General features: G+C 44.9%; 1 protein-coding gene across 3 annotated transcripts; it reads right to left on the bottom strand.

Moving 5' to 3' along the window:
* Nucleotides 1-37,263: 37,263 nt before the first annotated feature.
* PDPN (podoplanin) lies at nucleotides 37,264-64,832 on the bottom strand. 3 transcript variants are annotated; one of them, XM_079938721.1, is made up of 6 exons: nucleotides 64,294-64,832; nucleotides 46,149-46,282; nucleotides 43,904-44,033; nucleotides 40,232-40,267; nucleotides 39,570-39,685; nucleotides 37,264-38,977 (listed from the first exon to the last, which is right to left on the bottom strand). In XM_079938721.1, the coding sequence occupies exons 1-5, from the start codon at nucleotides 64,580-64,582 to the stop codon at nucleotides 39,570-39,572; spliced, it is 705 nt and encodes a 234-aa protein (XP_079794847.1). In that variant the 5' UTR covers nucleotides 64,583-64,832; the 3' UTR covers nucleotides 37,264-38,977. The 3 variants fall into 3 exon arrangements, with proteins under 3 accessions (XP_079794847.1, XP_079794846.1, XP_079794848.1); XM_079938720.1 differs by having other exon boundaries at nucleotides 39,574-39,685; nucleotides 64,294-64,829; XM_079938722.1 differs by having other exon boundaries at nucleotides 39,580-39,685; nucleotides 64,294-64,826.
* Nucleotides 64,833-72,089: the final 7,257 nt, after the last annotated feature.

Raw genomic sequence — 72,089 nt, 5'->3', positions numbered from 1 at the left:
TTGTTGGTTTATGGGCTAATTTATTGGTTGTTCTTCAATGCTGCCATCTTGAAATTGGCCATAAATCACATTTTCTGCTCCTCTGAGAAGGGTGTTATAAAGAAAAGACTACGGGACTTAGGAAAGGGCTGGAGAACATGTGTACTAAAATCTGAGCATCTTCGTATGCATGAGTGATTTTTGACAGTGCAAAACCAGATTACATATCAATAGTTACAAGAAGAGAGCAGAAGTACTTAATGAGAATTTTAAACCTCTTCTTGCTGTCATTCTTATTTGCACTTGAAAAGAGCTGTCAGTCAGGATATTTTCTCTTTCCTTTGGTTACTGGAGAGATGACTTTCTTGAAAAGATCTATATCTCTTTTTTAGGCTACAACATGCTTCACAACTTAAAAGCACTCATCTTCTTGAAATCATGTGGGCTTCATTTTCCAAGCCTTGAATTAGAGGATTATTGCCCTGGATAAAAATGTATCCACAGGGAAAGGATTATTTGCAATTCAGAAATGTTAGCCTCGTTCATCTGGTGGCAGCCAAGTAAGTTGGGACCGATATGGTAATCTAATTTATAGTTTTAAAACCATAATTGTTTTGGTTAAAGTAATGTGAAGATGAGTCCTTTTCCTGACAGCTCAGCGGGTCTCCCAAGCTGTGATTGTCAAAATGGTAGAGACTGACAAAAAAAAAAAAAAATCAATTCTATTGCACAGTGAAACCTATTGCTGAGGTTTCTCATTAAAAAGGAAAGAGGAAAGAACAAGTGAAATCCAGGACTCCTGAACACATCCATAAGGTGTGAAAAGCAGCAAAGAATCTAAATCAAACTGAATTTAAAGATTTCTCTTCTAAGAGAAGCCCACACCCAACCTCCCTACCAACCCAGGGTTCAGACATTTAATTGTTGATTAGTGAAACTGCCAAGCTCTTCCTTTGTCTTTGCTTTAACCATGGCCATCAGATGCTTTTTTTCCTATGGGTATTCTCGGTATTTCAATTCTGAATTTAGTTTGCCTTGGCTTTGCCAGCTCCTTTTGGCAGGCGGCAGTTACAGGTGGCTGGGCGCCTGGAGCTCCGTGCTGTCCCTCCTGGACTTCCTGCCTGGTTGACAGTAAGACTCCCTGGTTAGTTCTCATGCTGAATAGCCCTGAACTCTCTGCCTAAGTCACATGTGCTTTGCTCGCTGAGCTCCCTAACATGGCACAGCACTGACAACCTCTGCTCTCAGCCGTCTTGGGAAAGGAAAGTGACAGGACCTGGGGATCCCTGCCTCCCCATCACTCTGGGGCCAGGGGTGCTCGCATTTCCCACCCAGCCTCCTGTTGGTGTGCACGTTGCAAAGTGATGCCCGACACCTTCAGTCCTGCTCTCCATAGTGGGCATGGAGCAAGGTTCCCTTCAGGCATCATCCACATCGCCTGCCCTCACCCACCCCCTAGTCTTAAGCTAAGGGAACAGTTTGTAACTCTCTCATTTCATGGCTCTTTGAAATAATATGGTCATGTGGTATAGCGGTCTTTGTGAAGTTTCACCCAGTTTTGTGACTTTGGGCTATTTAACCATAGTTCCCGCTTGGCAAGATCTTTGTGAGGACCGAGAATAAAGGATACAGGTCTCCAGGGACCTGATGGTACTCAGAACGGAGGGCCAGTTTCATGAGCACAGGTTTTTGTTTTGTTCCCTTTTTTTTCTATGTACAAGATACTTGCCATAGCTTTATTTATAATAACAAACTAGGAGAGAAACAAACGTATGGCCATAATGAATTGGTGAAGTTACAGCCCAAACATAGTGACTAAGTCATCTTTAACACCATGCTTTGAAGAACATTTAACAATGGAGGAAAATGTTTATGTTAGGTTAAAAAAAATTGTTGAAAGACCAATTATTCCATGTATTTAACAAATTGTGCATATCTTTGTATTTGCTTAATAATAGAAAAATAACTGAAAGTAGTTGTCTTGATTGGCAAGATTTGGAGTAATTTACGCTTTCTTCTTTCTACTTTTCTCTTTAAAAGTATTTTTAAATTAATTTTTATTGGAGTATAGCTGCTTTACAATGTCGTGTTAGCTTCTACTGCACAGCGAAATGAATCAGCCATACATATACATAGAGCCCCTCCATTTAGGACACCACAGTGCAGTAAGTAGAGTTCCCTGTGCTATACAGTATGTTCCTGTCGGTTGTCTATTTTATACATAAGTGTCAATCGTGTATATGTGTCAATCCCAATCTTCCAATTCCTCTCACCCCACCCCTTTCCCCTTTGGTATCCATACTGTTTTATTATCTTAAGAGGCAGAAATGACATTGACTTGACTGTTTTTTTAAAACATTTCTACCCCTAAGGCACTTACTGACTGTCGGAGCCCTTTTAACTTGATCCCTCCTAACCTGGAAAGTTCCTTCCTTTCTTTACACGCAGCCCTGTATATGTAGGACGACGTGCCCCCTCGTGGCCAGCCAGAGAGTTGCAGCTAGTTTCAGTTTCTCTCACTCAGACAATTTTTTTTAGATGCAAAATCACTTGCTAACCTAGCTGCTGGGAGGTGTGTTAGGAGAGGGTTGAGGTCACTGGAGATGAGATTCAGAGGTTACCTTCAAGGAATGAAGGTAACCAACCATCCCGGTTTGCCCGGGACTGAAGGATTTCTTGGGACCCAGACCAAGCGCTAAAATCCAGCAAGTCCTGGACAAACCAGAACACATTGTTACCCATAGGTTTATCCCATTCACTGTTGCTGCATGGAGAGCAGGCCTCTACCAGGGTTAAAATGCAGGGCTGGCAGCTTACATGGGAACAAGGATTGATAAAAGTCTGGAGAATGGTGGGATTTCCTGAAAGGGCAGGTATAAGCAGGGCATCAGATCAGAGGCAAGTCGGGGGAAGTTGTTAACATAAGGACACTAGGTCCTTCAACTGTGTCTAACCAGCAAAGTGCTGGACACTGTGATATGGTTTTGTCTCAGTTCCTCTCAGACTGGTCTTCATCTAGGGAATCCCTGTGCAGATTTATGAACAATGGGATAATTTTTCTGTTTTAGCAAGACTATTTAAAGGAGGTTTCTGTCTCCACCATTGCATATCACAGAGCCAAGATGGGAAACTCAAGTTGCCCTTTTCATCCTCCAGTGCTTTGCCAACTTAAATGTTACAAACGAATCGCAGATTAATATCCCCTAACTAATCGCTGGAAGGTAAGAGAATAATTATGGTTTAGTCATGCAGAGTAGAACAGAAGTAAAGAAAGGCACCACGTGCAACGGAAATTGGAAGGAAAACTAAGAAGGTAGAAACTGCAATCACCTGGCTGGCAATCAGCCAGGACCACACAGTGAACTCCCACCCCTCAGGTGCAGGTGTCTTCACGAGAGAACCAGGGAGAACTTCCAGCCTTTTAAATCACTTTTCAAATTACCCGAGAGCCACCCCTGTTGGTCCTGGGAGGTTGCCTTTGCCAAGACTTGCCCAGTTTAGTCCTGCCCAGTGAATCAAAGCAGATCAGATTGTGGTAATGCTGCACAGAGAAAGCTCTCAGCTTGTTATTATTATTAACAGTGGTTTTCAACTGGGGGTGATTTGGCCCCTGCGGGTACATTTGACAATGTCTGGAGACATTTTGGTTGTCACAACTTGGCGAGTGCTACTGGCATCTAGTGTGTGAGGCCAGGGTTGCTGCTAAACATTCCATGATGACAAGACAGCCCCTCCAACAGGGAAGTATCCAGCCCCAAAGGTCGATGGTGCCAAGGCTCAGGGACACTGGAGATGGCACACAGTGGCACGTTCTTCTGGTCTCATTTTTCTCCAACACGGAAGATGAACAACTTTCATATTGCTGCATTGGAATGGTATCCACACTTTTCCAGAAATGTTCCACAAAAGCAGAATATAGAGTATAGGGAGCGTGATATTACGAGACTGATCATTTGGAGCAATGGAAAGAAATGAACTAGCTCTGTTATTGTAAATCAGTGCCCTTCTTGGTCAAGGGTTCAAATCCAGGATCATAGGTCTGTGGTCAAATCCAGAAGACTGCTGACTCCATCTAAAAGGAAGGTGGAAATACAGAAATAAAGTACTATGAAAACATGTGTAGCCACAAATCTGCGTTAATTTACACCTGGTGGCTTACAGTTCACCTGCTCAGATAGAATTGATTTAGCTTTTAAACATGACCAACAAGGAAATATAGAAGATGAGATTGAAGCATCTAATAATGCCAGAAAGTAAGACAGTGCTCAAATAAATTAAAAACATACAGTGATAGGGATATGCCAAAGGGATACATGAGCCAACTGCAAGATTTCCCAATGGCCAAAGCTGGAAGGAATAACTTGAACAACAAAATAAATAAGGAAGTATTGGATTATAAACCAAATTATAAAATAACTATCTATGAGTCCATGTTAATATAAATACATGGGGAAGAATAAATATTAATAAATCTATTTTGGGTTAGAGGATAAGAATTTTTTTTTAATTTATTTATTTTTGGCTGCGTTGGGTATTCATTGCTGTGCGCGGGCTTTCTCTAGTTGCGGCGAGCGGGGGCTACTCTTCGTTGCGGTGCGCGGGCTTCTCATTGCGGTGGCTTCTCTTGTTGCGGAGCACGGGCTCTAGGTGCATAGGCTTCAGTAGTTGTGGCTTGCAGGCTTACTTGCTCCGCGGCATGTGGGATCTTCCTGGACCAGGGCTCGAAACCATGTCCCCTGCATTGGCAGGCAGATTCTTAACCACTGCGCCACCAGGGAAGTCCAAGGATAAGAAATATTTTAAAATTAATTTTTTTAAAACTGCCCGTTAGAGGGAATTCCCTGGTGGTCCAGTGGTTAGGGCTCTGTGCTTTCACTGCCAAGGGCCTGGGTTCAATCCCTGGTCAGGGAACTGAGATCCTGCAAGCCCTGCCACTCGGCAAAAAAAAAAAAAAAAAAAAAAAAAAAAAAAGCCTGTTCGAGATGCGTTAACACAAACTCTGGAGTCTGATCACATCCTCTCCTACCTCCACCACTCCTAGCTTTGTTGTCTGTGGCAAATTGCTCATCTTTCTGGAGCCGCCCCCCCCCCAACGCCGCTTTTTTTTTTGCATATGTAAAAGGCAGATAGCAATAGTATTCACCTCACTGTTGTGCAAGGATTAAAGGAGATCATCCCTGTCCATCTCTTCGTCTGCTGCTAGCACAACTTAGGAATTAAACAACTTCACTTTCCCGTCACGCTGCATTATTTGTCAGTTGCCATGTCTTTCTCACCACTAGACTGTGACGTCAGTAAGGGCAGGGTCTGGGCACTTTATCTCTGAAGCACCAGCATTCACCTCATAGTGGTTTTAAACAAGGATGTGCTGAGGATGAACCAATGAGTGAAGGGAGGTGTGAAAGTGATGGGAACTGTGGTCCTACGGACTGCAGACTCGATGAACTGGGAGTCCAGAGCACTGGGGTTGAGGCCAGTAGGGAGGCAGCTGCCAGTGTAGGACTCTAATTGGAGGGAGTGCAGGCTTTGGCTGTGACTGCATTTAGTGATTCTTCTATTTCTGACTCGAGGGAGGCATGCTGGTTGCCAGGCTCTACCTGCCTGACTCTTGGAGATGCAGAGTCTGTGAGCTTCTTCTTTCCACCTGTGAGTAGCAGGCAAGCTGCAGAAGAGCTTACTGTCACAATGGAACTCAACACGAAGGGGGTCTTTAACATCTGAATGTCCCATAAGCAGCAGTTGTTAAAGGAATTTGTTTAGAAGGTATTGCAATATACTTTGAGCCAATTACCTTTCAGAAGCCAAAAGCACACCCATAGGAATTCTATGGTGTGTTTGGATTTTATAAATATATTCATATATACCCACGTATATAATTTCTCAGTATAAACAAATTACACAGTGGGTTTGTACATCTTCTTTTGAAATATGTCTTAGATCCTAGGACCACTATAGAACAAAATGCTTTACCAGTAAACTTTTATTCTTCAATAACAATCTTTTGAATTGTGTTTTAACTCCAACAAAGGTAATTCTTATTCCTGGGATTTTAGTCTGAAAGGAGCCTTCCTTGGATAACAGAGGCATGTTTTCTAGTTCTTTCCTTTATAGCCACAGAAAGTGGGCATTGCATCCAATTTAATCCTGCTTCATGACCTTTATGAATTAATACTGCATGTACTTGGACTTGATAGATTTTCTGGGTGTGTTAACAGTCACAAAAAAAAAGTAGGCTTCATGACAGTGGCAAAGCAGGCTAGCTACCAATGTCAACTTTGCCATTGAAGTCCTTAATTCTCTGTCTATTTAGACCCAGCAAGACAGTGTCAGAGCTGGCTTAGAATGTGATTGGTGAGTCTGTTTGAAATTCCAGATTTTCCATCACAGGGTGTTGGATGTGATAAATGGGCTGGGTTCCAATGGTTAATAACTGCTCTCAAGGACAGCTAGAATATACTTCAGGCTGAGTTGGGATGAGATACCAAGACCCTGTATGTACTCTCAAGCTCCAAGCAGCTGTCCATATTCAAGGGTATTTTTTCCAAATACGAAGGTTTTTCATTGCCTTTCTTAGCCACGCCCACCCTCAGCTTTCCTCCCAGGATTCTGACAACTGTGCTGTGTAGGTTGCTCATCATTTTTTATTAGCTAAACACACCCTTCAGCATTTAAAATAAAGATGTCTGTGTTATTTAGTCAAGAGGATAAAAAGTATGTACTATGGAAGACACCTAAAAAGTGGTTGAGGATTTGAGCTGTAAGATTTCCTTGTGACAAATGTCTCCCTATTTTTCCTGGCAATTAATATCTCCTTTAATTCTTGCCACTAGCTGGTGCTAGGATACCATTTACTAAGCATGCATTTACACCGAATCCGCCCCGATCCTTCACCCTAAGTGGGTTGTTCCTCTTTGTTTGACATCATGCCCTTATGTCATTTCCACTGTCTGCATGTCAGGGTGGAGGAGGCAGGTCTTCCAAGGCTGCCACCCCACAGCTGCGCTTACAAACAGAAGAGATTTCCTTTTGGATGAGACAAACTTTGTCTCTTTTGACACTACAATTTTCTGATCTCATTATCACTTCCAAGACATAAACTTATTTTTATTACTCTCGAATCTTACAAATAATGATTTTTTGGTTTTGAAGACAAAGGCAACCTAACAAAAATATTAATCCCCAAATTCATGTGGTTAAAGCCCTCCTTGAAGGAAGCAACAGAGCTAGATATCCGAATCCTTTTTATTTTACAGTTTTACACCGGAACATTTATATATGATGCAATTAGCGTTTATATCAATATATTTTCTTATGAATTCACCATTATACTCTCAATCCCATACCGCAGGGCTCTTCTCTTCCTCTGTTCCGTATTTATATTTTCCCGATTCACCGCATTTTTCTTTTTCTTGTCTTACTGGGTTTTCCTGGACTCACTTACAATGTTGCGTAGTAATGATGACAGCAGATATCCTTGTCTTGTCCCTGATAGCAAAGGAAGACCTTTCACCATTTCACTATTAATGCATTTGCCGTAGGTTTTTAATTTGCTACGTTTTGTTGTTAATGCATATTCAATTTTATCAAATGCTTTTTTGCATTTATTGAACCAATCATATGATATTTCTCTTTACTTTCTGAATGTTGTGAATGCATTAATTAATCTTTTAAAGGATAGACCAATCTGACATTCATACAGACCCATTTTGGTTTTTTACCCATTTTATATAGAATGCTAGATTTTGTTTGATAATATTTTTTAATAGGATTTTTGTCTCCAGGTTCACGAGCAGATTGGCTTATTTTCTTTCTTTCTTGTCTGGCTTCTTTGGTGTAGTGTTGAAGTTATGCCACCCTCACAAAATAAGGTCAGGGAATCCTCTCTTTTCTGTGAAAGAGTGTGTGTGAGATTAGAATAATGTCTTGTATGAATGTTTGGTGAGAGTCACCAGGAAAGCCATCTGAGTCTGGATTTTTTGTTTTGTTTTGTTTTTTCGTGGTACGCGGGACTTTCACTGCTGTGGCCTCTCCCGTTGCGGAGCACAGGCTCCGGACGCACAGGCTCAGCGGCCATGGCTCACGGGCCCAGCCGCTCCGCGGCATATGGGATCTTCCCGGACCAGGGCACGAACCCGTGTCCCCTGCATCGGCAGGCGGACTCTCAACCACTGCGCCACCAGGGAAGCCCGAGTCTGGAATTTTTAACGGAGAATTTTTTTTACTCCCAATTCAATGGTTGTAGAAACTGTCAGGTGCTATATTTCTTCTTCTTTTAAAAAAATTTATCAAAGTATAGTTGGCTAACAATATTATATTAGTTTCAGGTGTACAACATAGTGATTCAATATTTTCATACATTACACACCATACAAAATCATTATAAAATATTGACTATATCTGTGCTGTACATTACATCCTGGTGACTGATTTATTTTATAACTGGTAGTTTGGTCCTCTTAAATCAATTTTGCTAGGTTATTTTTTTTATTAAGAATTTGTCCATTTTGTTTAAATATTCAAATTTATTGTCACACAATTATTTATCATATCTCATTTTCTATTTAATGTCTATGACACTGACAGTGTATCCTTTTTTTTCTTGTTTTTTTTTTTTTTTGGCTGTGACACGTGGCTTGTGGGATCCCCAACCAGGAATTGAACCTGGCCCACAGCAGTGAAAAGCGTGGAGTTCTAACCACTGGACTGCCGGGCAATTCCCAGTGTATCCTTTTTTTTTTCATTCCCGGTATTGGTTACTTGTGAATTCTTTCTCTGCCTTTTCCTTTTTTTTCAAATCACAGAGGTTTGTCAATGTTATAATTTTTCAAAGAACTAATTTTTGGTTTTATTGATTCTCTCTCTATATTTGTTTCCAATTGTTTCTGTTCTTTATTATTTCCTTCCTTGTGATTTTTTGTGGGGTTATCTTTCTACCCCACCACTAATGTCTACTGATAAATTAATTGCCATTTTTAAATAGCAATCACTTTACTGGTAATAAATACATTGCTTAACTTTAATTCCATAACTGGTTTGGTTGAGTAGAGTATAGCATGACTTAGGCCAAGGTTGACATTTTGATTCTTCCTTACGCTGACAAATTTCCTTCAAGTCCATGGCTGTGGTTCAGCCACCTTACATAGGTCACTGAAAGCGTTTGGCAAATGTGTGGTCTTTCACCATTACTGGAAAAACAACACAGACGTTCATGCCCTACCATCTGTTGATAACTTCTGTTATCTTCAACAGGTGAAGAATAGCAGATTTTATGATAAAAAAGCACAGAAGAAAAGGTTCATCTGTTGGTAAAAATATGCTGACAGTTCCATTTCTGTTTGAGTTTGATGCATATATCACTTTTCAAAATACTTAAGAAATTTTCACAAATTGAGTTTCATGTTATTATACTATCATCATTATAAATTCTTTAAAAATCATTGAACTAAGTTCAGAAATATCAATTATTGCATAATTACTCTGAATTACTGTATCTAAAGTGTCAGCTCTGGTATTTGTAAAAGTAACTTAGAGCAATTCCCCCTGTTGGGGATAAAGGACAGAAAGTGTTCTCAGGGGCAATGTTTTGTGACACATGGGAGCCACTGTGTTTGTCAACAGCAAATATTAGATCCTCCTGTCCCCAGCTGTATCTGGTATAATACTGCAACTGAAAGTGAGGGGAAGCAGATGGTCTTGCCTGCTTGGCAGACGAGAATAGTTTACTCTTCCTGGCTTCCTGTATAAATTTATGCATTGCACCGGGGTTAAGATAGAAATGTGAGTAGCGCGGCTCGAAAGCTCTGAAATGACGGGGCTGAAAGAAGGTAACAACTCTCTCCCATAATGTTGACTAGTAACTTTTAGAATATTCTGGAATTTTAGCCTATCAGTTTTCAGACAAGGTGCTGAAAATTTGAAAAGGATGTTACCTTACTTTAACAGTGAATATCCAATGAACCAGAGCATCTATCATTTCAACTGAGGCAAAAACATCATCAACCATAGATGTTGGGAAAAATTCTGTCACTCACATAGTATGTCAAGATAATTTCCAGATGGATCAAAGATCTAAATTTTATAAATTATGTAAGTGCCAGAAAAGAAGTAAGTAAATTCCCTTGTAGTGTGGGAGTGGAGAAAAACACTATTAATTACAACTTGAAATCCAGAAGCAATAGAAAAAAAAAGATTGTGAATTCAACTACCCAAAACAACCAAGACCTTCTAAAAGATGAAAATAGTATAAGTAAATCCAAAAGACAAATAATAAACAGGGAAAAGTAGTTGCAGCTTATATCACAGATAAAGAATTTATAGAGAGCACTTCCAAAAGTTGAGAAGAAGGAGAGTGATTTTATTTTCTTTCTTTATTTATTTTTATTTTGGCCATACTGTGTGCCTTTCGGGATCTCATTTCCCTGATCAGGGACTGAACCCGGGCCATGGTAGTGAAAGCACAAAATCCTAACCACTAGACCACCAGGGAAATTCCAGTGATTTTTATATTAATGGATGAAAGTTACCAACAGTTCATAGCAAATGAAAAGCAAATGGTCTTTAAAGATATGCAAAGATGCTCAGCCTTACTTATAATAGGAGAAAGGAGAAAACTATACTGAGGTACTATTTCTCACCTATCAAACAGACAAAAATTGAAAACTTTGACACCAAACACCATAGGCAAGGGTGTGGGGGAAATTGTAATTCTCATGCATTCTTGATAGGAATATAAAATAATATGAACCCTATGGGGAAGAATTTGACAATATCTAGCAAAATTCCATATGCATTTATCCCTTGATGCAGAAATCCTATTTCTAGAAATCTATCTCAGTGATACATTTGTAAACACATAAACAAACAAAATGACATATTCATAAATTATTCATTGTAACAGTCTTTATAAACTATTGGAAACAACCTAAATATACATCAACAAGGAAACGGTTAACTAAATTATGAAAAACTCAGACAGTGGAGCACAATGTGGCATGAAAAGGATGAGGCATTACCTCAACATACATACTTACATGGGGTGCTATGCATAGGATAGATTGGTAAAAGAAAAGAAAATATCACCTGCAAAACAGTGTATATAGTGTATCACCTTTTGAGTGAAGGTGGAGAGGAAATACACACACACACACACACACACACACACACACACACTCTCATATTTTTAAAAGGAAACACAAGAAGGATAAATCAGTGGGGGAAACATTGGGAAGAAGAGGGAATGAGAGGCAGAAGCAGGAAAGGAAATGAGACTTCTCTGAATATATCTTGCTAGACAACTTTGACTTTGGAATCATGAAATATTTTACAAATTCAAAAAAGAGAATTAAATCAAAAGGAGAGGATGGGGGTGTTGCATTTCCTGAAAATTGAAAACAAATCAAAACTAGTACTAAATTATACATCAACTTGATATCATACCACCAAAGATAAAAGAGCTATTTCAAGTCCCTTTTGGATGCAACATTTGGACTGTACATCGTTAGTGGAAAATATTCTAAGGTCAAAAATAACTGCAAAGAAAATGTAAACTTCATTCAGTAGCCTTCTTGTTAGTAACAATATTGACACTGCAATTTTGAAATTATTATATGTGTATTATATTTTAATGAGTCATTACAGCAATAAAAATTGTTCTTAGGAATCAAGATTTTTAGTATAACAGAAAAGACACACAAATATAAAATTAAAGAAGTTAAGAGAAACACCAATGATGTTAAATTTGAAGTGGAAAATCACTATGAATATTTTAGGCTTTTTCTTTTTGAAAAATATACACTTTCTAAGTCAATTAACAGAAGCAATAACAACTCAGTAGCAACGAACACACCATTTCCTGCTAAAACAAACAGGGCTTCGTAGAGAAATGGCTGAGTCCAAACTGGAGGTGGAAAATGTATGAGTTGATCCTGGGGCTTCTTGTGCCAGAAAGAAAGAAAGCCATCAAAGACAAGCCTTAGGGGCATGTCAAAAACCCAACTTGTGAGGTTGCCGTGGCCTCAAGTGGAACAATCTGTGCATCAGAAAGAATAACAACTGGGACTGATCAACACATGACAAATGTATAAGAATCAATGAGTTCATAATGGTAATGAATGAGAAAGAGGAATAGAACTAGCAGCTCAGAAAAATTCATTGGACACCATTGAAACCACTGCTGGTAGCTGGGGCACCAACTCTGTTATGAACCAAATGTTTGTATCCCCCCAAATTCATATGTTAAAACCCTAATCCCTAATGTGAAGGTTTTTAGAGGTGGGGCCTTTGAGAGGAAGTCAGGTTTAGATAAGTTCATGAGGGTGGAGCCCCCATGATGGGATTAGTGTCCTTATAAGAACAGGAAGAGACCAGAGCTCTCTCTCTCTCACTCCATCACATGAGGACACAGCAAGGGGATGGCCATCTACAAGCCAGGAAGAGGGCCCTCACCAGACACTGAATCTGATGGCGCATTGATCTTGGATTTTGCAGCTTCCAGAACTGTGAAAAACAAGTGTCTGTTATTTAAGCCACCCTAGTCTGTGGTATTTATTATAGCAGCCTGAACTAAGACAAACTCCTTACTGTGAGAATTGATAATTAAAGGGAAAGAAGTAAGCATTTATCCTTTTGGTTCTATATGAACTGTATTTCTGGGTTCCTAAATAGTCTTAGTTGATGAGGAAAAGTTCTTCTTCACAGGAGAATTCCAGCTAACACATTTAGAAGGAATAATAGAATTTAAATCGTAGGGGAAAAAAATCGCCATGTTCAACTCCTCACTGTATAATTGGTCCAGAGATTAAACTGATGCAAAATCTAATGGAGAATGATTGACTGGGAAGTTTACAATGGAGGGATCAGACTGCCATCACCTGAGTCCACTGACCAATCTCAGCATCCCTAAATGTAGGACAGCCAGATTAGATGAGACGCCCTAGAAAGTACACCTATAAATAGAATACAATAGAAAGCACCACCGTGAGGTATTCTTGTCAAAGAATCTAATCAAGCCTTTAGACCTAACTTTTAGTTTACAGGAGAAACAAGGGACAAATCAATAAGTTAAAGGACTTCAGAAGAAAGAAATGACACAAATGCCGAATGTGGGACATCCTGTAGAAAAACGGATCCAGTTTCTAAAACAAGTCAAGTGCATGAGGAGAACAGAGGGAAGGAATGTTCCAGATTAAAAAAGGACTTCAGGGCTTCCCTGGTGGCACAGTGGTAGAGAATCCGCCTGCCAATGCAGGGGACACGTGTTCGAGCCCTGGTCCAGGAAGATCCCACATGCCGCGGAGCAACTAAGCCCGTGCGCCACAACTACTGAGCTTGTGCTCTAGAGCTCGTGAGCCACAACTACTGAGCCTGCATGCTGCAACTACTGAAGCCCGCGCACCTAGAGCCCGTGCTCCACAACGAGAGAAGCCACTGCAATGAGAAGCCCGCGCACTGCAACAAAGAGTAGCCCCTGCTTACCGCAACTAGAGAAAGCCTGCCCACAGCGATGAAGACCCAACACAGTCAAAAATAAATAAATAAATTAAAAAAAAAAAAAAAGGACTTCAGAGCCATAATAATAAAAGGCAATGAGTGGAGAAATTAGAGTATAAATGGACTAATAATTCTTTTTAAGGAATATTTAAGTTAGATGACATGATGGCATTGTGGAAAATGGCCTTATATTTTAGAAACATCTACAGAAGTCTATCAAGGTGAAATGAAATGCTGTTAAGGATATGTTTTAAATTATCGAAGGGGAGAAAAAAGAGAGGAAGGAAGAAAGGAAGGGAAGGAGAGAGGGATAAAGAATGGTTCGAAAAAGAATGTGTGACAAAATCAAAATGTTGAAATTGCTAAATCGGGAGGAATGGGTCTATGGAGGTTAACTACACTGTGCTTTTGTGATGAAAACCTTTATAATAAAATGTAAAAAATAAAACAGCAATCATTGAGGCTCTCTGCCAAAAAGATTTTGGAAGATCAGTATCTCACCTCTGGATGGACCTTCTGGGCAGGAAGGTTCCGGCTCACTGGTACCAACAGTGACCTTTGCAGGCAGGCCCAGGGGAGGTCCATGCAGAGACAGAGGTGAGAGGTGCTCCAACAGGCCATGTGAGCTGCTGCGTCTTCATTACTCAGTAAAGAAACGTTTTATTTGGAAACCTCCCTTGCCTTTAACCTAACAGACTGATTCAAACAGTTCATTTAGCAGAAGTGTCTTACAGCTCCCAGACTTGCTTTGGCCACTTAAAATATACTGTGTAAAACCAAGTGACTGGTTTGTTCATTCCCAGAAGGGAGTATTTCTTCAGTGTAGGCACATAAAAGGACCTGTTTTTATGACCTGGGCTCAAAAAAAGTTAACATAAGGAAGTAGGGAAACTCTGGGCTGTGCCGGTCGTGAGCTGTGTGAGCTTATCAAGTTCCTTCACGGTAGGTAAGACCTTGTCCAGGTGATTCCCAATCCCCTTGCTTCTTTGAACACACTGTCTTATGAGTAGTGAATGTCCTCACATGGGACGTGCTTGAACAGAACATGAGCTACAGGACAGGACACGGAGCTAGAAGAGAATTCTAGAGTCCCCTCTGACTCTGAGATCCTGTGATTCCCTGACTCACTTGTCAGTTTACCACATATATTGTCCATCAGAATGTCAAATATATGTTCTAAACCAAAAGACGGCATGGAAGTCTGTGGACAGATGAATTTTAAAATGTTCCAAACTCCTGTTCTGTAGCTGGACGGTCATTTTACCTTCTTCACCAACCAGGTTCGTTTGCCTGATGCACAGCAAGCCAAGTGCTGAGACACTGAGGTTTGCAGCAGAGAAGGGTTTTATTCACGAGGCCGCCAAGCGAGGAGAGGGGAGAACAAATCTCAGATCTGCCTCCCTCAGGGCTCGGGGCTCGCAAAACTAATGGGATAAAGATTCAATGGGGAAAGGTGACTGGAAATAAGAAAAGGGTGAGGTAATCGTCGTTCTGCACAGGTGCAGCTGAGCTACAGGCTTCTTCATGGGATGGATGTTCAGAAAATGGGGTGTTAGCATGTTCTGAGGGTGGAGTTTTGGGCGAGTCCCGTTGGAAGGTCAGTGGTCCTAACCAGTCTTAACCGGCTCAAGCTCGAACTGGACACACCTGACTCCAAGTTCCTGAAAAACAACTTGGGCAAACATCTTATTGTTTTGGCTACGTGATGCTTGGAGGACATGCAAGAATTTGTTAAAAGAATTAAAACGAGCTGGATAAGTGAAGGCAGGTTACAGTTCATTATTTATTAAGTAAGTTCCAGTTTAAGAGATCTAACTGGTGACTACTCTCGGTTTCAACTCCTATATGGAAGACTTCTAGCAAACGCAGTAGCTTGTTTCTGGATCAATGGGTGGATATTCAGTTTTCTAGAGTGGTGATTCTGAGCATACTAGGGTGTGGTCCAAGAATTCCTGAGGGATCCTGGAAGCCCTTTTTGATGGGGGGGGGGGGTATCCACTTTCCCACTTATCTGTGTGAGTTTCTTCATGTATTTCAACCCCAAACGAACGGAGTGGATTTGGAAGCAGATATGAGAATCCAGCTATCGTCTGTTACATCAGACATCAGGAGATTGGCAAAGATAAAAAACAATGCCACTCTTCTCACAAAATTGTTTTCGTCTTGGAATATATAGATATTTTTCATTAAAAATGTGCTATTTGTGTTACTATGTCATGGTCTTATTACTGTATTTTAAAATGAATAGAAAACATGAAAAAAAACTTTCTCGGTTTTAGTGTCTGACACAGTGAACATCGGCAGATATATCACATAAACAAAAGCTATTTGGTTCTAAATAATATTTGAATATAAAGAGGCCTGAGATCAGAAAGTTTAAAAGCCACAGTTCTAGGGAAATGACCCCATTTTACTTCTTAATAAGCAGGAAACTAATCCTCGAGAACAGCTCTTTAAGGAAGATATGGATGAAGAAATGGAGTCTCGGAAATGAAGCTCCTTGTCCCAGGGCCCCGAGCCCCAGAAGACCTCCTCTATCTTCTCTGCAGTCAGGATTAGTTCCCACGCCCGTTCTAAATCACTCACTGGCCAGGAGCACAAGCTCCGTGATTGGCCTAGAATAGCTGTTTATGGATAATGGGTGTTGAGGTGTCAACCTCAGATGACCCATTCTCTTTATAGATGACAGGACTGTACAGTGACAATGGCCAGAGAAAAGTGCAGTATCTCATTATGGATCAGACGGTCCTCACTGTCTACAGCAGTGTCCATCCCCTGACATCTGCTCTTGGCGTTTGGAGATGCTCACCAATGAGTGGGGAGCTGGGAGCCAGGGAGACTTGGCACTCTATGGTGCAGCCTCGGCACCCCTCTGCCCCCTTTGACAGCCAAGCTTGGTGTCTGCTGGCTATGTCAGAGTTCTTTTAATACAACCCTAATTGATTTCCCAATGACATTGCCTCAGCATGCAAATCTATAGCTGGAGACTATTCCCACAGCAGCATGGGATGTTGTAATTTTCCAGAGCCACAGTTCACTTGAAGAAATGATCGTTTCCATTTCCTGAACGCACATTCAGAGGCAAGAAAACTGTGCTTGCTTTGAAGAAAAAATTAGCATCCATCGTAGGTTATATTAAATGTCATCTGACAAATTTAGGAAAGTTAATACATGCAAATATTTGTTTGTCTCAGGCTCAATGCAAGGTTGGAGACACTTAGCCTTCATCCTTAAGGAGGCTCTTTGGGATAACGATAGATGGACAGAATTTCATACAAAGCTCAAAAGCAGAGCAATGCTGCCAGGCCACAGATGGCCTCTCCCGACTCCTTAGTGTTATTTCTGGAGGAGCTGTGGGGTTGGTAACTCAGAGCACGCACTGATCTGTGAGCAAAGGCAAATGAGCATCCTTTGGGTACCAGCTTCTACCATTGTCAACCGACAGTCGTCTCATTTGGGGACTTGGCTGATGTCACAAGTGGATACGTTGGGAAGAAAGCACAAAAGACAAATTGGAGGATCAATATAATATCAATTGATCTTAATGGGATCCAAGGGCAGAACCAGGATTCTCAGGCTTCCTATTGATCTTAGGATAAAAACCCAAATCCTTAACGTGCTGTGAGGCGGAGCATGGCCTGGGCCCACCCACTGCCCAGCCTGCTCTGCTTTTCTCTCCTCTTGCTCTCTGCACCCAGCCACGCTGGCCTTTGGTTCCTCAAACCTCTCCTTTCTGCCTCCGTGCCCCCCTCCATGCTGTTCCCTCCATTGGAATGCTCCTATCCCCAGTCATTGCCCCCCTAACCCTACTAGTCCTTCAGCTCCAACTCAAACATTACTTCCTCAGAAGGCTTCTGTGACCCCTCTCAAGCTGGTTTTCATGTCCCTGATGTATATTTTTATCTCCTTCTCCTTCAATGTACTTACCCACCTGCACCGCCTAGTTGCTAGTGGGTTTACCTGATCACTGCCGGTCCCTCCGATCCCAAAGACAGAAATATCCGTCCGGACGGGAGCCAAGTCTGTGCTGTGTCCTGATCCGTGTCCGATACTTATCAGAGTCTTGGCACATAGCAGGTTCTCAGAAAGTATTGTTTGAATGAATGGGGGTCTGCTCACAGAACTCCTGCCTTATCTCAGAAATCATTGATTATTCTCTTTTCAGATTGCTTAGAGTGGGAACTGGATCCTCCCTGATCTTTCCCAAGTATTCCACGTGACAGCCAGCAACTGCATTCTCCTCCACCTGCCCTGATGCACCTTTCACCCTGCTTTCTAGCACGTCCCTGACACAGCTTGGGTCTGGCACCCTTTCAAAACACTACTCATCTTTGTGTACCAGTACGCTGCACTTCCAGGATCCCCTTACCCTCTATGCTGCATTGACACACTAGCCTCCAGGATTCCAAAAATACTCCCTGTATCAGTTATCTGTTGCGGCATGACACACGACTTCAAAGGTTAGCATCTTAAAAGAACATACATTATTTCATAATTTCTATGGACTGGCAATTGGGGAGCTGCTTAGTGGGGAGTTTCTGCCTCTGGGTCTCTCAAGAGGTTTCAGGCAAGATGTTGGCGTGGGCTGTGGTCAGCTGCAGCGCTGACTAGAGCTGGACCATCCGCTTCTAAGATGGCTCACTCACATGGCTGACTGGTCAGCGCTGGTTGTTAGGAGGACTTGGTTATCCATCACGTGGACTTCTCCAGAGGGTCCTTTGAGCACCCTCACATTGCAGCTGGCTTCTCCCAGGCAGATGAGCCAAGAGTGGAAACAGGAAGGAAGCCACACGGCCTTTTGTGAACTGGCCTCCTAGTCGCACTCCTCCATTTCCGCAATATTCTGTTGGTTGCAAAGGTCAGACCTATTTAATGTTGGAGAGGTCTACACGGAGTGTAGATATCACAAAGTGAGGATGCTTGGGGGCCATTCCTATAGACTTACTCACTTTAACTGGATCCAGCCTCTGTTTTTGCACATCAAACTCACTGTCCTGTCCCACACCTTCCCATAGCTTCTCATAGCACAGAATAAAATCTATAGTCTTATCCAAACTTCTCACCTCCAGGCCCTGTGTGATCCAGCCCCTCCCCACCTCTGCATCCTCATTTCCTAACTCCTTTCTCTTTCACTCACTCCACCAGGTACACTGGCCTTCTTCCCTTTCCCCAAAACACCAGACTTCTTCTAGGACCGTGCATGGCTCTCTCCCACACTTCGTTTCATTTCTCTGCTCAGATGTCCACCACTTCCACCTCCCCAGAGGTCTTCCACGACCACAGTGTTTTGGACTAGCACCCTTTCCATCCCTCCACCATCCACCCCTTCCTCTGCCTTGTGTTTCTGAATCACAGTTGTCACCACCTGAGATTATATTGCAGGTTTGTATTTGCCATTTGTCTCCCCGGCAACAATGTAAGAACACTGAGGGAGGGACCTTCTCTGAAGTACTTACTCCTCTAGCCCCAATGCCTGGTACAGCTGCTATTTGTTGAGTGAATGAATGATCGAATGAATACATCTGTAAAGAAAACAAAAGAGGGCTGGACTTGATTCATTGGTGGACTAGTGCTGGTCTGAGAACTTTTAGTGGTTCATGAGCAGAAAGTTCAGAAATTGTGAGTAAACACTGAGAAACTTTTACGGCAGTTTGATGCTGCTGCGACATCCAAGCTCATGATCGGGGACTGATCCTGTTGACGTGGGTAGAAAGCCTCTTCTATGGAACAGTCTGGGTGCTGTTGAACCTGCATGGTGAACCACGTGTGGCACGAGATGCAAACTAGATGCCTACAGTTGGACCACTTTAAAATGGACGGTATTTTATTTATTTTTTATTGAAGTCTAGTTGATTTATAATTGTGTTATTTCTGCTGTGTTGTGTTATTTCTGCTGTACAGCAAAGTGATTCAGTTATACACATGTATACCTTCTCTTTTATATTCTTTTCCATTATGATTTATCACAGGATACGAATATAGTTCCCTGTGCTATACATAAGACCTTGTTATTTATCCATCCTGTATATATAATAGTTTACATCTGCTAAACCCAGACTCCTAGTTCATCTCTCACCCTTGCCCCGTCCCCCTTGGCAACCACAAGTCTGTTCTCTATGTCAGTGAGTCTGTATCTGTATGGTAGATATGTTCATTTGTGTCATATTTTAGATCCCACATATAAGTGATGTCATATGGTATTTGTCTTTCTGTGTCTTAGTTCACTTAGTACGATCATCTCTAGGTGCATCCATGTTGCTGCACATGGCATTATTTCATTCTTTTTATAGCTGAGTAATGTTCCGTTGTATATATGTACCACATCTTCTTTATCTATTCCTCTGTCGATGGACATTTAGACTGCTTCCATGTCGTGGCTATTGTAAATAGTGCTGCAATGAACATAGGGGTGCATGTATATTTTCAAATTATAGTTTTATCTGGATATTTGCCCGGGAGTGGGATTGCTGGATCATAAGGCAACTCGATTTTTAGTTTTTTGAGGAACCTCCATACTATTTTCCACAGTAGCTGCACTAGCTTACATTCCCACCAACAGTGTAGGGGGGCTCCATTTTCTTAAAATGAAGGGTATTTTAAAGTTAGTTTGGGGACTTCCCTGGTGGCGCAGTGGTTAAGAATCCACCTGCCAATGCAGGGGACACAGGCTCGATCCCTGGTCCGGGAAGATCCCACATGCCACGGAGCAACTAAGTCTGCGCGCCACAACTACTGAGCCTGTGCTCTAGAGCCCGCGAGCCACAACTACTGAGCTCACGTGTCACAACTACTGAAGCCCGTGTGCCTAGAGCCCGTGCTCCACAACAAGAGAAGCCACCACAATGAGAAGCCTGTGCGCCGCAAGGAAGAGTAGCCCCCGCTCACCACAACTAGGGAAAGCCCGTGAGCAGCAATGAAGACCCAATGCAACCAAAAAATAAATAAGTGAATAAAAAAAAAAAAGTTAGTCATCTATGATCCAATTAAATTAAATTAAATCTGAATTAAAAAATTCAGATTCCATTTCTTCCATTGAAAAATTATTGAAATGCAATTGTAGCTTTTCAGGATAAATGGCGACTGACGATGGATTGAATATAAATTCTGAAAATAGAGCATCACTTGCTTCATTTTAAATAAAATGAGTACCCTGAGCTTGTATCTTCACATAAAATTGCGTCCTCTGCAGGGAACTGCAATGCATACTTTCAAGGTTCGGGTCAAGACTTTATTTTTCTCCTGACTTTCAAGGTTCGGGTCAAGACTTTATTTTTCTCCTCAAATAAGGAGATGCTATAACTCTGGTGTAAACGTATTAGCCAGAGATCGCAAAAAACAAAATCCAAGCTTCAGTGCTGAGCCAGAATACATTAGGCGCCATCAGAAGAGATTCTGAGATGCCCCCTGGTCTATGTTATTTGGATGCAAAATTGTGTTTTCTCCAGTTGCTCTTTAAAAATGAGATAGGGCCATATGTGTGTAATGTTTTAAACATAATTTTGAGTCTTTTTTTTGGAACCATCTAAGATTCTATTCTTTCCTGTAATCATTGGCTTTTACCGAATTTCTTCCATATATGAGTCAAAACTGGACAGTGTTTATCCTTTTAGAACTCATCATCAGTCTGAAACCAGCTGTTTGTGTGGGGACTCCTGCCTGAAGTCCACAAAGCAGTGAACAGATTCTTTATTCATTCTCGGGGCTGCTACCTTGCCTTATGGATGTTCAATGCTCTGCTTCTTGCTTCTCGCTTCCCAAGTGTTCAGAGCCTCAAGGAATCCTCCAAGTACCGTGGAGGATTGGGTGGTAGTTTGGTTCATACCCTGGGGTTTTAGTTTCCATGGCAAGTCAGCAACCTGACCTTCTTCCGCAAACAAGACTCATTCAAGCTTTACAGAAGGAAGTTGATTGGCCTGGAGGGTTCTGTTGAAGGGAATTGGGATTGAGGAAGAGATGAGATGCCCTATGTACTTTTGGAAGGTGGGAGCTACAGTGGGAGGTAGACAAACTCATGTCTCTGCAGGAATTCTGTAAAACTGATTCAGGCACTGGGGTTCAAATCATCTCAACTGCACATCAAATCTCTCAGCCATACCAGCACATCCCAAATCATATACTCTTGCTTGTCTAGAGGAAACACTCACTTTACTCCCTGTGATGTCGGTCAATGAGTCTGGGACACAAGTAGATCTGAACCAACTCATTCTGCAGAAGTCCCTCCTGAGGATGTGGCATCTTCACAAATACACACTGGCTGATGCACTTCAGCAAGAATTGAGTCCTAAAGCAGAGGATTGTCCCCATTTCCCCTCCTTGTAGGAATAACTGCTAGAGATTCAGCCCATGGGGCCAATGATGATGGTACCAAAGAGACAGAGAAGGAGAATTCATGCCAGCTACAGTCCTAACTTTCCTTTACAGAGTGGCTTGGGGCTTCTGTGGGCTCACAGAAATGCGCTGTGGGGACTCAGAGCCCGGGGGAAGCCATGTCCTCACTGGGGCACAGCTGGGAATGAGGCACACAGTTGCTGATCTTTAAGAATTATAGGGGCTAAATGGTAGCTCCTCCCACCACCAATACATCTGTCCAAATCCCCTGTGCATATCACCTAATATGCCAAACAATGTGATCAAGTTAAGAACCTTGAGAGGAGGAGTTTACCCTGGATTATCCAGGGAGGCCTTAAATGCCATCACATGTATCCTAATAAGAGAGGGAGGTAGAGGGAGTTTGGGGACGGACACACAGAGGACAGACGCACATAGACGAGGAGGCCATGTGAACATGGAGGCAGAGACCGGAGGGATGTGGTCACAAGCCAAGGAATGCCGACACCCCCAGAAGCTGGAAAAGGTAAGAAACAGACTCTTCCCTAGAACTTCCAGGGGGAAGCAGCCCTGCCGAGAGTTGATCTTGGACTTGGAGCCTCCAGATTGAGATGATCTGTTCCATCAGCTCTAGGAAACGAGTACAGGAGTTTACAGCCCGGCAGAGGAAATGGACATCAGGTAACTAATCACACAGATCTTTATTGACAATGGTCAAGGTGAAGGAGTGTGTGTTGATGCCTATGAAAGGGAGACCTGACCTGGTCCGGGGGGTGGTGGGTGCCGGCAAGTCTTCCCAGGGAAGCGACGCTGAGACATAGTAGAGCCACAGGCTAAGAGCACAAATCTCAGCCTTGCTGCTGAATGCCGGGTGACTTTACACCGCTCTATGCCTCAGTTTCCCTTCTACGAACCAGAGATAATAATAGCTGCATTGTCGTGAGGATGCGTAAAACTCACAGAACACTGCCTGGCACGTGGCAAGGGCTGTATCTGTGTCTGCCACCATTATTTGCCTCTTCAGTTGAATAGGAGTTGCTGGCTTGACAAAGTGGGTGGGTTGAGGTGTGGGGTAGAGTTTCAGGACAAGGAGAGGTAAGATGCGCGAGGCCCAGGTCTTTGTCACACTTGCATGTGCATCTGGGCTTGCCTAGGATTGGAAGAGGTGTGAACATGTACTTGAGAGAGGAGGGGGTGACTGAAAAGAGAAATTTAAACTCCTGTGGCCTTCTAAGTACTCCAGAAGGCTTGTTACACAATTGGTTTTCCCAACGCAGATGATTTTTGATAAAAAATGAATTGTGCTCATGTAAACTCACCCTCTGATTATTAGGATCCCTCCCACTTGCTTCCCTTGCTCTTGTGGCTCCAGGTCAGCTGATGAGAATTTTTTTTTAATTTTTTTAATATTTTTTTTGCGGTACGCATGCCTCTCACTGCTGTGGCCTCTCCCGTTGCGGAGCACAGGCTCCGGACGCGCAGGCTCAGCGGCCATGGCTCACGGGCCCAGGCCCTCTGCGGCATGTGGGATCTTCCCGGACCAGGGCACGAACCCGCATCCCCTGCACCAGCAGGCGGACTCTCAACCACTGCTCCCCCAGGGAAGCACCAGAGAATTTTAATACAGGAAAGGACATCCAGTGCATTTAGTCCCAGCCCCAGCTCCTCCTCTGCTTCCTGGCCTGAAACGGAGACCCATGAAGTGGCTGGCGGCGCTTCCCTCTGGTTACTGTGAAGTGATCCTGGAAGTCTCAAAGGACATTGGGGCCTCCTTTCCAGAAGATCTTTGGTTTCCAGAGCCTCTCTCAAGGTGTCTGATGGATGCATTCAACAGGACGAGATGTTCTGGTTTCGAGAACCCCGGGGATTGGGGTTCTAAATATGTTACCTCTTTACCGAATGCAGCGTGAAGAAAACTCACCAGCTCCCCTCGCCCCGTGCTCCTTCCTGCTCTGTGCCCAGGACACTCAGTTACCAGGACTGAGATCCCCCAGGCCAGAAGTAATGGGTATGGACCCTCCAGGCGCTGGATACTTACACCCGAAAATATATGAAAATACAAAGGGCCCAGCCTGTTAAAATGACCTTAGATTTGATTTGCACAGTGGTTTTAAGTGTTGCTCTCCTCAGCTCAGAGAAATTAACAAGCAAGGAGGTTGAATGGAGGTCTTTGTATGTTCACCCAACTGTTTGTTACCGAGAGGGGTCTGTGGGTTTGGTCTGATGCCTAGATCTACAGATGCAGACAAGGAGGCACATAGCTAGTGCGATGTTGGCTTATTTACTGAGGGGGCTCAGGCCATGGCTGGAGGGCGGCAAAGGCTCTGACTCAGACCCTTGTTGCTGCCAACCCCTCTTCTGGGTGGCCCCCCCGGGCTGCATGTTCCCCATCTCGTTGCTCACTGTGGCTGACCTTTACAGCAACCAGGTTGGTGACCCGGGGTGGGCTGGGATTAGCTGGGAGCAGATTTCAGGGCTTGGGTCACTGAGGACAGCCTGACCTGGGGGAGTAGATCTTTCCCCCTGTAAACAGTCACGCTGTATGTGTGGGGTCCTGGGGGAGAGGGACAGAAGGACTGGGTTAGGGGCTTGCTTGCACGTCGTGCTAAGATGATCGCATTTGGAGAGCCCTCTGGGGATTGGGTTGGGGGCTGTTCAAAGATGGGTCTTATTGCCCACTTGCTTTATGTTAACGCAGCTGTGGCAGGTATCCCAGCCCAGGGAGTCGAAGTGCGTTTTCCTAGTGTATCAACTTCTGGTGGCTGCCATACACGGTACCACAAACAGGGGTGACTTAAAACAATAGAAATTTACTCTTTCACAGCTCTGGAGGCCAGAAGCCCCAAACCGAGGTGTTGCAGGACCACACTGCCTCCAGAGGCTCGGGGAGAATCCGTTCTTTCCCCTTCCAGCTTATGGTGCCTGTTGGCGTTCCGAGGCCTGTGGCTGCTTCACTCCAGTCTCTGCCTCCATGGTTACATTGCTTCCTCTTCTTTGTCTTACAAGGACACTTACTGGATTTAGAGTCCAGCTGGGTAATCAGGAGGATCTCATCTCAAGATCCCCAAATTAACTACATCTGCAAAGACCCTTCTACCAAATAAGGTCACATTCACAGGTTCTAGGGACTTGGACACAGACATATCTTTTGGGGAGCCACCATTGAACCCATCCACCTAGACAGGTTCTCATCCTAACGCCCTTAGTCCCTTAAAGAAGGTTAGAGAGCACGATATGGGAAAACAATTCTACTCGCTCTCTATCCTACCGGATGAAGTTTTCCAGAAGAGGGTTAAACTTCCCATTGAGCTGCAGGAGAAGGCTCCGTTCCGCCATGTTTATGTTGTGGGCTGGCCGGCAGGTCCTGGGTGCATTGACAGGCGGTTCCCACCATCCCTCAACCCATAACCCCCCCTCACTTCCGTGATTTGGTTTTGCTCTTCTTCTCAGGAAGACCCTCCCCGGGACCCTCTGCCTAGGCAATGCCGCCCGTTCTTCAGGCTCAGCTCAAATATCCCTTCATTCACATGTGAGCACCCGTGGTACTTCTTCATCTACAGCAGTGATCTCCAGAGTTGGGGTGGGGGGCATACGATGATCATTTGGGATACAAGAGGAAGATTTGAGAACTCTTTTTTTAATTCAGTCTGTGTCTTCAAAAACAAAGAAATGAAGCCTTTCTAACATCCAAGCTGGCTGAGGTCCATGTGTATGCAATTTATAAACATGTATTGGGTCGCACAAAGGTATCGGACTCTTTTTTTTTTTTTTTTTTTTTTTCTTTTGCGGTACGCGGGCCTCTCACTGTTGCGGCCTCTCCCGTTGCGGAGCACAGGCTCCGGACGCGCAGGCTCAGCGGCCATGGCTCACGGGCCCAGCCGCTCCGCGGCATGTGGGATCTTCCCAGACCGCGGCACGAACCCGTGTCCCCTGCATCGGCAGGCAGACTCTCAACCACTGCGCCACCAGGGAAGCCCTCGGACGCTTTCTATCCTACAAAAATGGCAGTTTCATGTGATTCAACCTAATACTACACTGGGAGTGGGTGCTCACGGTTTTTACTGCTAGGGATCAAAAAGTTTTGGTCAGATGATCAAACCAGCACTGTTTTACCCTGTTATTGTCTCCCCAACTCAGATCCTAAGCCCTGGAGGTGGGAAATGAAGCCTTTAATGGCTCTAGTCTCCCTCGAGCACCTAAACTTGACCCCGAGTCAGTACAGCCAGGACAATGCAGAAGCTTGGTAAGTTTGCATTTTGCTCCCGGCATGCCTCTCGGAATCTTGGGAAGTATGAGAATCACACTCTGGGGCACTGGGCTGTGAGGTGTGGAATTTGAACCCAAACCTAGGAAAGTGACCTCTCCTCCCCAGAACCTCCCTCTCCCCCTCCCCACTCTCCCACTACTATCCCCCATCTCCTTCTGTCAGGCCCTCCCCTGGAGGACGGGATCATGTCAAAGGCCCCCAAAGCTCTCTCTGCCTGCCTTACACCCGAGCTCTGGGTGGCCCTGTGTGTGGGGTGTGGGCGATGAGCAGGGCCATCGGTCTGTGTGCTACTGGCATGGCCTTATGACTGCTGAATTCGCAATAGCAATGACTTGACCGTCCTCAACAGGAGAGGTAGCCACATGAGGTGGGCCGCAACGAAGAGTAAGACTTCATGATGCCATATCCCAGGTCTGTGACATAGACAAGAAGGTGCACGGAGGGAGCAGGGCGTGCTTCCGTAGCCTGATTTCAGGCACCCTGCAGGGTCTCCCTTCAAAAAATCTCTTACTACCTGTCCCAGTCCCTGATTTCTGCCATCGGTGATATTCCTTTGATTCCTGGATTTTTTAAAACAATTTATTTCTCTAGATGAGACATAAAAATTCATCTGAGTGAGCTACAGATATAATAATACCTTATACTGGGGCCCAGTGGCATATAGTGAAAGAGCCATGGATTTGGAACTGCAGTTCCTTCACCCACTATGGGGTGGCCTTGGGTAATTCAGCCATTCCAACTTTTGGCTTGCTCATCTAAAAAAGGGCAACAGTAATACCCACATTTCAGAGTTGTTGTAAGGATTAGATGTACGCATGTAAGAGGATCTAGCATGTTCTTGGATGTGATGGTTGCCAAATAAACAGCAACTCCTACGGCTGTTGTATACGGCTGTTGTATACGGCTGTTGTATACGGCTGTTGTATATTGCTGTTGTATACTGCTGTTGTATACGGCTGTTGTATACGGCTGTTGTATATTGCTGTTGTATACGGCTGTTGTATACGGCTGTTGTATACTGCTGTTGTATACTGCTGTTGTATACGGCTGTTGTATACGGCTGTTGTATACGGCTGTTGTATATTGCTGTTGTATACTGCTGTTGTATACTGCTGTTGTATACTGCTGTTGTATACGGCTGTTGTATACGGCTGTTGTATACGGCTGTTGTATATTGCTGTTGTATACGGCTGTTGTATATTGCTGTTGTATACGGCTGTTGTATACGGCTGTTGTATATTGCTGTTGTATACGGCTGTTGTATATTGCTGTTGTATATTGCTGTTGTATACGGCTGTTGTATATTGCTGTTGTATATGGCTGTTGTATATTTTAAAATTATAAAACACTTTCACACGCACCTTCTATTTGCCTCAGATGCAGTGTTATGAGCTGGGCTGGACTGTGTTATCATTTTAAATGTTTAACTTGCAGTAAACTGCAAGTCAGGTTTTCCCATCCTTGACCTTGAACATGGTTCTTTCTACTCTGTTTTTTTTCCTTTTAGGTGGATCCAATGGGGGCGAGACTAGGAGCCTGGGGGAGAGGAGTGGACAAAGGGGAGAGAGGTGAGCAGACACCAGAGAAGTTCTTAAATTTGTCACGACCATCTCTGATATCGTGTTGCCGTGTGTCCGCTGTCTGACAGCAACCTGTAAATGCCATCGCTATTCGTAAGTTGGAGATCTATGAAAGCAGTGTGCTCCTCAGGCCCCAGAGAGTTTCTCCTTTAGCCACAGACCCAAAGGACTATTTTTATTGGCACACTTGATGAGTTATTAGAATAATTTCATCTCACTGTTGACATCTATGGCAGTGCCTGACTCACAGGAGGCACTGAATGAACGTTTGTTGAATGTTCACTCAGTGGACATTGGGATTTTATTTTCACTGAAACGTTTCTGACCACTCAAGGGAAGTGTTGAGATAGGAAGGCATTTCAGGGTTAGTCACCATGAAGGGCAGCGAGGTTAGTGCAGCTGGGTCTACCTTTGTATTTCACTCATCCTGTAAGGGTTGGCTTTGCCTATTGTTCTAGGTCGCATTTCTTTCACCATGGATTCCTCCAACGTGAGTACAAAATTGGAATGACAGTATGGGAAGGTCTAGTAACATCTGTCCCAAAGGAAGCACGGTGGCTGCCAAACCATTGTTTGGAAGGATCAAGGGAATGGCTCAAGGTCAGAGTGGAAGAGGTGTGTGTCGCTTTCCATCTGGGATGGGCTGGATGGGCAGTGGGGGGCTGCTCTCACAGATGGGTTACTCAGCGGGTGTATTAGTTTCCTAGAGAAGCTGTAAAAAATTACCACAAACTGGGTGGCTTGAAATGACCGAAATTTATTTTCTCACATTTCCAGAGGTCACAAGTCTGAAATCAAGGCATCTGCAGGTGAATCTCACTCTGGAGGCTCTTGGGGAGCCTTCTGGCTTCCTCCAGCTTCTGGTGGTCCCGAGCATTCCTTGGCTTGTGGCCGCATCACTCTGATCTCTGCCGCCATCTTCCTATGGCCTCTCCCCTGTGCTTCACCTCTTCTGTCTATGTCTCCTCTTCTTATAAGAACACTTGTGGGCTTCCCTGGTGGTTCAGTGGTTAAGAATCCGCCTGCCAATGCAGGGGCCATGGGTTCGAGCCCTGGTCCGGGAAGATCCCACATGCTTCGGAGCAACCAAGCCTGTGTGCCACAACTACAGAGCCTGTGCTCTAGAACTCACGAGCCACAATTACTGGGCCCACTAGCCACAACTACTGAAGCCCGCACGCCTAGAGCCCATGCTTCACAACAAGAGAAGCCATCGCAATGAGAAGCCCGCGCACTGCAACGAAGAGTAGCCCCCGCTTGCTGCAATTAGAGAAAGCTCGTGCGCAGCAACGAAGACACAATGCAGCCAAAAATAAAATAAATAAATTTATTAAAAAAAAAAGAACACTTGTTGTTGGATTGAGGACCCACCTGCTTAATCCGGGATGAGCTCATCTTGAGATAGAGCCTTAACTTAATTACATCTGCAAAGACCCTTTTTCCAGGTAAGGTCACCTTCACAGGGACTGAGGGTCAGGACTTGGGCATATCTTTACTGGGGGCCACAGTTCAACCCATTACAGGTGAGGTTGGCTCCACTTACTTTCTGAAAATGATACTGATAAAATGATGTGTGGAGAAATTCCCAATCAACGTCAAGAATTCCTTATTTTTTGTTTAAAAGAGGAAAATGTTGAATTTAATTTTGTGTGCCTAGCAATTATTTTTCACTTCAGAGACGGTGCCTATTATGAAATCTTTCCATTTTTGACATCTTCACCAGAACTATTTTGGACTCTGGGTCACTAGAAGGATTTTTCTCAGAAGCCAATTTCATATTTTTAAATTCTTTTTCTTCTGCATGTTAGAACATCTCTTCCAACTTCTGATACATCACTTTGTACTTAAAAAAAATGCTGACTTTGAAATTCACTGTTGTATTTTTATTAGAAATAACTAGCTCCAAAAATGTTTTCATGAAATGTAGCTGACATCTCTATCATTTTGAAAAGAAATAATAAATGAATTTTCTTCCAGTATTTTCATATTGGAAAAAGATCAGAAGGTCATTTGAAGGAAAATAGATGGGTAGAGACAAAGCACCATTGTGAAGCTACTGGCCGTTTAAATCTAATTAATTTAGACCTTCTTTCTATGAGTATCACACTTGTAAGATAGACGCGAAGTAATTCCTAGTCAAGGCTGGATATTTAAATATCCAAAAAAATAATTCATTTTTACTTTTATTTTTTCTAGGGGACAAAATTCTGCTCTCTAGAAAAATGGAAATTCTTTTATTATGACCCCATTTGTCAGAACATTGTTTGCAACTCCGAAATTTAGAAACATCCTAAATATCTATCCACAGGAAAAACGTAAGTACATGGTGGTATAGTCATAATCTTACCCTCTCCACCAGCTACATAGATACGTTAGGGTATCAGCAAGGATAAATCTCACAAAAATAATGTGGATGGAGAAAGAAAGTTGCAGAGAAGGAGTCCATGCAAATAAAAGTTAAAAACATTTACAACGATGCTATATCTTGATTATGGTTATGTACATATAAAATAAGAATAGTAGAAAAATATATTTCCCAGTGAAATGCACCCAACACGGGAGAATGATCCCTCTGGGAAGAGAAGAAGGAAGAAACTGATGTCAGGAGGGTACCCAAGGGATGATGTGTGCGAGTCTTTATTTCTCAAAAAAAAGTTATGTAGTAAATATGAGACAATGTTAGGGCTTGCTGGAGCTGAGTGGTAGGTATATGGGGTTTTGTTATTACTCTCTATTTTTCTGTATGTTTAAAATATTTCATAATTTAAAGAAATGAGGGCTTTCCTGGTGGCGCAGTGGTTGAGAGTCCGCCTGCCGATGCAGGGAACGTGGGTTCGTGCCCTGGTCTGGGAAGATCCCACATGCCGCGGAGCGGCTGGGCCCGTGAGCCATGGCCGCTGAGCCTGTGCGTCCGGAGCCTGTGCTCCGCAATGGGAGAGGCCACAACAGTGAGAGGCCCGCGTACCGCAAAAAATAATAATAATAATAAAATAAGTTCCCTATTTTCCACTGGCTGAAGAAACTGTGTTTTCAAAATGCGCTACTGTTGAGCTGATAGGGAGACACTGCTTTTAAAAGATGACATGTGGACTAAACAAAGGAGGGCCGGAGACACCAGCTCCCTGCTGATGCTTCAGGCATATTGTAACACTGTAATTTTAGGCAACTGTTTGAACCTCAGTTTTTCCATCTATAAAATGGGAATAATCTCTGTCTTGCCTACTTCACAGGGATGTTGGGAGAGTAAATGAGGCTCTGATAATAGAAGTAAGAAGTGGTCTTTGGAACAACTGCCGCTAACGATTGATCAGCATCTGTGTTTTCAGACAGGCCCTAAACATTCATTATATCCTTTAAGGCTGATAACAGCTCTAGGATGTAGGTATTATTTTCCACATAAAAAATAGTAAAGCTCAGAAACGTATGGTTTTCCCATACTCTTCCTTCCAGAACCAACCCTTGCCAACAAGGAACAGGCAAGGGCTTGGGGGTGGGGGCACCTACAGTGGTCGGTGACCCATGTGGCCTGGCACAGGAAGTTCTGACCAACCAGGACAACGGTGAATAGCCAGGCTAAGCAGATTCCCTTGGACATCAGCGGTCTTGGAAGTAGAGAGTGAATGAGTCCATTAGTGGCAGAAACCAAAGCTGGGAGAACACACAGAGAAGATGCTGAAGCAGGGGGTGGGTGTGTTTAGGGGGACAGCACTGGCCCATGTGTCATTTGAGTTGTGAGTTAGTGGAAGTTGTAAACAAGCAGAAGCCAGGAAGCAGAGAATAGATGCTCAGAGCAGAGAATGAGTTTGTTGGTTGGTAGTGGCAGGGAAAATGAGGGGTTGAATCCCCCTAACAGTGGACATCAAAAAACACCCATGTGGTTGTACCAGTCAAGGCCCCAGCAGGAAACATATGTCACCCTCAGAAGAAGGACAGAGAAGAGTTGGATAAAGGGGTAATTTACCAAGGGCAACATAGTTAAGGAAACACACAAGGGGCACTAAGACACCCGGGGCTAGCAACCATGGGAGGCCCTTTACACTCACAGTCCTGAATAGGCAAGAGCAGGGATTGGTTACCGGAACCTGGCCAGAACTGTAGCTCCATCCAACAGGAGCTGTGGCTTTTGATAGAGAAACGCAACCACCAGAAACCCATTAGTCTGGCAGGGAAGGAGCCAGAAGAATAAATACCCCAACCTGTCTCTTCTATTGCCCCCAAATCACCTCTCAGTGCCTCTAATTGGCCAAAGCCAACCAAAACCCAGAGGACAAGGGAATTTGGTCCCTTCAGGTCAGTCTCCCTGGTCACAGAGCCAGGTGAGAATAGACTCAGAGGGACAAATGAAAACTGTCCAGTGCAGTGATGGAGGTGTCAAGATAATCCAGAATCCAGCACTGTTGAGAACACTCCCACTTCCCTGTGGTCAAGCTTTGTCACTGCTTGGGGGTTGCCATGGGATTTGTCGCCCTTGTTTTCACAAGTAGCCACAGAATACATAGCATTGAATGAGGACACCTGGGTAAGTCTCTGTTCCTTGCAATCGAAAGAGCCTAAAGACATAAAAATGTTAAGTCATTTCCTCCATAGTGGAAGTGGCAGAGCCTGGAACCAAAGCCACAGTCATCTGGATCTAAAACCATGCTCTTTCCACTCTACCACCCTAGCTGTACAAATGATATAGGTCCCATGATAAAGTGTAGAAGCCCTGAATATCAAATTATTTTGTGGGAAGCCGTTGGAACGGTTTTAGAATGTGGTGGTTCAATGTGCAAAATGATGTCTTGGGAAGATACCACTCATGGAATATAGATCAGATTGCATCAGGGAGATGTTTAACTTTGTAGGAATGATAAGGTTCTGCTCGAGGATCTGAACCAGAAGGGTGGTGGTATATATGTAAAGGGTGAAAGAATTGCTCACTTGCTATGTCCTAGGCACTGCTCCAGGGGCTGAAGATGTAGCAGGGAACCCAACAGACTCCTGCCCTCCTGGAGCTTCTGCTCGTTGAAGCCGTGAGAGTAGATGAGCTCTCCGAGGGAGGAGTGAAAAGTGAGCCTTAGGTATGCCTGCGAGGAAAAGGGTGAAACAAAAACAAGAAAAAGAGCCGGTGGAGCAGCAAGCAGAGGGGCCAGGAGGGACAACTGGTTTGATAGCATGGCAGGCAAGCCAAGAGAAAGAAGGGGGTCCACAGGGCTGACCACGGCTGCTCATTGCCAAGGACAAGACCAAGAAGAGGCCACTGGCATTGACAAATGGGGGATCATTTGGAAGCTGGGTCAGAGCCAGTCCGTGGGGTGGGTGGAAGCTAGATTGTGGGAGGTCATGGAGGCATCATAGCTGTTGGGACTTACAACAGAAGTGCCCTGTCGGGACGAGAGTTGGGTGTCTTCATCGCAGTGGTAAGTTGATGTGCGTATCATGCTCTAAGGATCTGGTCCTCAGATTCATAATCCTGAAATCCTAAGTGCATAAGAATCGAGGTGGTTCTGGGGCTTAACTCATACCAATCAAACTTATAAAAACTGATTTATAACCCCACATGCCAGGTTGGTCATTTTCAACGAGTGAGATTCTTTTCCAGTGTTGGGAATGTTTGTGTCCCTTATCAAGGGCACCCCCATCCCAGCATTAAGCTACTTGGAGAGCTGAACTATTAATCAGAGGCTGTTAGATGGTATAAATGAGAACAAAAGGAAATAGCTCACCCAGAGGTGTACGTCATCCAAGCGATGGTGGAAGACTCCTCTGGTGATCTCTCTGCCTATTCCTGTCCTCTTAATCTTGGAGTCCACCAATGCTCTCATCTTGGACTTGTCTTTTTCCATTTATGCTCTTGGTGATCTCATCAGTATCATTGTCATTAAGTACTGACAGCTCCCAATTACGTCTCCAGCCACATCTCTCGCTCAAGCTCCGCTCGTACACCGAGGTGCCTGCTTGAGATACGTCCACTTGGATCTCTAAACAGGCGTCTCAGATTCTACATGCTCAACACAGAACTGCTCTTCTCTCCCAAACCTTCAGCATCCACAGCCTTCCCTGGTGAGGTGATGGCAGCTCCAGTTTCCAATTGCTCGGGTCAAAATCCTTGGAGTCGTCTGACTTGTCTGTTTTTCTCAGATCCCATGTCCAGTCCATCAGATAATTCTGCTGACTTTCTTCAAAATGTAACCAGAACCAGACCACCTCATGACACCTCCACTGCTACCATCTTGGTTTGAGCCACCATCATCTCTTGCTTGGATGATCACACTGGCTTTTTATCTGGCCAGTTCCCAACCACAAGCAAGAGTGATTGTTTTGAAATATAATTCAGATGATGCCACTCCTCTGCTCGGAAACTTCCAAAGGCTCCCATTTAGATGGACCCCCCACCTCTCTGGCCTCATCTCCTACCATTCTCCCCACCCTCACTCTTCTCCAGCCTCCTGAGCTTCCCTGCATTCCCTACCACATGCCAAACATGCTCCTTGGGCCTTTGATGTTCCCTTTGCCTGGAATGTTCCCCCCAGACGCCCATTTGACATTCCTTCCTCCCCTCTTTGAGAGCTTTGCTCAAATCTCAGAGATGCCTTCCCTCCCAGCCCGATGCAATGCTGTGGTCCCTCCGCCCTGCATTTCCTCTTCCCTTCCCCTTCTGGTTTTCTCCATTGCTTCTGCCACCCTCTCATTTTCCACGTGCTCTTTGATTTACCTATTTATTTTGGGTATATTCTGTCTACCACACTAGAATGAAAGCTCCACGCAGGCAGGGATTTTTGTCGATTTTGCTCACTATGTATCCCCAGTACCCAGACAATAAATGTTTGTTGAATGAATGAATGAACAAACAGATTCTTCCTGGCTCACGAGGGTATATCTCTGCAGCAGCCCCAAACACCTTGTCAGCCCGTGAGTGTCTTTTGTCCCCGGGTCTTGCTGGACAAGATCCGCAGCCTCAGCCTCATGCCCAGGTGCCGTGTGGAAGGCGGGGCGGGGAGTAGAGGGAAGGCTCAAGCTTTCCCTTCGCTCAGAACATTCTTTGCCTTCCTGAGGTTACGCACAGGGTGCTGTTAAGTGGTTTAGGCTGTTCAAGCACTTACTTCAGGCAACCTCTCTGGTAGCACCCAGAGGCTCCCCGTCACTTCAGAAACATCCCTCTTGTGACTGGTACGGGATTGTTTTCTCAAACGTGAGCATCCGTGGGGAGTTCGAGGCAGTGGAAAGAAGCAGGTAGGAAAGAAAACATGGGAGGAGCAAGGTCTCGGGAAAATGCACGGGACTCTGTGTTGCGGCCCCGAGCCCTTGGATGCAGAGAGAGAACCCTGGGTGCTTTGCGTCCGTGTCTGATAAAATGACCCCTGAGAGAGAGTGGAAAGTGCTGAGGATTAATGTTCGGTGAATCCAGGCTGGGACTTTGCCTGAACCAGGCGGATCTGTGTGTGCTGGGCCCCTGGGCCAAAATCTCACACTCTTCACACCAGCAGGAGAGTCTTTATTATTCTACTGCAAGATTTTACATTTACTCTGCATTACTGTCCATGAGCTGTGGTTAGATACTGTGTATTTATTGAATGAAAAGCCCCAGGATCTACTGTACGTGCTAACTTGGCTTTAAGCTTCAGGAGGAGCAAAGAGAAATGCAGTCTTTCAGGGAACGCCAAGTTCTCTGACGCTCACGGGTGGATGACTGTTGCTCCGAGTGTATGGGCTAATATCCAGCTGTATCTCAGGGAAGTTCTTCTCCTACTTCCACTGGACTTTAAATTAGCAAACAAAGTTTAAATTAGCAGACAATGTCAGGATATGCATTATGCCCCATGAAAGCATTTAGCAGGAGCAGCCCTGAACCCTAAGTCAACATGAATTAAAATAAAGATGGAGAGAGTAAGGGATTAAGTTACTTGTTCTTTCCGTGCTCATTAAAGGCAGCACATGAAGCAGAAGTAAGTCCTGGTTTTTGATTAGTTCTCCCAGGTTGAAAGAAAAAACAATAGGTATTAAAAAGAGGCTTTAACATGGCATAAACAGTTAACTTCGGCACTGCTTGGTCCCCAGGCATTTCTTTTTTTCTTTTTCTTTTTTTTTTTTTTTTTTTTGTGGTACGCGGGCCTCTCACTGTTGTGGCCTCTCCCGTTGCGGAGCAACAGGCTCCGGACGCGCAGGCTCAGCGGCCACGGCTCACAGGCCCAGCCGCTCCACGGCATGTGGGATCCTCCCAGACCGGGGCACAAACCCGTGTCCCCTGCATCGGCAGGCGGACTCTCAACCACTGCATCACCAGGGAAGCCCCGCACCCCAGGCATTTCTGATGGAAGAGAGGATGGAGGTTTTTCCTTAAAGTTCCAGTGCCCTTGGCAGCCCCATTAGTTCCTAGTCATCTCCTGCGGGCAGTGTGTAAGGGAATATAAATTTACACTTGATGTAGCCGAGGGCCCAGTTCCCTTGAGGGTCTGGGGGACTAGGTGGATATGGTTAGTTTTCTGCTAGAAAAAGGGATGCTTTCAAGTCCTCTCATGGAAGTTTCCATGAAGACGCTGTAGTCCAAATAATTCGACTCCTCTGAGGTACTGCAGCTGTAAAGCATCCGAATTCTGCTCTTTTTCATTGTGTCACCACTTAGAAACAGGCACCCGGGATTCCTGACATCTGGCAAATTCAACAACCCTGACTTAACAGAAACTGAGTATTTATTATGAGGAAGCCATGATGTGAGCGGCTCTCTTGCTTTTAGCATCCAACCTTTATGAGTGGGGGTAGGGCTGGCAGGGAGAGTCACAGGGTATGGCGCTGGAATCCATATAGGGCAGTGTAGGTGGCGGCGGGAGCAGATGGCCTGACAGAGGGGCAGAGGCAGAGGGCCTGGCCACTGCAGTCTCCAGATCCTGTGGAGTATTTGCAGCTGAGGGCCAAGGAGCAGTGAGATGTCCCAGGAACAGAAATTCTGGAGCAACGTGCATCCCAGGCCATAGGTAGTTGGAAAACCCTCACAGGGGTTATTACTTCTTTTTCTTGTGTGGTCAAGCCCTAACCACATGAGGTCAGGTTCCCAGGTAGGACTGGCAGGGGCAAGGTATACCTGCTCCCTTACATGGCTCCTGTCCCCAGGGCAGAGAAATCAGAAGCCAGGCAAAACCGTGTTAACCCTTTGTGGGTTTTTTGGGGTTTTTTTTGCGGTACGCAGGCCTCTCACTGTTGTGGCCTCTCCCGTTGCGGAGCACAGGCTCCGGACGCGCAGGCTCAGCGGCCATGGCTCACGGGCCCAGCCGCTCCGCGGCACGTGGGATCTTCCTGGACCGGGACACGAACCCGTGTCCCCTGCATCGGCAGGTGGACTCTCAACCACTGCGCCACCAGGGAAGCCCTGTGTTAACCCTTTGTGACCATAGAGAACAAAAGTAGTGCCAAGGTGCCACTTCTCCGATTCCTCCACTTGACCTTAACCTCCCCACTTTGGCAGAGCTCTGGGTGAAATGTATAGTTACATTTCTTTCCCATGGGTGTACTTCCTATACCCATTTATAATTCACTCCCAATCTAGCCAAGAGGCGAATGTTTATATAACATGTAATTTTATATGGAGATGTTCTCAGGGGTGATCCAGACTTGATCAAGATTCCCAGTCAAAGGTCTGACACATCGTTATATGCAATCATCTGTTTTATTTCAAAACATGTCTACACTGCATTGAGCACCAACACAGATGTGACCAAGAAACCCACAGTCCTGTCCCAGCAGGTGATGTGTATGACTTGGGGTTGACTATTATTTTTCACAGTGAGAGAAAAAAAGAGAGGATAGGAAAGATGAAACGAACATTATTCCCAACTCCTGTTCAGGAATCTGAGTGATGATACAGGGGATATTTAAGAGATTTCGTAAAGTTCTTCTGAAGACCCTTCTCCCCATCAGTTGATGTTCAAATATGGAACCTGGGCTGGTGGACCAGCTGGACTTGAGCGACACTAGAGCACACTGTTTAAAATTACATCCACACATTCCTGCAAAAGATAGAGGAACAGGCCATGCCAAAGTAGACTGATAGTTTTACTTTTTCCTGTTTTATGAACCCGTACGAGTTTAGAGGCTATCAGAACTGTACAACCACAAATGTGATACAGTGTCTGCTCAGTACAAACATTTTTTGTGTAGGAGAAAGAATTCAGTTCACCTACAGGGAGAAATGTCCTGAGTTGGATGGTGCCAAGACAGAACTGTCCATCGTGACCCCACAGAAGTATGTGGGATCTCAGGAAGACCAGAAATATCTTTCATTTAAAAATAGAGTCTCTAAATCCCGCTGCTTTTTAAAAATCAGTATTCCCATATCTTTCTTCCGAGGCAGAAAGTAAATGTTAGGAAACTGGCAGGTTCTCGTTCTCAAAGGCACACACAGGGGTTGGGGATCACTGTGGTTCTTGGTTCCTGGAACACCTGAGCCTCTGGCACCACTGGGCCTTCAGCAGCCTCCTCGGCATCCAGGGCTGAGATCCTCATATTCCAGAGCAAAGTAGCCAATCTGGAGGACTTGTGTCATGGGGAAGAGAGAAGGTCACCCCTTTAGCTCTGGATCCCCATCATCTGAGGGAAGTGGAAGGGGACAGGTAGAAGCAAACCTTTGTGTCATAAAGTCATCATTGCAGCAGGCAGCCGAGCACACTGCGACCCTGTCGGTGCCCTTGTTGTGAGACACAACATGCCTTCCCCGAAGTACAGACTTCTGTTTATGATCTAAAATAGATACCTTTGCAATGATTTACCCAGACCAGTGAAAGGCGGTTGCTCATTACATATTATGCAAGTTTAGATTTTCTACTTGATTATTCACACCAAATCGGGCTTTAAAAACAGACCCAATTAGACTGGAACGCATACATTTCAACAGATCAGAAACTGCAAAATGCTTATGCCACTTACTGACATAGCTTTACACCCAAGGACGTCGTTGGTATAAATATTTCCAAATTCCTTTGCGTTTTAACAACAAGAGAGAACAATCAGAACAAAGACATGATTTCAGTTTCTAACATCGATTGAATTATATTGTCTACCTTAGTTACACATCAGATGACATAGCTTTGCTCCGTTTTCTATGCATTTTAAATCATCTTATACAAAATTTATATTAAAACGATTTTTTTTTCAAAAGACAAATGCTCAGAGAAGCAAGTCTTATGAATACTCTTTCCTTCCATTACTTTTGGCAAGTGGAGGAATCACTGTGGATTTTGAGTGGAGTGGTGAAGCATTTCCACAGGTCATCTTCTCCACACGATCAGGCATGAGGGGGAAGTCGGAAACTCTCTTTTTTAAAAGCATACTGGCAGGAGGGCACAATTCTTAAGCTCTTTAGGGCCTGTGAAAACAAAGAGAAAGGTGACGGTCACTTCTTTTACTGGCACTGTGACTGGTAATCCCGTAAGTCATTGTTCCTATTGTCCTTTGTCTACGTCTTCCAGTTCTGGATTATGGGGCTCTTCTCTCCCTGCTCATCCCTCCTCCAGGCCTGGTCCTCACACCCAGGGTCAGATTCCCGGGCATTTCCAGACACATAACTCTGCAACTGTATTGCTAATTGTATCCCTCGACCCCCCAGTTGTATAGCATTTATCCTTCCCCACCCAATCATATTATCTTCCCAACAGATGGGTTTTCGTTCAAGTTCACTTAGTTGGAAAATTAAGACAAGAGGTCAAATCTGGTGAGATCTCAATGGAAGTCAACTAAAGAGCCATCTCTGGCACTTTCCTGGGAATTTATGAGGCCCCAAGTAGACACATGTTCTTCTGGGGAAGCTTCAGAGGTAGTGCTTACAGAGGTCGGCGGCTTCTGAACACGAAGGTTCAGAAGGTTTATTTGGAGGTTTCTATTATTTGGAGGTTTCTATTAGTTCAAAGGTTGGAAATGGCTGCCCTCATTTACCTATCACACGGGCCTAAGATATTTACTTACGAGTACCTTCCTGACATTTTCCGAACAAACACAGTGATGATTCCACCAATGAATCCAATGGCTAGTAAGACCCCAACTATGATTCCAGTCAGGGTCATTGTTGACAAGCCACCTGATTGAGAAGAAAAAGAAAGCATAAGCCCCAGATAAACAATACCCAGCAATAAGCAATGCCACTGGCCCACTGTAGATAACAAATGATGTTCTATGTTGTTTCTCCTGTATTCAGTGGGAGTTGACTTAGGAAGGGAGAAATGTTGGGTTATTCTAATCTCATATTATGAATGGAAAGTTTCCTGGGTCTCAAGATCTCTCAAGCATACCACTCCTACTAGGTGGCTTCACTGTTAATTACTGGGTGGCGTTCGTGTACACACAGCTACTAAATTAGCCCGTATTTTCATTCTTAGGAATGATAAATTGTGATATGACACCGTTTTCCATAGCTGTCATTAAGTGAATAGACTCATTTGCAGTTTGCTTATTTTCAAATACAGGCTTTTCTCTCTTAAAAGAGGTTTGAAACCTATTCTCAGAAGGCTCGTATTCTGCTCCCATTGACTAGAATCCGGGAAAGAATGTAATTCATCACAAAGATTAAGTTCAAAGAGACCTTTTTTAAAACATAAGAATATTTTGGTACCAACATCGAACCCACCTTTCTTAACTGTTGGTTTTTCTCCATCTGTTTTCCCTATAAAGAGAGAGATGTAATGATATAGAATTATTAGGATTTAGTAACTATAATTTAACAATTGGCAGAAGATGAACAAAGCACAAGCAAAGAGGATAATTTCTTCAGTAAATTGGATCAGGGGAGTTTTAAGCAAGCTCTGACGTGATCTTGTTTCAAAACTATTATTATTGAATTTACGAATGCTTCTTCACACCTATGGGTCTGTAGTTCTTTTGTGGAGGTTACTTTTTTTCTCACCCACTGTAGAGAACAGTGTCAAGGAAACGGACCCATAGAGATCTTAAATAAATAGTCAAAGATTTCAGAAGTTAGGGTAACAAAAGAATCTAAGCCCCTTGATTCTTGGTCCAATGTCAAGACCATATGGAAAACTCACCCATTGTGATGAGGTCTATTTTGAAGAAACATCATTCTGAGAGCAAAATGTTTTGGAAGTTGTGGTGAAGACTGTGATTTGCCTCATGATATCAGTTTCCTAGCAAAATCCAGATCTTACAGGGCACATGATTTTAATGAGAATATACCCTTTGTATTTATGGCACTATTATTGTAGGATTTCTATCTGCAGCTAAACTTAATCCAATAGTTACAATGTGAATATTCTCATTTACCAAGGATGTGAAGTTGTTTAATTATGAATACCTTCCTGCAACTAATAAAACTGTGAGTTTCTTTCAGGTAATTTTACACAATTTCTATTAAAAAATAAAGGCCTTTTGTTTTGTTTCTCCCATCAACTTCTTTGTATACTGAGTCCTTCACTCCTCTGGGTGGTAGGTGTTTATGAAGAAGTCAAGAGGCCTTGATATAATGAGACAATGGAGAGAAGTGATGCAATCAGGCCCTTCCCTAGAAACTTAGTTCACAATTTGCAAAATACCACAGATATCCAATAGCTTTCCTAATCAAAGGTGACACCAGCCAACCATCAGCTATACGATGCTTTCTTTTTCTAACGGTTGAGTTGGAAAGAAGTCATCCACTCTGTACCAAATCCATCTTCAAAAAGAAGACATCTTTTCAAGATGGCCCCAGGGTATGGGTCCTTGAACCCAGCTCTCCCTGCATGAGCTGAACTCACAGCTCTACAGCACTTATGTGGAGCTCAAGCTGATCGCGCCAACCCAGTTGGGAGACTGGGAGATGGCTGGTTTTGAAGCCTGCCCAGGACAAAGGTGTCATCCAATCAACTCCCTAAATGTTATACCTGGCTGCCAACTACCAGTAGAGACAGGTCATGTCTTTTGCTTATCATGTCTTAACATGCTGCATACTGGGCTCATAACATAACATAACGTTATCACCATCAATGACATCATTTGTCAGAAAATACATTACCGAAAATAAAGTTTGTGGAAGATTCATTACTAAATTAGAGTTTACTAGTCTGTACTCCTTAGCTCCCTCCCAGTTATACTGACTGTGATCATGCAAGTGTGTCATACATACGAACATCGTCAGCCTTGGGCGTTTCATGGGAAAGACATCTGCTGCCCTAATAAGATGACCTCTTGAAAAACCAATTGTTTATAAATACATTGTAACTCACATGTGAACATTTCTTGGAACACTGATACATGCAGTGGGAATGTGCTATAATCACAGTTTTTGTGAAAGGGTGGGGTAGGGGACAGGACAAGAGAGCAACCGTATTTTCCAGTTAATCGAGAATTTTTATTTTTAAGGAATAGGAGAAATCTCCTGGTATGCTATAAAAACTAGTCAACTTGTAATGCTCCATTTTCTGCTGCTCATTAGCTGTGAACTCTTGTTACAAATGATCAATGCTTCTCCAAAATTTTGAAATGCTTTCCAATGACCAATTATCAATATATTGACGTTTCTTTCCTCGCTTAGCCCTATTTGGTTCTCTCTGGTGTTTAATGTTAACCATTTCTTTAGCATCTTGGAGTAACCGTAGGCTTTATTTTCAAAGCATGTTATAAAACTTTTTTTATCTTTGTGGTAAAATACACAACATAAACTTTACTATCTTCACCATTTTTCAGCGTACTGTTTGATGGTATTAAGTACATTCACACTGTTGTGCAAACATCACCACCATCCATCTCCAGAACTCCTTTTCTCTTTCTTTTCTTTTCTTTTTTTTTTTGCGGTACGCGGGCCTCTCACTGTTGTGGCCTCTCCCGTTGCGGAGCAACAGGCTCCAGACGCGCAGGCTCAGCGGCCGTGGCTCACGGGCCCAGCCGCTCCGCGGCATGCGGGATCCTCCCGGGCCGGGGTACGAAGCTGCGTCCCCTGCATCGGCAGGCGGACTCTCAACCACTGCGCCACCAGGGAAGCCCCAGAACTCCTTTTCATCTTGCAAAACTGACACTGTACCGATTCCCCACTCCCTCCTCCCCCACAGCCCTGGCAACAACCATTCTACTTTCTGTCTCTATGATTTTGACTACTCTATGTGTCTCATCTAAGTGGAATCACACAGTGTTTGTCTTTTGGTGACTGGCTTATTCCATTTAGCCCTCGAGGTTCATCCATGTTGTAGCATGTGTGAGAATTTTCTTCCTTTTAAAGGCTGAATAATACTCCATTGTATGTATATGACACATTTCTGTTTATCCAGTCATCTGTCCATGGATAATGGGGCTGCCTCCACGTTTTATCTACTGTGTCTACTGCTGCTGTGAACATGGGTGTACAAATATAACGCATTCAAAAAATCTTCAGAAGTGCTACAGAGTTTTTAAAACCAGATTGGCGATTGGGTCTGGAAATGCATATTAAACAGTAAGGAATAACTTTCTAGGTGTTCAGCTGTGCAACTGGTTTCGGGAACCACGGCTTTAGGGAAGGTCCTTATGTTTGCTTTCATTTAAAGATGAAAACACCTAACTATATAAAATGATTATAGAAAATTGCTTGAGTTAGCAAGCTTTCATTGCAGTTATCAGAGGATTAGTTCCTTTTCTCTTCCACTCCTATCTACTACAAAATAAGGTATAGTTTAAAAATATCCCAAACAACTGAATTTCTCTTAAGAAAGTTCTGGAAATAGGAGGCTCTTTCCCTCCTGCTAAGTTGTAATGGCAATGATCTTTCCTCATGCTCATTAGTGATGGTCTAAACCTCATAATAATGACAAAGACTCAAAGTTGCCCTAAAGAGTTTCACCTCATGGGGTCCCATTCACTTTGCTGCAGGTACCAACTGTGAATCACAAGCACAACCCCAAATCCCGGTAAGACTGGTTTAGAGTAGATTCTTGCTTCATTGTGTACAGACGTGAACTCAGTGTAAGGTGGTAAACGTTAGCCTAGAATCTACTAAGATTTACACAGGTTGGCTTACGTTTTACGCTTTTGGGTGTCAACACAAAGCTCTTAGTGTGGCATGATATCAGGTGAGGGTCAGCAATACGACACCCGTAGCTACCTAACTTGCCCCTGTGGAGGCATTATCACTGGTTGTCATATAAGGTTAGAAAGCTGTGGTCAGCAAACCAATAAATAAACATTCTGAAATTCATATTTCACAGAAAGCTTGGTTCAAACTTAGGGCTTGCATTCCAATATGTGCCCCATTGATTATTATATTCATTCCTGGATTTTCCGGAATACACTGATTATGCAAAAGAAGATCAACCCCTACTGGGGTGTCTGGTTTTCTTACCCGGGGCCGGACGAGTTGCCACATTCGGGGTTGTGGTGCTCTGGCTTTGTCCTTGGGAGTGGGCTGTGCTTTCCGCAGTTGGCCGGTCCTCTTTGTGATCCTCTGTTATGCTCTTGGCTCTTGTCGGCATCTGTTGGAGATGTAAATGAGGCAAAACAGAAATAAAACCTAATGCTTTATACTCTGCCTTATAACAGAAATGGATTTAAGGTGGCATAAATGTATAAGCTATATGATGACCTGAATTTAAAGTGGAAACAAGAAAACAAACATAAAGAAACAACAAGAATGGGGATAGGAGTAAAATCCTGAAGTAAATGCTAAATGTTTAGCACGCTGACTTCCTAAGGTCTAAACTCGTCAGAAAACACTGGGGCACGAGGCATTAATTCTTTCTCTTCCTTGAACTTGAATGGCACTCTTCCCCTGTAACATTTATTTGGCACATACGATGTTGTATTATTTTTAATGCCCTTCCTTCCCCAATTAGAGTGATAGTTAGCCTTTACTAAGAGCTTATTATTTGCCAGGCCCTCTAAATACCTTCTCATATACACCACAAAAACCCCTAAGTAAATTCTATTATTAGCCCTATAGTATGAATCAGGCTTAGAGAGATCGGATAATATGCCCAAGCTCACAGACCTAACAAGCAACAGAACAAGAACTCGGAAATGGTTCTGCTGACTCCAAAGTTCATGCCAAGGTAGCATTCAACAAATATGCTGGAGAGCACAGGCAACAAAAGCAAACATAGACCAATGGGACTCCATCAAACTTAAAATTTTGTGCATCAAAGGACACAATCAACCAGAGGGAAAAGGCAACCTATGGAATGGGAGAAAATATTTGCAAATCATATACTTTAATATCTGATTAAAGTATATAGAACTCCTACAACTCAATGACAAAAAAATCAAATAACTTGACTTAAAAAAATGGGCAAAAGGACTTGACTTCCAGTCTTTTTTTTTTTTTTGGCTGTGCCGCACAGCATGCAGGATCTAAGTTCCCTGACCAGGGATCAAACCCATGCCCCCTGCAGCGGAAACACAGACTCCTAACCACTGGACCACCAGGGAGTTCCCTGGGCAAAAGGACTTGAGTAGACAAATCTCCAAATATGATACGCAAGGGCCAAAAAACATACAAAAGATGCTTAATATCACTAATCATCAGAGAAAAGCAAATCAAAACCACAATGAGATTATTGCCTCACACCTGTTAGGATGGCTACTATCAAAAGAACAGAAAATAACACGTTGGCAAGGATGTGGAGAAACTGGAACCACTGTGCACTGTTGGTAGAACGGTTGCAATCACTATGGAAAATAGAATGGAGGTTCTTAGAAAAATTAAAAATAGAACTACCATATGATCCAGCAATCCCACTTCTGGGTGTACACCCAAAAGAATTAAAAGCAGGGTCTGGAAGAGATATTTGCACAGCCATGTTCATAGCAGCACTATTCACAATAGCCAAGAGTTAGAAGCAATCCAAACAGATGAAGAAAATGTGGTACATACAATGGAATATTATTCAACCTCAAAAGGAAAAAAATTCTTACACATGCTACCATATGGATGAACACTGGGGACATTATGTTCAAGCATGCTGAAATAAGTCAGTCACAAAATATCATTACATGTGATTACATACATATAATAAATATCCCTGCATGTGATCACATATATATAATAAGTAACCTTGCATGTGATCACATACATATAATAAATATCCCTGCATGTGATCACATACATATAATAAATATCCCTGCATGTGATCACATACATATAATAAATATCCCTGCATGTGATCACATACATATAATAAATATCCCTGCATGTGATCACATACATATAATAAGTAACCTTGCATGTGATCACATACATATAAATATCCCCGCATGTGATCACATACCTATAAATATCCCTGCATGTGATCACATACATATAATAAATAAACTTGCATGTGATCACATACATATAAGTAACCTTGCATGTGATCACATACATATAATAAATATCCCTGCATGTGATCACATACATATAATAAATATCCCTGCATGTGATCACATACATATAATAAATATCCCTGCATGTGATCACATACATATAATAAATAACCTTGCATGTGATCACATACATATAATAAATATCCCTGCATGTGATCACATACATATAATAAATAACCTTGCATGTGATCACATACATATAATAAATATCCCTGCATGTGCTCACTCACCAGAGCTGTCAAGCCAGCAGACTTATGGGGCTCTCCACCGGCACTTGGGGTCACCTTGTGATCTCCCATACCCAGGGTCGCCTTGCTATTTTCCACACCTGTAGTCACGTCATCTTCTGGCCGGACCGTGCTGGCTGAAAAGGAAAGACTGAGTCAGACCTCAACGTGGAAATCATGTGGGCAGACCTAACTGGCCAGCTTCAGTCAGATTATTTTCTTTTCATTTCTTTTGGGTATTTTTTCTTTTTAAGGGGCTTGTCATTCTGGCTTAACACAAACCATTCTACATACATACAACTGCCTGGTTATCTCCATTGTAAAAGAAAGGAAGATGGGCATATAAAAAGGTGAAGCAGGCAGCCCCTCCCTGGTATCCCACTGAGGTATGCTGGATGGGGAGTGTACACTTTGCCTTTTCAATAATGAACCTGATTCTTCCTGGTGCCATTTCATACAATGAATTAATGCATTTGGGTCAATAGAATATCATTTAGACCTAGAAGAATAACATGGAAAGATTTCTAAAAATGCTAATTAGCAGGCTCTAACCCACCTACTGAATCAGAATGTCCAAAAGCAGGGCCTCCTTCTTTTTAAAATCAGTCTCACTGTCCATTTAGTTTTGAGATTGCTGTCTGCTTGAATGACTAGAATCACTGCCTCTGACCACAGACCTCACAGACGACACAGAGTTCAACCTCTTCCTTTACGGTTGGGGTTATCGCCTGCAGGGGAGATCAGTAATGTACTTAAGGATGCCGAGATAACCAATAGAACCTTCTAGTGCACCCAGAGCTGTACTAAAGAGAGACCTCACAGCCCCTGATTCTGGCTTTTCTGCATTAGCACTAGATGAATGACCCTGTGTGCCGATGAGAAAGGTTTCCAGAGGAGGAGGGGATGGGTGGGGTGAGATTGCAGGTTGAATTCCAGGACTCGGGAGAGAACTAGAAGTGGCCTTTTCACCCTCTACCGCAATGATCGGAGCTAATCCTGACCTAGTAGGAGCACCATCTCAACTCATCAAATAACCCTTTTCACAAGTTAAAGCAAATCTGACTCATTGGTCATGGGTTCCCTCTCCAGACTCGAGTGGCTCTGGAAGAAATTCCATGACTAACTGCAGTTGCAAAATAAGTGAGCACACAGCCCAGGAGCAAGAGCGAGGGGGTGCTTGGGGACTTATGTGCTTAACTGAAGGGCAGATGTTCATATCTAGACAGTGCCTAAGTGAGCAATCTGGCCCTTGCCTTAAGATTCCTTATTCTTCCCATGCTTAGATGGCTCACCCAAAGTCACAGCTAATAAATATCTGATCACAGCTTTTTTGCTATGCAGAGAGGAAGGAAACCTCTAGAGTAAATTCTCTTGTTCCGTGAGCCTTCTTTTTGCACTGAGGGTCCTAATCCAGTGTTGCCAATCGACGTTCTGGATGAGGCTCCCGAGCATATGCATTTATTTTTCATCTGGGGTGGGGGGAAAGGCTTTCCCTAGTTAGCAATAACTGAATACCTCAGTGCCTGCAAAGGGGTCGCCTCCCTTTTTGGCTGGTTGCTGGGGGCTCCTGCTAAGGATTTATGACCACGATCTCAGCAAATGTTGAATGTATTTTTTTTTTGTTTTGGCTGCGTTGGGTCTTCTTTGCTGCGCTCGGGCTTTCTCTAGTTGTGGGGGGTGGTGGCTTCTCTTGTTGTGGAGCACGAGCTCTAGGTGCGTGGGCTGCAGTAGCTGTGGCACGCGGGCTCAGTAGTTGTGGTGCATGGGCTTCAGTAGTTGTGGCTCGCAGGCTCAGTAGTTGTGGCTCACGGGCTCAGTAGTTGTGGCTCACAGGCTCAGTAGTTGTGGCTCATGGGCTCAGTAGTTGTGGCATACGGGTTTAGTTGCTCCGTGGCATGTGGGATCTTCCCGGACCAAGGCTCGAACCCGTGTCCCACGTATTGGCAGGTGGATTCTTAACCACTGTGCCACCAGGGAAGTCCCAAATGTTGAATGTAGTTATCAAGCTCAAGGGGGAATATCCCTTTGCTAGGCAAGCAGTCTTCATTAAAAAACTAAGCATCCTATTTTCTTTTCTTCCACTCCTGGTTTGAACTCAGTTAACAGACCATCCACTTAAAAAATGTTTTCTGGAGTGTTCAGCAAAATCACTTACTATATGGCATCCTCTAACTTTAAAAAGCAAAATAAAACCACCCTTGCTTTAAACAAATTAAGTACTGAATGAAGTTAGTTTGAATTCTTTCATAGAATGTTCAGTTCATTGAAAGCGTAACTTGATAAAAATTCCTTCTTCTTTTCTACTCTTGGCCCACAGACCCAAGGACTAAAATTGCTCTGAATAGACAAAGGACATTTTATGAATGACACTCATGATTAAGAGGCATTTCTTTTGTCTCACTGCCCTGGAGTTCTTTTTGCTCCATGGGAAAGTTGATCTTTAACAAGAGATGCTCAATTCTCTCTCTCATTATTTCAGCTGAAGGCTTTCCTGGGTGAAGGGTTCCTACGAGCCCAGCTGCTGAGTTTCCAGCCAGCATTTGACATCCTTTTCTCTTGAATGGTGAAATTCAAATCATGTATTGATGCCTTTGCTCCCCAATCCTTTTTTTCTTCCTAAGACACGTGTGTGCACAGGCAACACGCACAACTGTTTATATAAGTGCAGCGATGAACCTACAATAACAGAGTGTGTTCTGGAGCGGTGTTCCCTTATGCTCACATGAACACCTTTTTCCTGCCACACCCAGCCTCCTCCAGCCTGCTGGTCAGAACCAATGGAAGTTTCCAAATACAGCTGTAAGGCATCCATTTGCTTTGGAATTTGTGTGTATGTGTTATTCTTTAAAAAGGTACTACCTCTAAGAAGATGATGTGATAATTTGATTTGATCCTAAGGTTTCTAAGTTTGAGAACAAATGAGCACTGAAGAGATGCTTATTGGGATAAAAGTGTTAATTATGAATCATTTTTATCTTAGCATTAAAGTCTAATAGCTCCGAAGAAATTATTCTAGTTTCCATACATTTATGGGATGGCATTTCTTTTAAAATATTTTAGAATTTGGATGGAATATTAAATCACACTCTTACTGTGATTGCCTTGCAACAGTCCCAAATTCTTGATTAAAAGCCTTTGTGTAAGTGTTTTCAGTTTTGTGGTTTTATTTACACTTCTCTGATTTGTGCTGGTGAGTTGTTCCATCTGTTTGCTGGCCGATAGGAGTGTCTTCTCTTGTGACCATTTTTCTCTTATGGTATTCACCTTTTTTTATAATTTTTAAGTGCTCTTTATGCCTTAAGAATGTATTCTTTGGAATAGATGCTACAATCTTTTTTTTTTTTTTACTAATTGGCATGTCTCTCTGTGAGTGGCAAGGTCCCTCACTAGTCTAACTTATTAAACTTGTTTTGTCCCTCTGATGTCACACTTACCAACCCTTCCTCAAGATTATGTAAATATTCATCTATATTTTCCTTAAGGTTCTTTCTATTTGTCTTGTGTTCATCTCAAAGTGTGATGTAAAATGGGAATATAAATGTGATTTTCCCCCAAGGATTAAACTGTCATTGCAATAACTCCTCTTTTCCTCTCTGCTTCAAAACTAGCTCTCATTGAGACAAATGGTTTCTTCCAAATACTGTGTCAGGGTATTGGGAGAAACCTTTAGCACAAGGACCAGCCTAAACGACCTGGGCACTGCCATCTGCCCCCATGCCCCCTGCATTCCGCCCTCTGTCTGCAGACTCTTTCCAGAACTGATTCCTAAAGCTGTGTTCCCCTCGCCACCATCTCCCTCTTCCTCTTCACATCAGCTGACCGCCACTGAGCTATTCTGTGCCAGGGATGTAGTTAGAATAAAACAGGGTGCAGAGAGCAAGCACAAGGAGAGGGTGCCACACTCGAACAGAAGTGCACTGAGGTCTTTCTGAGTCATAGGTTCTGCTGAGGGCAGGAGGCGCAGCATTACAACACACCCTCTCTCCCATTTGTTCAGCAATGCAGGGTTTACGTGACGTCTTCAGGCTGACTTTATATCACAGGGTGGGTTGCATTGGGCATTTTTGTCCCCATTGATCAGATGAGGAAGGTGAGGTTGACAGAGGCCCTCCTTGACCAAACCTTAGTGAGGCTCCTCTGAGCCCGCTTCTCAATGAGACCATGGCCTTGGGCTTCCGTGTCCATCATTGCAGAGTCCAGTTTCAGCAAGCACCCTGCTAAGTTCAGGTTAGAGACAATCTCTCGACCCCTTGATATGTGATCAAGTTCCCCATCTCCCACCTTTGATGTCTAAGTCCCTGGACTGCCTTTAGCAAGAATCCTGTTAGGCCAGTTTAGCAAGAAGCCCCCTGCCCTTGAGGTCTCTTCTTCATAGTTTTCTATCCACTGTCCCTCACTCTGCTCCTTGGCTACAAATCCCCAGCTGTCCTTACTGTATTTGAAGTTGAGCCCCATCTCTCTCCCCTACGGCAATAGTCTTGAATAAAGTTTTGCAGCTGCTTGAACGAGTGCCAGAAAAACTTTCTTTAACAAGGTCAGAAGTTAAACGATTTGCCAAGTCGGCCTGGTCAGTGATGGATGCAAAGCCAAGTGTTTTACCTGCTCATTGGCCCCCAAGACCCTTTGGTGACTCTATGGCAGCTGTTGCCTGGAAAATGCCCACCCGTCCTGGGTTCTGTCATCCTTCCTCTTCACCCCCACCCTCATCCTCCCTTAAATTATAATCCTGTAAAGAAGACGCGGCACATATATACAATGGAATATTACTCAGCCATAAAAAGGAACGAAATTGGGTCATTTGCAGTGAGGTGGACGGACCTAGAGTCTGTCATACAGAGTGAAGTAAGTCAGAAAGAGAAAAACAAATACCGTACGCTAACACATATATATGGAATCTAAAAAAAAAAAAAAGGTTCTGAAGAACCTAGGGGCAGGACAGGAATAAAGACGCAGACGTAGAGGATGGACTTGAGGACACAGGGAGGGGGAAGGGTAAGCTGGGACGAAGTGAGAGAGTGGCATGGACATATATACACTACCAAATGTAAAACAGATAGCTAGTGGGAAGCAGCCGCATAGCACAGGGAGATCAGCTCGGTGCTTTGTGACCACCTAAGAGGGGTGGGATAGGGAGGGTGGGAGGGAGACGCAAGAGGGAGGGGATATGGGGATAATGTATGCATATAGCTGATTCACTTTGTTATAAAGCAGAAACTAACACACCATTGTAAAGCAATTATACTCCAATAAAGATGTTAAAAGAAGATTAACATAAGATTACATTAACAATGAAAAATGTAAATTATGCACCCAAATAAATTGAATTACAGTATCCAATGTCTTCATAAAAAAAAAAAATTATAATCCTGGTTGTCGGAAGCAGTTGCTTCCTTGGGCATCTCACCTCCTCTTATGAAATCCCATCCGTTAGAATCCCCCAATCAAGTTATTTAGTGACTACAACCTCTATTTCCTCAAATGAGTCCCCTTCTCGGACTAGGCACCCAGCAGTGGCAGGTTAGAGGTCAGGTGTGCTCTGCCTTACAAAGGCTGTATTGCTCAGAGCAGAGGTTCTCTTGCTTCTACAAACAAAGACAGCAGCAACGATGGAGACTGGAGCTTTCCCGAGGTTCACCTCTATCTCCTTGAATATTTACTGCACACCTACTATATGCTGGGCCCCATTCTGGGCACTGGAGACAGAGGCGTGAGCCAGGTGAGGTCTCCACTCTCGTGGATTTGGGTACCGTTGTGGTGGAGTACGGGTGCTCACAACAAGCAGACAAAGAGCGAAAATCTCAAGATAGAGCTCCTGCACCCCGCCCCCCCTTCAGATCCCTGCTCACAGGGTACTTTCTCCGTAGGCCTTCCTGACCACCCATGGAGATCAGAACCCCCCTCCCCACACACTAATATTAGTGAATATTTGTATATTCACTGATCGACTGTCCCACTAGAACATAAGCTCAGTAAAGGCTGTTTCACCTCAATGTCCCCATTGCCTATGATACTGGCACAGGGGAGGCACTCAGTACGTATTTGTTGAATGACTGAGTGATCTCCAGGTAGGTGAAGAGCTGGTCTAACTAACCCTGAAGCCCAGAATGAGCTTGGAGCACCACACACTCCAGAAACAGGGTGATCAGTGTGGCTGGATGGTAAGAAAATGAGACCCGGGAGGTGTGGAGGGCCAGTCTGGTGGAACTCTGTAAGGAAGGGGTCTTGATTTCAACTGGAGTAGAAAGGAAGCCAGGAGATGATCTGAGTGGGGGCAGGACATAACCCCAGTCCCAGGAACCACTCTTAGTGCCATGGAATAGATGTGGGTGTTGGGTATGGTGCCGGCGTCAGACGGAAGCTGAGAGATCACTTAGACTGTTGTCCAGGCAGAAGTGGGTGGTGTTTGCACCAGGACAGAGCAGTGGGAAGGGAAAGAACTGGACAGGTAATGGCTGGAAAGCATCTGAAGTCATTACCCCAACAATCAGAAATAAATATGAAACCTCAGCGGCGAGACTTCATTTTACCATTTGCTGCAGCTCTGTGGATAACAACATTTATTTTATTTTTTTTAAGTCTTTTATTGAATTTGCTACAATTTTGCTTTTTTTTTTTTTTTTTGGTGGTACGCGGGCCTCTCACTGTTGTGGCCTCTCCCGTTGCGGAGCACAGGCTCCGGACGCGCAGGCTCAGCAGCCATGGCTCACGGGCCCAGCCGCTCCGCAGCATGTGGGATCTTCCCGGACCGGGGCACGAACCCGCGTCCCCTGCATCGGCAGGCGGACTCCCAACCACTGCGCCACCAGGGAAGCCCTTGCTTCTATTTTATGGGTTTTGGGGTTTGTTTTGGTTTTTTGGCCGTGAGGCATGCAGGATCTTTGCTCCCCGACCAGGGATCGAACCCTCACCCCCGGCATTAGAAGGCACAGTCCTAACCATTGGACCACCAGGGAAGTCCTGATAACAACATTTAGAGTATGAATCGGTGAACTGAAAAGAGAAGGATGTTCCCATATGATGCTGAGTTCTTTACCGGATTTCACCTTGTTTTATCAGGACAGCCACAGAAGCCTCCTACATAAGTTTAGGTAAAGAGCCTCTGCCCCATCTCCAGCTCCACATAAGGAAGAAGTTCCCTGTGGTCCTCTTTCTGCTGACCTGAAGCTTCAGAATCCAACAGCTGGAGATTAAAGTGGGAAAGTTGATTTTAAAAGAAGTCAAGCTGAGTTACCCCCAGGGTTTCAAAGAAAACCGGTGGTGTTAGCCAGTAGATTAAGGCACCTTTCATGCTGTCTGGATTTTCTAGCATCTTGAGCTGCTCCGGCATCTAAATGCACAAATAACCCTTTGAAGATGGATGACTGCACGGCCTTGGAATGATTTTTGTGGCCGTCGAGAAGTAGAATGCTCTTTTTCTTTTCTTGCAACATCCTAGGAAGTTCTGAATTTTCCCTGTAGGAGAAACTGTAAGATAACTGACAAACAAATAATCCCAATTAAATTTGGGAGAATGTAATGCTTTTAGAAGGAGGTCAAAACATCTACTTAGAAAACAAAACCAAAAATGCCTGCTTCTGTTTCTTTGCCCAGACACTGGCTTTTAGACATTATTTTTTTCCATGTCTCAAAACTGTGCTCAGAAGCCTGAAAATAAACACACCCCAAACTGCAGAGGGGTGTCAACCTCCAACATTTTCCGACATTCTGCAGACCACCCACTGTGATCACCGAGATAGTCAGATCTTTGTACAGCCTTTCATCTCCATTCAAGACATCCCCAATTTAGCTGATGATGGTACTCCTTTCGTGGGTTTCTGCAGCCGGAAGAAAGGTGTTCGGGCTTTGCTTTTATTTACCACATCTTTCGAGTGACCCCTCTGGTCCCATAGGCTGGCCCACATCCTCACTTGTACAGAAGCCTTTCTGTGGAATATCGAAAGCCATTTGCCGACCCAGACCCTCAACTCCTGGCAGACCCTGGGTTGTGGTCAGTACAATCACTGATGTGGCCTGTGGGCTTCCCCACCTACATCCACCCCTTCCAAGGATCCTGGTAAATTGCTTACGGGATCACAGTTTGGCCGTGGAGAATCTAGGCAACTCCTAGAAGTCTGGCCACACCACTCAGTACCCCACAGGAACACACGTGCTCTTAATTTTCCTCCAGGCAGTACAGTACAGCCTCCAGCCCACAGAGTCCCATATTCCCCACGCCTGGCACCATGGTTAAGTATTTAGCAGATGTTTGCTGAGTGACTGACTGAATGAGTACACTTACAGCCAAGTAGATTTCTTTTGAGTCCTCCCTTTCCTTATAATATTCCTACCACCGTCCACCCTGCTTCACCCAAGAATTGTTAAATGTCTTCCCCTGATGAAAGAGACAGCAGAGCTGAAAACAGGACACTTCCCCTATGAGGATGGACTTTGCTGCTCTGCCGTTTGATTTTTAATGAGCAGCAGCCTGTCCACTCATTGCATCCGGTCCTGTCAGTCCCTGCAGGATGAGGCCGAGACTGCCCGCTGTCGGCATCGGGGATGTGTGCCTCTCCCAGAAAAAATCAAGAGAAACGTGTCAAGCCTGCAGAGATCAGACAAGTGTCACTAGTTCCTCTAGAGGAATCAGAAGAAATGCTACCCATTAAGACTTGGAGCAGCGAACATCCCCTGGCTTCAGAGAAGGGGAGGTTATGCTCAATGCTCCAAGGGGCATTTTTCTTTGACCCCTCTGGGTCACCTCCCAAAGCTGGAGGCAGCGTTCTGAAAGTCTCTGCTGCTGAACATGGCAATAAAGAAAGGAGAGGGGCCAGAGATGGCTGGGGACTCCTGTTTCATTTCAGAAGCAAGGACTCACACCACTCACTGGCAGGTGGAAGGTGCAGGACACGCAGTCCATAAGACAGGTCTCCCAACCACATCCATTCTCTTCCCTTCGATGGGGGAAAAGGAATTGGGATCTAGTGTGTACCCTTCACAAATCTTCGCCATCCATCTCCACGACCATCCACGCGGTAGGTATTTTAATAACGGCGACTAGTTTATAGGAGAATGTGCACAACGTTTGTGCCAAGCACTCTCTTTGGATCTTCACAAAAGCCTTGCAGACTGACATCATCCTCATTTTGTAAATGAGGATGGTGGAGCTGAGAGTAATCTACCCATGTAGCCAGCAAGGGGTGATGCAGGGCTTACACATCAAGATCTGTCAGACTCCAAAGAAATCCCCAGCTCTAACCACTCCGTTACACAGCCTTTATGTGTATTGGTTACTTTTCCACAGCTCCCACTCATTCTCCTCCCCCACTCATCTCCATCACTGTCTTTTTCACGGCCCAGGGAAAACACCTCTTTCTTCAGAGCCCCCTCGCACCCTCCCGAGGTGCCAGGAGAAAGTAATCTCCTCTAAATTAGTGTAGGGCTTGATAACACCGCATTCACGACTTTCTCCCTACTAAGCATTTATCAATTTATCAAACTTCTTGAGGGCAGCGTTCCTTTCTGCTGTAAGTCTATGGCCCAGCCGCTAGCAGTCTCTGATAACTGAATGAATGAATATTTATACTTTTCAGGACTCAGGAGAATGAATCAACTTACCCACTCACCCCAAACTCAAAGAGGGCTCAGGACCCTTCAAATGCCAAAACTCGAGGCTGTTGGTTACAACCTCAACCAAGATTACTCAACCTGGGGAGAGGTTTCTCTCTTGACCAAGAGTGGAATGTTCTCAGTAAAAAGAGGAAATGAGTCCACAGTTTTGTGGACTGGAAACAACACCTCTGTAATAACTTTTCTGGAACCCAGCAGGGGCCGCAGTCCTGCATCAAGAGGCCACCTCCTAGGGTGGACCGCTTAGTACCTGAATAACCAAACAACTAAAGCGGGCTTTAGAAGCGCTGGCCTGGAGCACAGCATCTCAATGGGATGATCGGGTGTTTGGGAAACACTCACCATCTGCTCGGAAACTGAGCTTGTGATTCACGCAGGGCTGTCAGCTGAGCAGGCCCTGATTTTGCAACAGTGAAAAGAGAAGCCCCTTCGGCTCTGACCTCACCCTCCACCCATGCACAGACATCCTCCACAGACAGTCCAGCTGTGAGCCCAGGAGGATGGGGCCCTACAGGAATGTACAGTATGTAGCTGTGTTTCCACTATCTGTCCTTGGCCTTGAGCCTGAGCCTGTTTCTTCTGAGCCTCCTTGCCATCCTTCTCCCTTGTTCCCATGAACGGGGAATTCAGGCAGCAAACTTTGTGTCCAGGGCTTATTTCTGATGCCATTTTAGTTGCGATCTCCCCAGGTACCCATCACATACATCAGATTGGATGTCTTACTTGTACCTCAAACTCACTGCATCTATAAGACAATGCATAACCTCCTGTTCCTTCTCATCACATTGGTTCCTAATCTCTCATCCCTCCAATCTGATTTCTATCACCTGCCTTCTTGTCATTCCTGCCAAACGGATTGGGCCACTGTGTTTCTTCCCTCTTCCTCCTGCCAGATGCTTACCACGTACCAACCATATGTTTTTTTTTTTTTTTTTTTTTTGCGGTACGCAGGCCTCTCACTGTTGTGGCCTTTCCTGTTGTGGAGCACAGGCTCCGGACGCGCAGGCTCAGCGGCCATGGCTCACAGGCCCAGCCGCTCCGCGGCATGTGGGATCTTCCCGGACCGGGGCACGAACCCGTGTCCCCTGCATTGGCAGGCGGACTCGCAACCACTGAGCCCCCAGGGAAGCCCCCCATATGTTCTTTTAAGCGCTGAATAAGACGGGTCCTGCTCTCTTCTCTAAAGAGCAAGAGATGTACACAAATAATTAAAATACAGTGATAAGAATAGCCAAAGTGATCTTGGAAAAGAACAAAGAGAAGGACTCACACTTCCCAATTTCAGAACTTACTACAAAACTACAGTAATCAAAACCATGTGGTACCAGCATAAGGAGAGATGTATAGATCAATGCAATAGAACTGAGAGTCCAGAAATAAACCCACACTTTTATGGGCAATTGATTTTGACAAGGGTACCAAGATAATTCAGTGGAGAGAACTGTCTTTTCAACAAAATGGCGCTGAGACCACTAGATATCTTCATGCAAAAGAATGGCGTTGGACCTCTATTTCACACCATGATTAATTCATTAAAAATTAATTTCAAATGATCAATGACGTCAGCGTAAGAGTTAAAACTATACAGCTGTTGGAAGAAAACATAAGAGTAAATATTTGTGACCTTGGATTAGGCAACGGCTTCCTAGACAAGGCACCAACAGTACAGGCAACAAAAGAAAAAAACAGAGAAATCAGACATCGTCAAAATTAAAAAAAAAATTGTGCTTCAGTGGATGCTATCAAGAGATTGAAAAGCCAGCTCACAGAATGGGAGGAATATTTGCAATTCATACGTCTGATAAAGGTCTAGTATCCAGGATACACACAGAATTCAACAATAAAAAATGACAACCCAATTTTAAAATGAACAAAAGAGACAGATATTTCTCCGAAGAAGATACGTAAATGGCCTTTAAACACATGAAAAGAAGTGCAACGTCATTGGTCATTAGGGGAATGCAAATCAAAATTATAATGAGATACCACTCCACACACACCAGGATGGCTACAATTTAAAAAAAAAAAAACCACTCAACCAAATGGAAAATAACAAGTGTTGGCAAGGATGTGGAGAAATTGGAACCTTTCTGCATTGTTGGAGGAATGTAAAATGGTGCAGCTGCTTTGGAAAACACTTTGGCAGTTCCTCAAAAAGTTAAACATAGAGTTACCATAAGACCTGGCAATTCTACTCCTAGGGACATACTTGAGAGAAATGAAAACATATGTCCACACAAAGACTTGCACATGAATGTTCATAGCAGCATTATTCAGAGTAGCCCCAAAATGGAAACAACCCAAATGTCCATCAATGGGTGAATGGCTAAACAAAATGCAGTACAGCCATATCATAGAATATTATTCTGCCATAAAAAGGAATAAAATTCGGACTCGTGCTACAACGTGGATGAACCTCGAAAACACCATGCTAAGTGAAAGCCAGACACAAAAGACCACATATTGTATGATGACATTTATATGAAATACCTAAAATGGGCAAACCCATAAAGACAGAAGGCAGATTAGTGGTTGCTAGGGGGTGAGGGAGGGGGACATGGGAGCAGCTGCTAATGGTGTGGGGCTTTGGAGGAGGGGGTGATGAAAATATTCTAATAGTGACAGTGGCGATGGTTGTACAACTCTCTGAATATACTAAAACCACTGGATTGTTTAACGTAGAGGGGTAATTTTATGCCATGAGAATTACATATCAATAAAACATTTTAAAGCAGTGATGAGTGGTGTAAGAGGTGAATAAGAAGACATCAGAAAATGTGGAAAGAATAAGAAGAAATCTGGAGATACTGAGCTACAAGTCTTGCTGGCTCTTATTCCCCCAAATCTGGTCTCATTCCCCCTTCTTCTGTAACCACGCTTAGTCTCTTTATCTCCTGACTCTCCCCCTCCCCCAAGACTAGTCCCATAAACTAGATTCAATCCCATATGGTGTCCTTGTCATTAAGTTTTCTTCTGGCAATCACTATTCATGACCCGATCTGCTCCCATTTGCCTATTGCCTACAGAAAAAGGTCTACCTCCCACTCAACACGGACTCAGCCTTCTCCCTGATTTCCAGCCCTCCCCAACTCATGACTCCATGACACCCACGACTCCAGCCAGCCTTCATGGCTTTTCCCAGCCCTGGGTGCCTGCCCACACCTCTTCCCACACAAACTCCAGGTTGTTCTAATTTCCACACATTTTTCCAAGCAGTCTTTCTTGCCAGGATTGCCCTTCCCTGCCACCCTGCCCAACCAACTCCACCATTTTTCACAGCCAAGATCAAGTCCCATCTTCCCCACAAGGGTTTTTGCAGCTCCTGAAGCCCACAAGAATCTCATCTCCAGACTAGCAGCAGGTAATGTTGTGTGCCACGCAGCACATGACTTTTGTGTTGCCTTGTCTGTATACACCACACACACATCTGCCTTGCCTCTCTGCGTGAGCTGCAGCCCCACTGTATGATTCCGTTCTAACTCTTAAAGTTCCTAATAATATGTGTGCTCTATAAATGTTTAAGGGAACAGGGGTTATGTCCTTTAGTTAGGTACCCCAACGTCAGTCTAGTTCTTCAATCTGAATTATGTATCCAACAAATAACAAGTGGACTTACTGCTGTAAAAGTTACTTGAAATCAACCTGCTGACATCTCTGAGTGTCCTTGGCGGCCACAAGCCTAAGCATAGCTGGCTGTTGTGCTGAATGTTTAGGGGTGTGGGCTCTGGGGTTGAGCTGCCTGAAGTGAAGTCTCACCATTGCTATTTTCTAGCTCTGTGTCTGTGTGTAAGTGACTGAAGCTCTCTGAGCCTCTTTACCCATCTGTAAAATACAAATAGTTCCTACCTTGTAGGTCTGTTGTGTGGATTAAATGCAATAGGGCTTGGAAGGTGCTCGACACTAAGCACTCAGTAACTGTTAGCTGTTATTATACAGTTGCTGCTACGAATACCACCCATGCAGAATCTAGTTCCTTTCGTTTTACAGATTCAGAAATTTAATCTTATTATAGGGTGATCTAGCTCAGATGAAACTGTTTCACCCTAGCCAAGCTCATAAGAGGGTAGGAAGTCAAATAGCTTATTTAGAATGGGAAATAGTTTCCCAATGCTTTCTACCCATATTTGCTATTCAAGGCGTGCCCTTCTCAAGAGTGAAATACCTGAAATGCTGTCTGGTGCAGATAGAACAAAGTCTGGGGTGAAGCAATTGGGTGGAATACATTTCCAGACTGTGAAAGAACAGGGATCCCTAATTCACAGGAGCCCTACAGCCACCAGATAAGACATCTTGCATACTAGCTGTTAGCAAGGATAACGTTTGCCTTGCCTAACTCACAAAGAAGTTAGTAAGTAAATATTTGTTAAATAAATGCATTCCTTGGGTAAGGCAGATCTCACGTCATCTAGTCCTTATTCCTTTCCCCTCCCTGTCTAGATTCTAGGCAAACAGACTCCCTTCTCCTCTGGGCAGGATACCATTCACTGGATCACAGCTTTGCTTGTATTAACTGTACTCACCCAGATGGAGACAGCGTGATGAATTACAGGAAATACTTCGTTCTCATCAGTAATATGTTGACGCATCTTCTAGTGGCCCTTCCCTACTTCCCACCTATATTCCATATAACTGTCATTCCCCTGCCTGCTACAAATGTAACAATGACAACGATTACCTCCCCCACTCCGGGGGAGGGACCTCAGTGACCTCTCTCTACTGCCTGGAGCCCTGGAAGCCCTGACCCTCTGGACAGAGGTCGAGAGCACACCTTCCTCCGGAAAGGTGATTATCCTATTGGTAGGTTTGTTGTTTTTGGGGTGTTTTTTCTCCCTGTTGCCCTGACAATTTCAGTTTGCAGCTCCTCAGACAACTAGGTGAATGAGGTGGGCAGGTCTGCAAATTTCCCTCTGAACTTAGCTCGATTCCCCTCAAAGAATTAAACCCATCTCCTCTGAGCAATTCCCGAGGCAAAGACACTCGGCCAGACGAAAAGGCGGGAGAACCCAACCATCCCTACCTGTTGAAGTTCAAGGGAATGCTTGCCATGGACCAGCCGCCATGAGCAGGCTGGTTGGTGGGCACTGGGGTGAGACAGAGGGAAGGAAACACCTCATTTTCCTGCCTTGGAGAAAGTTGGCAGAATTCCAGTTGTTCCCTAACCCGGCTCCATCTCAGAGCCCTCAGATAAAATGCCTGATCACTTTCCTTTCCCAAAAAGTTTTAAGACATCAGTAGGGAAAGATTCAGAACTCCAGTCAAAAGGTGCTTTTATCTCCTACCCACCCCACGGGAATCCTAAGACTTATCTCAGTAACCCACCCGTTCCCCCCAATCATTTGATTCTCTTCCAGCAAAACACTCTCACTGGATATTTCTTTGGAATATCCAAGGAATGGCAGGTTCCTTGGAGAGCCTTACAGGATCTGATTTAGCTTTTCTCAAGTGAGTTTCAAAAGGGTACTGCCAAGTATGTGAGCCTTTTCTCTCTCTACATCCTCCCCTGTAATATTTCCACAAGTGGCAACCTGGCATGCCTGCTCTTAGAAGCCAGAAATATGACAAATATTCAGATAAGCCCGTGGAATTTAAAGCACACGTTCGTCATTTTGCTGGTGAGGACTGAAGTGCATGCTTTTCGCTAGGTGCGCCTCCCCCGAAAGTGCTTAGAGTTCAAATCCAGCACTTCAGGAGATGATGAATTACTATTTGGGGAATGACCTAATGAATCCTATTTTAAGGTACTGTGACATCTTCATGTTTAAAGGAGTATTATGGTAAGTATTAAATGTAAAGAACTTTTTATACCTTAAAAATTTTTGTTTTCACGTTTAAGGAGTTTAAAGCAAGGTTAACCTTTAATTTCAAGTTCAGCCTTCTCCTTTTTTTTCAGTGTGTAATGTAGCAAAAAGAAGCCTGAGGTTTGGAGTTAGGCCCATTTTTTGAATCCCAGTTCTGGCATATTCTGAAGATAATAATGTATAATTCAAGGCCTTGTGATGATTAAATGAGGGAACTGTGACATTCCTAGCACATGGTGGGGGATGGGAAAGGGAGAGAGGTGGTGTCCTTCCTACTTGGCCACACCATCCAGTCACTCCAAGGTTTGGGGTCTCTGTAATTCTCGGTATAGAGTTACTCACCCGCCTCTCATTATGGAGGCCAGAGGAACGAGAAGGGGCTGTGTCCCTCTGCTCAGCCTGGGTTCCTCCCTATTTGCCGTGTCCCAACTTAGCCTTCTTATGCTTGGATACTTTTTAAAAATGTGCTTTTCTATATTAAATGTTATCTGGGATCTCATACGCCAGAGGAATGGACGGCCTCCCTCACGAAGGCTCTAACAGACCTGAGATGCTTTAAGTGCAACAAAAACTCTTAGCAACTCGTGAAGGTTTCCGAGCATCCGAAACTGGCAAGAGTTTTAGGGAAATTTGTTCACCGCATGATTAATCCTGAGCGGACTGGTCCCGGAAAAGCACATGTGGGTTTTCAGCAAGCAGCAGCCCTCAGAATTTCACAAAACAAACGACCTCATGAAGAGGCCCGTGTACGTGTTTTGGATGAAAGTTCAGAGTGAGGGTAGGGCCTGACAAAGGAGGAAAATGCCAGATGTGTGGACAGCAGAGCTCCTTTGAATCCACTAACATCCCAAGAGACAACACGTGGGACCAGATTATACAACTGAACCAGATTATAACACTAGATGAGGGAAGCCCAGTGGGGAGTAGACTTCTATGACAAGGATAATAAAATTCATCACCATAATTACCCCCAGCCCAGCTCCCCAACAAGAGCCCACAATGGCTCAGCTCAAAGAAGTTATTCATCCATATTCAAGTTGCCTCACTCATTATGCTCAGACAAAACCTCCTTCTGGGCCTCAAATCCTCGCCAGCAACCCAGCAACTCTGCATTGACACACAGCCCCCGGGGAGGGGTCCCGGGACGCTTCTGTCTTTAGCAATCGAGTTGCTAGTACTAGGGGTGGCTGGTTTTTTTCAGACAAGGTTTACCACTTCTTTTTAGGAGTACCTTTGATATTCGGGACTGTCTTTAAGATAATTACGGCTAATCCTTCCCTGGGAGAAAACAGAGGATGCCGCCCAGCGGCCGTCTTTCCTGGGCAGAGCTGGGATGCAGCTCAGTTTGGGGGCCTCCCACACCTGGCCCCGCTGAGCACAAAATGTTGTCATTTGCACACTGTCTTGCCAAAAAGGAAATGTAACTGAAACGCAGAGCCATGTATATCACCCTGGAGAGAGAAGTTCCAAAGATAGGACTGCCACGAATAGCTCCCAGCCCTGCAAAGAGAGCAGCTCAGTTTCCCCGAAGCAGACGGGCCCGGCAGAGAGTAACAGACCGTATATCACTTCCCTAGGGCTGGGTATAATTGTCTTTGTGTGGCGTCCTCCCTCAAACCCCTCCCTTCAAGCAGGATTCTTCTGGCACCAGGCTTACCTCCATCCTCAATTTGGAAAATGAAAAAGAGTTTCATTTCCTCAACCTCCAACTCCAAAGATCACAAGTTAGCTTACAACGCCTTGGGCCACTATTCAGTGAGAAACTACCGTGGTACCAGATATTGTTTGGCCCTCGGGATCAAGGCGAAGACATAGCTGTGTCCACGGGAGCTTATACTCTACTGTGGAAATGGATGAAAAATAAAAACCCAAGAAAAAGTAAACACTGACCAATGTGCATGGATGCCAGAAACACAGCACACTGAGCCAGGAAGAGGCAAGATGAGAAGAAGATGTAAGAGAAAGAGGAAAAGGGGAGGAGATGATGGCAGGCAGAGCTCCCATCAACAGATCCAGCGGAGTGAAGGTCTAGGGAGTCACCAACACTCAGTCATTGGCGCTCTTGGCCAAGTTTGACACATGGCCCCGAAGGAACTTAAACCTAAATGTTCGAGATAGGCCTCCACGCACTCAGGACCCTCCCCTTCAGTCCTTTCGACACACACTATCCTCTCTACAGAGGATAACGGAGGCCTCTTCCAATGGGTTTCCGCTGGTAGGGTCCTGGGTGTGTCCAGCGTACCCTCCTACAGGGTATAAGACCTGACAGCCCCCCAGAGGGAGACAGTCGCAGCACAGGGGAATTCCACCCCCAGCCCCTGTCCCTCCCGATTCCTTGGGGTCAGTTTCTTCTGAGGCCATGGGCGGTCCTCCGATACACAGCCCTGTAGGAAAGCCCAGCGCCGCCAGTGGAAGGCTCCTGGCGGCTACCCTTCCACTCTATCTCTCAGGAGCCGTCAGGGGGTGGGCCGCCACCGAGGGAGACCCCCTCTGCTCCACACCTGCTGCCTGTGGATTCGGGATCTCCTCCTGGCACCCCGCTCAGCTCTTCCTCTGCGACCTGGCACCAGCAAAGCCGCTGTCTCTCGTTCTCCCGGGTCCTCCGGACTCGTGCGCACACATACACTGCCAGCTCCCCTCTGCTCTCCCGGGCAACCTCAAATATCAGGCCCGGGCATTCCCGCAAGTCCCAGCTCGCTCGTCCCCACCAGCAGCTGCAGGGAGCCCCGCCTGCTGGGTCTTACCATCTGCCAGGACCCAGAGCGATGCGCGTCCCAAAACGAAGAAGAGAACTGGCACCTTCCACATTTTCTTAGTTGACTTGTTCTTTGCGGGGCCGAGCAGCTCGTTTCTGTGCTGGGGGTAGATTATGAAACAGCCAGAGGCCCTCGCTTGATGGAGCGAGAGACTGGGGGCTGGAAAATGCGGGGAGCAGAAGTCCCAGCGCGGGAGGGGTCCCCGAGTTCCTTCGCCCGCAGCGTCAGCCGGAGGAGCAAACTTTGCAGTTGGGAACTTTCGGATCAGAGTCGGCATTTATCTCTCCCGACGAGGGCGAGGGCGGGGACAGCCCGCGCGGTAAGGTGGTCCCAGTTCGGGGCTCCCTAGGACCGCCCCCTGCCTCTGTTTGGCCAGCGCGAAAACGATGACCTCAGGCCAGGTTTAAAGTTACAGGGCCGCGGCTGCGGGGCGCTGCCGGCACGCGCGGAGGGCCCGAGTCCCGGCAACACAGGCTTTTATTCTGTTCCCCGATAGGAGGGAAGGGGGGCGCAGGCAATAAGCGATTTTTTTTTTTTGGTAATTTTTAAACATCATTATTCTCTTTTTTAAGAGTAAGGCACAAGATTAGGTTTTTCTTCTTAGAAGTAAACTGTTCCTTGTGTGGCCAGTCATTTTAGAACCAAGCAAGGGATTGTTCTTGTAAATAGTGAATTTGATGGCTTAAAAAAAAAAAGTGGCCGTCCTCCTCTGGGTGAGCCAGAGGCGGTTCGCGCTGGTAAATTGCGCCCTTGTTCAGGGGCCGCGAGCGGGCGGGCTCCCGGGGGGCTGCCGAAGAGAGCTGGCTGGGAGCTTCGCAGCCCCGGTGGCTTCGGCAGGTTTGGAAAAAATGCTGAGCGCGAGATCCGCCTCTTCCTACTTTGGATACAGCGCTGCGGTGCTGGGGCCCAGGACAGACCTGCGCAGTCGGTGGGGCGCAGCAGCCCAAGGATGTCAAAGGGACCCACCTGGTCACCAACCTGTGTCCACTTCCAGCTGGGGCTCGTCCCCTTTAATCCTGGACCTTGGCCCCCAAGTCCCCACTTTACTGGTTTAAGCAATCTTGCCCTGATCTCAGGTCCGGGATGTTAGCAACAGGAAGAGAATTTACGTTTTGATTTTATTTCCTTTTGAACTCTTGGAATTAATTTTTTTTTTCTTTTAAGGGGAGGAGTCGGAGAGGTGGCCCACTCCCAGATGCCACAAATTCCATTCAGCAAAAAGAACCAGAAGACAATGCCCCAAAGCTCCATCCTGAGGTGAAAACTGGTTGTTTTCAGATCCTAAACCCCAGATTCCAAATTTACTTTGTAATAAGAATCACATGGGGAGATTGCTTAAAACCTCCGAGTCCTGTGTTCCACCCTCTCCTCATTAATTAGACCCATATTTTAAGGCGGGAGCCACAGGGATATCTAGTGAACAGAGCCCCCTGGCAGCCCTTCTCAAACAGCGTGACCCTGTGAGTCACCGTTAAAATGCTGTGACGCTTCCGGGGGAGATTCTGCATGTCTCACCATCTCCCAGGTGAAGTCTTGTCCTGGGGCTACAGGATAGGAGCTGACACCTGAAATAAGGAGAAGAAGGGACTCTGGAGAGTCAAGGGGTTGGAAACATAAAGAGAAAACTGGAGATAGAGAGGATAAGCTGAACTAACTCCCCCATCACGTTAATGCGTTTTATTGGTATGACTGCATTACCAGTAACGTTTGTTGAGAGACTGCATGGTGCCTGTATTGTCTATCCTGCAAAATGGAGAATAGATGCAAATCCACTCCAAAGTAAAAAAAAAGATAGACTTCACTTGGGAACAGAGATGAAATGCAGCCTCGGTGGGAGAACAGGTTAAGTGCGGCTCATTTAGAGGGTGCTTGGGGCTGGGTTATGATTGAAGGTGTCAGCTAAAAATTGGCACCTGCCATCTGCCCCTACAAGGAGTAAGTTACAAACTGCTGTGGCCGCTGACCTTCAACACCCCCTGAAAGGAGTTGGGAGATCAGGAATGAGGCACTCTGTGCTCTGGGGAAAACTGGTGGGACAGGCATTCAGACAGTCAGATGTTTCCAGGAGATTTTATGAGCCAAAGTCTTGCATCTCCATATCTAGAAAAGCACTAAAATGATTAACGGTGACATCTTCTCCTTGTGACTAGCAGCCAGCCTCTGCCGAAATGTGTGCTTGCCTGCACCCACCCCACTTCACTAAAATCATATATGATACTGACGTCTCCCCTTACCTCTTTGGGTTTTTTAAAAAATTTATTTATTTTTAATTTATTTATTTTTGCCTGCGTTGGGTCTTCGTTGCTGTGTGCGGGCTCTTCTCTAGTTGTGGCGAGCAGGGGCTACTCTTTGTTGCGGTGCGTGGGCTTCTCATTGCGGTGGCTTCTCTTGTTGCGGAGCAAGGGCTCTAGGTGCGCGGTCTTCAGTAGTTGTAGCTCACGGGCTCTAGAGCGCAGGCTCAGTAGTTGTGGCACACGGGCTTAGTTGCTCCACAGCATGTGGGATCTTCCCAGACCAGGGCTCGAACCCGTGTTCCCTGCATTGGCAGGCGGATTCTTAATCACTGAGCCACCAAGGAAATCCTCCCCTCCCTCTTTGGAGCAGTTTGTCAGAGCTGTCTGAAATGCTGTCCCCTGGACTAGAGTTCTCATTTTGCCCCAAATAAAACTTAACTCACAATTCTCACGTTATGCACCTTTTTTTTCAGCTGGCAAAGGAGAAGCACCTCTACCCACCCTGGCCCCTGCCCTCCAGAGATGTGTTTAGATTCTACAAGGTTGGTCACCTGACCTGCTGGTAGAGGAGTTGGATCTTCTTGGAGGCCATCCTGGGTCTGGGGACAGGGACTGGGCCTGGGAGTCTGTGGACAGGGCCAGGTACTGTTGGTCTAACTGGAGAGTTTGTCTGGGCCTAGTGGGGGACCTTCCTCAACAGCTGCCATGGTAGAGGAGAGAGAGGGGACGCTGCTCCCGGGTCAGAGGTTGGAGCCACTGTGCACCTGGATGACTCAGGGTTAGACTAAAGAAACTGCAGTGAAGCACAGGGGATTTGGAAGTCTGAGACCAGCCCAGTTGAGGGAAGAAGGAAGCAAGGATGATACACGCCAGGAGGTTCCTACATTCTCGTGAAACAGCTTGAGTGTGAAAGTGGTGACTGGTCAGGTAACAGTGACATTTACCTGGGAACTTCGGGACTTTCAGCATTATCTCATGTAATCCTCAGGACATCCTTTGGGTTAAGAACACGGCTAATACCCATCTTACATCCAAGGAAACAGGTTTTCAAAGCAGTATGGTTTCCAAAGGGGCTTCCAAAGCAAGTGTGCATCCGATTTGCCTGGTTAAGATTAAGATGCTGAGAGCTGGGCCCCACTCCAGAGTTTCTGATTCATAGGTTGGGATGGCGCCTGAGAATTTGCATTTTTAACAAGTGCTCAGGGATGCCGCTGCTGCTGGACCTGGGGCGTCACTGATTTAGAGACCACACAGGTGGTCTGGGTCACCTAGAACAACGGGTGGAGCCACGGTCCCTCTGTTGCAGGACATGAGCCTGTCGGATAATGCTGGGTCTGCTTAAGGATCTGGAAGGAGAGGTCTGCAAGTTACTTTTAAGAAGTAGGAGCCTCCCTCCACACCCCAAGCTGAGGGTGGGAGACCAAGCTGCAGAAGCAGTAGGAGCAGAGCCAGAGCCCTCAGCCTGGGAGCCCCCACCCCGAGGGATGGTGCAAGATGAGTGTTAGAATCTCTCCTGTGCCCTGTGTTCTCTGAGGCCCCTGCACAGTCCCAGGGCAGCAGACAGAACTTCCAGGCGGCCTGGGAAGACTCCTCAACAACTTCTCTTGCTTCTCAACCCACACTGCTCTGGAGCTGAGATATCACTGATATTAAAGGCACCTCTGTGACTCAGGGGTAAATGGTGCACTTAGGTGAGTGACCTGGGCCCCAAATGTATCTAGAGCAGGAATGGGATGAGGCTGAGGGTAGGGATGGCGGGTAGGGAGTAGTGCTGGGGCTGAAGGAACCACAGCAGCTTGCTTTGCTGGAAAGAGCCTCAGTGTTTAGGAATCACAGTTCAGCTCCATGGTGGCCTTCAGCCAACATGATCCTCAGTTTCTGCTTCTTTGAAATGGGTGTGTTATTCCCACTTCGGAGGGTTCTACGCACAGCACGGAGTATAACTGCTATGGTTACTGTGATGGTCGTTTCTGCCAGGCCCTACCTGGTTCTCAGCCTCTCGAGTCCTCCAATGGCCACCTGTGCCCACCTGAACCCTCAGCGAGTCCTAGCCTCGAGGGCAGAGGTTCTTGACATGGACTCAGTGGAACTGGTTCCTTTTGGCCTAAGGAAACCCAGCTAAATAAGGACTCGGCATCAACTCATCCCTTGCTAGTCCAACCCTTGCCTTGGGCCTGATTCCTGACAGCCCCCTGGATCCCTGTCTGGCTCCCTGGGCCCAAGACTCCCTCAGGGAAACCCGATTATCTCCCAGTTCCACCTAGGAACTAATGTTCTGCATCAGGACCCCATCTGGAGTCTGGCTCCTGCCATTCCACTAGTAGGCTGCTGGCTTGACTTTCTGACCCATTGGGCTACCTCTATTTGCCAAAGCACCCCATCTCTCTCCAGGAGTCACCCCAATGCTGACTGCCCCTCCTATTGTCAGTCACACTACTGCATGCCCTAGTCCAATGGGCAGCACAGAATTTTGCTCGCAGACTCCCTAAAGGAATTTTGAAAAACTAGGTACCAATTATTTTTCATCATAGAGTTAAATAAGTATATTTTTAATGGGAGGTAGTACATATTAAATGCTTCATGAAAAAAACTAAGATGAAGACTGACTGTAATTGGAAAAAATATTTCATGTTGCGATTTGATAACACAATGATCATGAAAAATTATATAAAATTTTTATCTATGAATTTTTAACCATACATCTTGACATTTTTTGATAAAAGACCTGGAAAACTTTCCAGCTACACTTCAAAGAGTCAGCGTCACTCACAAATTTTTTAAATGTTGTGCATGTGTTAAGTTTTTATTATTAAAAAAATATGCATTCCTTAAAGGAAACGGGAAAAACAGGAAAATAGAAAAATTATCATATGCTCAGATTTCCTTGTATGTTTGTTTGAAACTTTTTCTTTTGACATAATTCAAATTTACAGAAAAACTGGAATAGTCCAAGAACTCCCGTATACCCTGGACCCAGGTTCATGAATTTGCTTGTATTTTGCCCCATTTTCTTCACTGTTATCTCTGTGTTACAGACATTTTACAAACATTTGCATATTGGTTTCATTATCAATGTCCTCTAGCCCTAAATGCTTGGGTGTGAATTTCCTAAAGACAAAGACGTTCTCTTTCTTGGCCACAGTTGGATTAGCAAATTCACAAAATTTAATATTAAAAGCGGACTATGGGGCTTCCCTGGTGGCGCAGTGGTTGAGAGCCCGCCTGCCGATGCAGGGGACGCGGGTTCGTGCCCCGGTCCGGGAGGATCCCACATGCCGCGGAGCGGCTGCACCGGTGAGCCATGGCCGCTGAGCCTGCGTGTCCGGAGCCTGTGCTCCGCAACGGGAGAGGCCACGACAGTGAGATGCCCGCGTACTACACACACAGAAAAAGGGTACTGTGGTCTAATCCACAGCCCGTATTCAAATTTTAACAATTGTACCATTAATGCCCTTTATAGATTTGCTTTTTTTCAGGATCTAATCCATGACATCACATCCCTCTTGGCTGCCGTGTGTCCAGAAGGTCTCAGACTCTGCTTCAGCCTCCCTTTACCTTTCCTGAGCTTGATGCTTTTTGAAGGTAACAGACTTGTTACTTCGTAGGTGTCCTTTAGTTTGGCTTTGTCTGATCTGTCCTCATGATTAGGTGCAGGTGTGCATTTTTGGCTAGATGACCACAGAAGGATGTTGCGTTTTCTCAGTGTGTCACCTGAGCAGACCCTGATGTCATTTCCCAACGTCAACACGTGAACGTTAACTAATCCCTTGTTAACATCTCCTGATCCTGAGTTCAGAACACCCCAGCGTAGGCCAAGTTCTGCTCTTAACAGCAGGTACGCAAAACAGGGAAAGACAGTGCGTCTTGGTACCCTGGGGCTAAAGAGAATTTTTCACCCCAGAAAAATGGTCCATAATAAAATTCAGGATGAAGGAGGAGCTGCTTTTCTTTTGTAAGTGACCAAAGAGTTATCATGAAGGTTTCACTTTCTTCCAGCAGTTTTAGAGGAAAACCTACAAAGCTTGAGAATTTGAGAAACCCATCCCTTGCTGGCATACTCCTGGGGAAAGCTGTGTGCATTCACAGTTTGAAGACCCCCTACTCTGTCCCCCTGCCTGGCTGGATCTCCTCCCAGCATTAGGGCCACTTCACGCCACCCCGACTGTAGTTAAAGGGTTGAGCCAATGTCTTCTAAGCTATGGTGTCTCTCTGCCCCCTTTGAGGATATCCTGAGCTCCCTGCAGCCAGGAGCTTGCTGATACATTCATCCTCCTCTGTTATGTGCTCCATCAATATCTGTGAAAGGAGAGTTGTGATTTTATCTGGACTGCTAGAAGATCCTTACCGTCGAGGAATCCCAGCCCAGCTCAGCCTGGAGGTTGAGTCAACAGCGCACGATATACCTCCAGCCAGCCTGACTGTGCAAAGACAAAATGAACAGGTGGCTTGTGAGATTTCTGGGATGCTGGAAAAGCCTTGCGGGCGTCTCTCCAAATCTTGGTCCATACCCCTGTCCCCCTGCAAACGGGCTGAGGGCTAAAGTTGCATAAACAGTATTCATTCCTTAGCTTAAATCCCTTTTAGAAACCTGATCCCTTTGAGAATGCAAGCATACGTAGGAAGGATGGCACGCGGCGCTTATCAGTCTGGCAGAGTTTGCTGTGAATGGCTTTCTCTCCCTTTCCCAAGAGAAGATTTTGCTAAGATGTCAAGGAGACCAGTTTCTTGGATATCGCCAAGAAGGAGAAGGTGCACAAAATAGAAAGCTCTGGGATGCTAAAGACACGTTTTATCTGGTTCATAATTGCGTTTGGTCCAGCAGCAGCTCGGGATTTATGCTGTCGTTCATTCACTGTTGTAACTCACTGATTCACTCATTCAGGAAACACTGCACGCCCAGCCGTGGCAGCTGTGACATTTGCCTGGAGCTGGTTGTCCCCTCTCTGTCTTCACTTGACGGACACACATGCCATCAACCTCTCCACTCTTAGCCCTCATCTTGGTAGAGGAAGGCTGAGTCTTCGTCGCCGAGGTGGGACGCTGTGCCTGTCTCGGGCTGAGGAGCGAGGTTTGATGTTCAGTTTTTCCCTGGTCTATTAAAAGCGTGGAGCTGTTGCTTGAAGCAATAAGGAAAGCATTCAGCTCTGTGGTTCAACAGGCTTCCGTGCACTTTGTCGTCCTGGAGGAGCCTTGGGCCTCTCTGCTGGCCACAGAGAGGGATCCACAGACTCCAGGAGGACGGAGAGCTCTGACCCGGCTCGGGGGTGAACATCCCCTTCCCTGGGGAGGGGAGACGCCCCATTTTGCTTACTCAGAATCTGATATTGACTCTACACGGCACCAGAGAAATGCAGAAAGCACTTACACAGGCCACTGGTAATTTTTTTTTCCAGTGCAATAACAACAAATTGCTTATGTATATACCACCCTTCCTCCCTCCCCCACCCGAAAGAAAAAGCTGGCTGAATCGATCAGTGGATGTGAACTCAGGTACGTTGGATGGTTGGGAGAAAAGGGTCGCTGATTCCTTTAATGGGTTGAGAGCACAGA

Source organism: Stenella coeruleoalba (genome assembly GCF_951394435.1).
Source record: "Stenella coeruleoalba genome assembly, chromosome: 1".
NCBI classification, from domain to species: Eukaryota; Metazoa; Chordata; class Mammalia; order Artiodactyla; family Delphinidae; genus Stenella; species Stenella coeruleoalba.
Note: the sequence above shows the minus strand (reverse complement) of the source record. Positions and strands in the feature narration are given on the sequence as shown.

Coding starts and splice junctions, on each gene's coding strand:
- PDPN (XM_079938720.1), bottom strand. CDS start 64,582: ATGCCGACTCTGATCCGAAAGTTCCCAACTGCAAAGTTTGCTCCTCCG. Junction 46,283..64,293: donor GCTCTGGGTCCTGGCAGATG/GTAAGACCCAGC, acceptor TTTCCTTTTCAG/CCAGCACGGTCCGGCCAGAA. Junction 39,686..40,231: donor AAAACCAACAGTTAAGAAAG/GTGGGTTCGATG, acceptor CTTCTCAATCAG/GTGGCTTGTCAACAATGACC.